The 64,984-nt window shown below is 39.4% G+C and overlaps 4 protein-coding genes and 1 long non-coding RNA gene across 5 annotated transcripts; all 5 read right to left on the reverse strand.

Annotated features, from left to right (window-relative positions):
* Window positions 1-445: 445 nt before the first annotated feature.
* On the reverse strand, window positions 446-8,260 carry LOC149109695 (uncharacterized). Its single transcript, XM_089294660.1, has 7 exons — window positions 7,101-8,260; window positions 6,186-6,280; window positions 4,954-5,113; window positions 2,073-2,136; window positions 1,556-1,812; window positions 994-1,175; window positions 446-497 (listed from the first exon to the last, which is right to left on the reverse strand). The coding sequence occupies exons 1-7, from the start codon at window positions 7,662-7,664 to the stop codon at window positions 446-448; spliced, it is 1,374 nt and encodes a 457-aa protein (XP_089150786.1). The 5' UTR covers window positions 7,665-8,260.
* Window positions 8,261-25,028: 16,768 nt separating this feature from the next.
* Window positions 25,029-26,138, reverse strand: LOC149109696 (uncharacterized protein KIAA1958-like). The gene has a single exon (XM_089294661.1). It carries the CDS (start codon window positions 26,136-26,138, stop codon window positions 25,029-25,031), a length of 1,110 nt encoding a protein of 369 aa, XP_089150787.1.
* Window positions 26,139-26,436: 298 nt separating this feature from the next.
* LOC149109697 (uncharacterized) lies at window positions 26,437-27,094 on the reverse strand. The gene is made up of 2 exons (XR_016208618.1): window positions 26,736-27,094; window positions 26,437-26,636 (listed from the first exon to the last, which is right to left on the reverse strand). It is a non-coding gene; the product is annotated as an uncharacterized LOC149109697 (long non-coding RNA).
* A 75-nt stretch (window positions 27,095-27,169) lies between these two features.
* Window positions 27,170-35,103, reverse strand: LOC110043687 (uncharacterized). The gene is made up of 7 exons (XM_089294988.1): window positions 34,521-35,103; window positions 34,216-34,310; window positions 33,475-33,634; window positions 31,627-31,690; window positions 31,079-31,332; window positions 29,289-29,460; window positions 27,170-28,246 (listed from the first exon to the last, which is right to left on the reverse strand). The coding sequence occupies exons 1-7, from the start codon at window positions 35,094-35,096 to the stop codon at window positions 28,089-28,091; spliced, it is 1,479 nt and encodes a 492-aa protein (XP_089151114.1). The 5' UTR covers window positions 35,097-35,103; the 3' UTR covers window positions 27,170-28,088.
* Window positions 35,104-40,900: 5,797 nt separating this feature from the next.
* LOC110043747 (uncharacterized) lies at window positions 40,901-47,749 on the reverse strand. The gene is made up of 8 exons (XM_020749245.2): window positions 47,658-47,749; window positions 45,691-46,264; window positions 45,142-45,236; window positions 44,426-44,585; window positions 43,604-43,667; window positions 42,635-42,891; window positions 41,852-42,023; window positions 40,901-41,720 (listed from the first exon to the last, which is right to left on the reverse strand). Exons 2-8 carry the CDS (start codon window positions 46,261-46,263, stop codon window positions 41,581-41,583), a joined length of 1,461 nt encoding a protein of 486 aa, XP_020604904.2. The 5' UTR covers window position 46,264; window positions 47,658-47,749; the 3' UTR covers window positions 40,901-41,580.
* Between the last annotated feature and the right edge of the window lie 17,235 nt (window positions 47,750-64,984).

Raw genomic sequence — 64,984 nt, forward strand, 5'->3', positions numbered from 1 at the left:
ACATCCGTTATGGTTGAAATGGTAGAGAACTGTGTGGCCCTTTGTCGTTGGGACAATTATTTGCTTATTCATTTGGTTTTAGCATGCAGCATTGCTGAATGGTACTTCATCGGCTGAAATAGAGGTGGACCAAATCAGTTATTGAACAGAGTTAACAAAAAAAGAAAATAACTAGGTGAACAGACGAAAAGGAAGGCGTCCCTACCAAACAGATCAGATATAGAAACGGCCTCTTAAGATGCAGGGGTGGGAAAAGGGTTTCCTTCTGGGCGACTGAGAATTACACCGGGCGAGTGCATTTTTGAGGGTCATTCGCCTGAACCGCGGGTATTGTCAAAATTTGGTTTCTAGCATTAATTGATGATGTTTTAATCTTGAAACTGTGAATTCCAGTTTGTCAATCAGTTCTTGGGTTTGTCGAAGAACCCGTCTTGTTACTTCGAGATCATTTTGGATTGCGTCTACTGTATACGTAATTCCTCCAATGACTGCAGGTCCTGACAAGACAGATGAAAAGAAAGTTATTTTAAGACTTTCCCCAGCACTCATGTTACCAAGGACTAGAAGTCCCTCAGGGATATTTTCAGCAGCTGATTCTTTTTCGTGAATATTAAAGTAACAGTTACCTAACCAGTGCCTAATTTCTTTGGTTTAATGTATTGGTTGTATTAAATGGATTTTTATTCGTTCTCATGCAGCCTTTCAGCTTTAGTTCATTTTAGTGCTCCAATTATTTTGGGGCAATTTTGCATTAAAGGTATCCGATTTGTGGTCATCAAAAAAAAAAAAAAAGAACAAGGGCGCACGGTCTTAAAGAAAACTTCACGATTCATCAATAAAGAGGCATTAATATTATCCAATGTTTTAACTAGTCTATTTAATCCGTCATGAATAAACGTTTGTGGGGAGTGAAAGCCAGATTGAAAAGGATCCGTAATTAATAGGTAAAGAATTAATGGGGATTGGAATCTCCTTTTTAATGTAAATATAAACTGTTTATCCTCACCTACTACGGTGTTTTCGTTAATCCTTCTCTTTCTAAAAAGGCTGTCCCACAGGGTTCCAATCAGGAGCAATCCAGCCAATACGCCAAGCGATACGTGCATGAAGTGCTTAATGAATTGGGATGACTCGTCAAACAGGTTGACGTTTCTTGGAGGCTTCTGCTCTGTTAGCTTAAGACAAGAAAGAACACCGCCATTTACAACACTTATACATACCACCCTTATTTACGAAGAGCCACTGAATATTGTAGTGAGATTAAGTTTAACATTCTGTTGTATTTAACGAAATTTACGATTTTTGGTCTCGTTCAAAATTTTTTACAGGTTAAATAAAAAAGGCAGGCTGTATTTTGAATAAGTTCTGAAGCCTAGTTGTAACTTGGTTCCCTCAGATCGCAAATCTTCGTGCCGTTCGATTTCCTCTCATTACATGTAAGCCATTCAATGAAAGCCAATGTGCCGGGCAAATCAGTGTAAATTAGGGTAAAGTGACAGACAAGTAAGTGTTCACTTAATATCGCAAACCTTGTTTTAGATCTGAAGAACGTTACCTTATATGTATCGGTAAAAGTTTGAGCAGACCTCAAAATGTCTGACCGATGAAAATTTATTAAGCACTCTGCCAGATACTCTCTATCTTTGGAAATCAGAACTCCAACGTCCCTTTGAAGTTCCAACTTCTTGAGGGTGATAAGTGATTTTAATTTGCCTCTTGACTGATAATAGGAAGCTGTGAAGCGGTCCAGTAACATTCCATCCACTTCCTTTGATTTCACAGCTTGAATGACGTCGTCAATACTGGGATACGCTACGTACAGGAAAAGAAAAGATGAATATTTTCAAAGCTTGTAAAAATAGGAGTAAGAATATCAATCTGAAATTGGAAGAGTTGTGATCTTAATGAGAATTCTTAATTAGCCATCTGGTTGTCTACACAATGTACGCCCACTTTAGTCTACTTTGACATTTTGTTTGTCTTGTTCAAAACCTTGGGTGGCATTGACTATAACGGTACCATTCCCATCTGAACCACATCAGCCTGAAAATTGGACATCAATTTGTACCAACCTGTTGGTTTGGCATCTTCATCAATTGCATGCTGGTATTCTGTGCTATTGGCTAGCACTGCAACCTAACGTGAATTATCAACGTAAATGGGTTATTTCACAGCGAAACGCATAATTAAAAAATTCAATTAACGCATTATTTGAATGCGGAGAAAACGTAGGCTCGATTTATGCCACCCCTTGAGTCCCGTCTCGTTTTTCAATTGCAAGCCGAGGAGGGAGAGAGAAAGGGGTGTCCTTTCCTGAAGAGTGGCTGATAATCGAACCTAAAAAGAGAATACTTGTGGAAAATAGACAACATGCATGAATGAAAAAGAAAGAAAAGCAGCGGTAATAAAATGAACAATGATAAGTATATTCCTCCTAGTCATATAATGTAGTTATCAGGACACAAAAATGTGCAGAGTATTAACAACTACAGTCCTGTTTCACAAGAACAACAGAAAAGTATGTCAAGAATATTGAGAGACTTGACTTCAATGGTTCAAACTGAAACAGACTCTCTTGCCGAAACAACAAAGTCCAATGCCGACAGCAGCAGGGCTATTCAAGGGTGCTGTGTTTTATACGGAGGAAATTTCACCATCAATATCAACTCGTCCTCGTCTTCAACAGAAGCACATAAACGACAAACTTATAAACGAATAAAACGCATATTTGACTCTTCAGACGAAGACCACAGTCCACCTTTGACATAGAAAGAGCCAGCTTCGTTGAAAATCTAAGTACTTATTTTTGTCTACATAATGATATTTCATTTGTTCTAACAATATATAGTAAAAGCGATGGAAAGTTTTATTATATTTTGATAATGGTATATTATGGTTTCCGGCCTCAAGAGTCCTCATGGGTCCGATGAGGATGAGTGAGTGATATTATGGCTTCATGGGATTCAATATGCGGGATGCTTTAATCCGCGACAGGTCATGTAGAACATTAGAAATGGAATGTGGGAGGTACCACACTTTTTAGCAGAACGTCTTGCCTTGACCTGCTAAGTCGTAAATATTTCACTCGAAATTTTCCCAAGGCGTGCAGCAACGTTAACATCAGCTAAATAGCACCTTTCTTGCAAAACAAAGCCTTGCCCAAACTGTATTGAACAACTAAAGAAGCCTCGACTGCGCTCTGCTCTGTTGTAAAGCTTGCAGGAAGCCGCTAGAGCACCAAAGAAGTGTACTAGCAAACACGAGACGTAGTCGAGCATTTCTCCCTACTTCTTGAGGGCGCTCTGCTTCTTCCTAAGTGCTTTACAACAGAACAGAACAAAACACGGCAAGAGACTATGATCTAGATAATCTCTTACCGTGCTTTGTTTTGTTCTGTTGTAAAGCACTTAGGAAGAGGTAGAGAGCACTCAAGAAGTAGGGAGAAATGCTCGACTACGTCTCGTGCTTGGTACTATAGTCTCTTGAGCACACTCAGGGCTTGTTTAGTTACTTTAATCAAAGGGAACAAACAAAGTAACGAACGTGCAAAGAGGCAAAAAGGAGTAAGATCAAATACACTCTCACACATGGCTAGCTCGGTAAGCTTGGCAAGATGGAGCTATCTCGCCTGCTCGGGACTACTCGCTGTGTCCCGCAGGACATATCTCCCCAAAAGCAATACTGATGATAAATCTTTAATTGGTCAAGCTCGTTTCGGTCAAGATGGGTTTTTATGCGTGTTTATGGACTTCGACCTTGCCTCGTTCCATAAACACGCAAAAAAGAACTTGGCCAATATCCAGCCATCTTGAGCTCACGTTTGGTCGATAACCCATATATTGCAGTTTAATTTACGCTATATAATAAACACCATTTTTCTTTTTTTTTAAAAAAAAATAGGAAATAAGAAGATGCAAGCATCCGAGTGATGCGAGACCATTTAATTTTTCTAATGATTTTGCCTGAATGGTAGGCTCGATTTCCGCCGCTTTCTCGAGTCCGGTCTACGTTCCTCCCCGAGAAGAGACGGCTGGACGCGTGAGCGGCAAAGCATGTCTGTGACGTATCTTCATGATGTAATTCTTGCGGCGCTTCCGGTGGCCGGAAATGTCATCTGATGACAATCATAGGCAGGCACACATGACGCCTACGGCTCGTAAAATTTGTGGCGTTATTTCACATTATTGTTGCGGAAGGGCTTTACATGCTGTGTTCTATAGAAGAGTTTTTTTTTTTTTTTTTTTTTTTTTTTTTAAAGTAGAGCAGAGCTGTTTGACTATACTGTAGCAACTGTCATGTCAAAGGTCACACATATGTTGGTGTAAATGGTGTTGACACCATGTTTATGTTTTGCTTGTTCGGTTTGCTTTGGCTCATTTAAAAAATTAATTTTGTCTGGCTTCGCCAGAGACTGGTGTTGCTTCTCTTCAAGAAGACTAAGGTACACATCAATTTGACTGGGTGTTTTGTTTCTTGAAATCGATGTTTGCGTTTATCCCGGATCCTCCCTTTGTTTACTTTGTTCGTTGTCTCATATTCTGGTACCAGATGATTCAAATATAGATTCTAACGTATAAGTCTGTTGACTATTTTTCGTGTTGTATATGCTACTATGGTTTAGATCAGGCAAGATTTCATCAGTTGACGGTATTTGGTTAAATATCCCACTAATGTGATCGCACCTCATATCGAACAACTCCTTTGCTACTGCGAGAAAGCTAATTTATGCAGCCTGCTCGATTCAGGCAGGCAGATTTCTTATTGGTTGAAATTAACACTGCCAAGTCCACGAGTCCAGCCGTGAGTTCGAGAGAGGAGCGCGGGCTCTTTTCCCGAACAGCGGCTGGTAATCGAGCCTACCTGAATGGAAAAGTAGAAAAATATATATTTCTTAGTCCTTCAACATGTTGAAATTAATAAAAGTATATAAGAACAACAGATATTTGGTCAAACCTTCACATCAACAAGGTCAGTTGGTTCCAGTTGCAAAGAAAGAGTTGTGAGTGCAGAGGTGATGTTTGCCATAAAGATCGCCATGAAAACGAGGCCTAACAGGATCCAGATGATTGAGAAAATTCGAGCCATGATCGACTTTGGAGCTTTGTCGCCATACCTCATGTAGAAAGAAACCGCTATTAATTTAAGGTAGTTTTAAATGAATCGGCTAGCGGAAGAAGCATTGTTATAAAACTACCAGCTGAAAGATTTTACAAATTTACAGGAAATGAATAATGAAAGTGCAAATAATAATAATAATAATAATAATAATAAGCCAAGTCTGATGAAGACCAGAAAGGCCTACTTAAAATTGTCAAAGGCTTCAGTGATGATATAAGAATGGAATTTGGGCTTGACAAGAGCTACAGAAGACCGTCCTCCTTGGAACTGCTCACATACTTAGGAGAACTCTATCCATCAAGTAATCCAGAAGACTTATGACTTCCCTAGGCTCACGGATTAAACTCGGCACCATAAGTTAAGAGCGGCAAGAAATTAAGGACTTAATAATAATAATAATAATAATAATAATAATAATAATAATAATAATAATATGGCTTTGATGAACCACACGATGTTTTGGAATTTTACTTAATGTAGAAAATACATGTTTCGGATGAGACATCATCCATCGTGAGTTGTACAGTGAGAAATAAAATGAAAATATGCAACAGATACTGACAAAGTGAGATATAACAAGAATAATTAAGGATTAAGGCGCGAACCAAAAAAAAGAGTAAAGCTTTTTGAGCTAAGAAAGAAGACTAATTAGTCTCCTTTCTTAGCTTAAATAGTTTTACTCTTTGTTTTTTTTGGTTAAGGTAAAGGTTTTACATACTTTTACTTCTTTCATTTATATTTATACTTATGTGAAAATTTTTTATCATCATTTTTAAGCTTGATAATGACCGAAGCTCAGTTGAAACGTCGCCCGCTTTTACTATTAGTTTTTACTTCAAATGATAATAATAATAATAATAATAATAATAATAATAATAATGACACTTTTATAGCGCATATTAATGTGTGGATATGATCACATGCGCGTTGCAAAAGTTTTTATAAAACTATTCAGCAATGAAAAATTAAAATGAGAATCATAATGCTAATTCTAATCTATTGATGTTAATCTAGTCTATAACTAAGTTGTCAATGACGCGTACTGAGATCGGTTAAAACGTTCTTACCCTACTGTAGTCATGGAAATAAAGGACCACCAGAATCCATCCCAAGATCCTTTGATGAATGAACGTGGGAACTCTTCACTGTTCCAGTAGGTGTCCTGTCAGTTCAAGAATATATATATATATGTTATTTGCCGGCTGGGAGGTCCGTATAGTGAACAGCTGTGACCGAGGTCTTGAAACAGAAAAACGGCTTTAGTGCTTTATTGGATGTTTATAAAATGGCCATAAATTGCAAAGTCCTATGTAAACAGTACGCCAGCAATTGAACTCTTCAAACATTTTATGACTTTTTTGATAACTTTAGTGATAGCTCTTACTATCGATGTTAGCATAATGTGTATTTGCTGTTGCTTCTTACATATATTTGCCATCAATTTAAGACTATTCACAACACTACGAAATATGCCGTTTACTCAAGATGGAGCCACAGCAGAGAAATCAAACTGCCTTGTTTAAATGAATATATGTCCTTTGATACTGGTAATTGTAAAACATGATCCCGTGGATTTCATTTTTACCTGGGCTTTCTTGTGTTAGAAATACTAACCCAAAGACAGCTCTCTAAATATGCATAAATAAATCAGTGTCAAATGGCCGTTTTGGTAGGGAGTCACCCTAAGAGAATAAAGTATTTTGACCTACTTGATGGTTTTTTCATCATAATCATTCACTCACTAAACCCAACCTTTGTTCCAAGTTTGAGCGAAATCGGTAATTTGAGCTGTATCATCTCCAGCCTGGTTCCGCCTGGTTTTCTCATGTACGCACTCTTAATAATTTACCCAACATGTAACTTTTAAAAACTCTTTCAAGGGAAGGAAGAAATTTGAAATATCACCTGTAGTGTAGATCTTTAAGCGCGCTTGCATCTATACGATTACCTATACTAACCTAGGTACACAAAGTTAAGCTTACCAGCGCCCACATAATGACTCCAGCAATGGCTGTGAGTATCAGAGTCACCGCAAACAATGACCAAGACTTCAACACTGCGTTCAAGACAAGGCTGAGCTTGTTGGTTTCATCTTCACTAGTGATGAACTCGCTTCCAGGGTAATCAGTGATTTTAAAAAACGAAAATTCGCTGTACCGTCGGTTTGTGGATTCAAATATAGGACCAGCAAGGTGGACTTTGTTTTGCCTCAGAAGCTCAATCATGTGGAATTCACTGTCAGCTCGAAAGGTTTTCACGTCGTAGAAATAATCGCAGTATATTCTTATGTACGGCAAGAGTACGTCTCTGATCATACCATGGACTTCGTTGTCTAGTGATTCATTGGTAGGTGATGTCGTGTATGGAGGCTTTTCAATCCAGGCTATTGTTAGATCTACAGATGCCCAGTAGAATGAGTGTTGCTCGTCCTGCTCGTTTGAGTCATTGCCAGGTGTGGACTCGTTTCCAGTCGCTGAAATAGTTTTCAGCTGAGAAGCACCAAAGCCAATGACAATACCCGGGAGCACTATAATCCAAGTGTTCATTATCGTTCTGTAGATAGAAAAAAAAAGGAGGTTCGTGAATATACATATACGGATATTAAAGGGTGTGGGAGCGAAAACACTTCCCAAACATCTGGCAACTGGAGATATGGCCTACTACTGGGGCTGCCCAGAACAAGACATAACAATTGATATCGAATGCATGCACAGGCGATCACATGATGACACTAAATATACTCTTCCCAGGAAAATGAAAAACAAACAGGTATAAACAGAAAAGATTATTTGAAGTCGGAAAACCCCTCGGTAAAAAAAAGAAAAAAAAAAACCCCGCAGAATTCTGTCCATAAAGAGGAAATTTGTCTGAAATTTGACGATTTCAAATGACATGGAGAGAAAGTTAACATATCACAACACGAAACTACTTTCGAATACGTTTCTTAAGACGAAGATATCATAACCATACATTAAATAGATTTAGCCAAGCCTAAAAGCGGAGTTGCTGTTTAAAATGAATTAACCTGACTTGAGCCTTAAATCCAATAAAAATCTTTAACAAAGAGAAGCCATCTTTTTTATTGTCTGCTGCCTTGCAAGGCATGCGATACAAGCGTATACCGCTGGCCGGTATCGGCCGCGTACATTACATCTCTCTTCTCATATGAAACAAAAGAAACGAAACGAAACCTGGCTAAAGCAAATTCTAAATGTTCTAGAGTCAATAAAATAATGTCTTAGAATCAATAACGCGGAACTAAACAGGTGTCTAATGCCCTCAAGTCGATAATAATAATAATAATAATAATAATAATAATAATAATAATCAAAACTATAACAACATTCTCGAACGTGATTGCCTATCAGCAGCCCGATTTGAGCATTTATTAAATCCATTTTGAAATCACTGGTTATCCTTGCAATCTGATTGGCTCTCAGTGGTGCGATTTATTCACGAATCGCACTATTTTTTGCTCTAAATCGCATCTTTTTCTCAGCCAATGAGAATGGGACAGTAAAACAAAACAACCAATCAGATATCAAGATAAGTTTAAAGTAATCAATAAAATTTCAGGAAAATGAAAGGCAAAAACTCATTGTGTGGAGAATTTTGCAACTACATGTACTATTGCCAAAACTTTGTTGTTATTGTTGTTTTCCAAAAAAAATTGACGAATTTAATTAATTACAGTTTCTGAATGACGATTATGAGCTCCCTCAGGCTGAAGACCTACTTTAATGGAAGTCTCCAGCTTTCAGTGTCCATTTTGACGCATATTTTGGCGATTTTTCTTCAACATCCGCTCAAGATCTGTATGATACCGAGTCCAGTAAAACATAAACAAACGAAAACCACACAACGACAAATTCAGAGCCATCTCAAGTAGGTAGATGTTTCCAGGTGTCCGGTAGTTTCAAACGAAGCAACAAAAGAGCTCAACTCGGTCGCTGTGAATAAACATAGTCAAAATACGCCCCGCTCCACAAAACAGTGAATGAATGAACGTCTTACGAAGCTGGTGCAAGTCCCGCCATCCTGGAAATATCTTGAAACAAATGGCGCCGCAAGAACTTGACAAGGTCCTGAGTATTGAGTCCTTCGCCGAGGTCACAAAAAGAAATGGAGATGATAACGAGCTGCACTCCCTAAAAAACATGCCATTAAACGGTATGAAAGAGAAAAAACGTACCATCCACTGGGCATCGTGCACTCGAGGGAGTTTCACAACTCAAAAGAAATCCATCGCAGAATTACGCAGGATGCACCTTCAAATTCCTTCTCCAAAGACAATGAAAAGTCTCAGCCTCAACCACAGAAGAAAGAAAGGCCTACCATCATTAATGCAGGTGACGAGAATTGAACTTTTATACCTGAAGTAGACTATATTCGTTCAGACTTCAAAACTGCTTGTTTCTTTGTCATGCTCGGATGAGTTTTCGTCACATGACATCGTTTTGCATACTAAATGAGACGTAAAGGCGTTTCCGGTTCCTCTTTTTCTTTTTAACAAACCGGCTACTAGAACAATACACCAAAAAGCTAAAGATTAAGGCGATAAAATTGTGCGATTTCAAAATGGATCCAATAAAGTGGCAATTGAACTGAGTGGAGTGCAATTTTGGTCTGAAATCATACTTGTGATTTCAAATCAAACTCGCGCTACGCGCTCGTTCAATTTTGAAATCACGCGTATGATTTCAGACCAAATTGCACTCCACTCAGTTCAATTACCATTATTAATTGGACGACAGTGCACGCGTCATGCTTGTAATTGGACAGCACGCGTCTTTTTGCGCGCTGTTGCCGTGCACCTTGTTGAGTAAACTGCTGTGTTTTTCAGCATTCATAACGACGTTTAATCGTTCAGCGCTCAATCGATGGTTTGTTTCTCGAATTTTGTCATAGTTTTAATTAATTGATAACAGGACATCGTGTCGTCCAATTCAGTCTGTAATCATACTCGTGATTAACAAATCGGACTCCCGCTTCGCGGTCGTCCGATTTTGTTAATCACTCGTATGATTACGTACAGACCGAATTGGACTCCAATCAGTCCTATTTCCATTATTACTGTTACTACAGTGACTATACCTTACATTAAGGGCACTTCTGAGACCATCTCACGGATCCTACAGCCCTACAACATCCGTATAGCCCACAAACCTACAACTACGTTACGACACTTACTAACTAACGTTAAAGACAGAGACGAACCCAACAACAGACAGGGAGCAGTTGCCAGGCTTCCTACATTGGTGAGACTGGCAGAGACCTTAACACGAGACTGACTGAACACAAACGAGCCACGAGAAATGGTGATGCCAACAATCAACTGACAAACCACAACATTGACTGGGACTCTGCTCAGTGCTTAACCTACAGTACAAATTATTTTCAGCGACTGACTCCGGAAAGCTGGTACACTAAGCAAGAACAAACGCCTCTTAACAGATGTCAACAACTACCGGCGCCTTACAAACGACTTATCCGCGACGGAAACGAAACCGACTTCTAACAGACCGACTTAATTTGACTAACAATAGACGGACCAAAAACCAACCAATTTGACTAACAATAGACCGATCGAAACCGACCAATGACTGATGACAAACTTTACACGAGTCTTTCAGTCAATACCATCATGGCTAAACTGACCAATCACGTTCAACGGACCAAACTCATAACATCATCGACTGAAAAACACTATTCACTTGACTCTGGATAGGTTGCTGTCGTGTTCCAGTAGTTTCGTTAATCTTTCGAGCACACTCTTGTGTTACATCTTTCAGGGTAGTCAGGGAGGGTAATTGTGTTGCAATGGACACCTGTGTCAATTTTGAACTTGATTTAATTGTTTGTTTTCCACTCTGCATCTTATGGCCCACTTATCATCTGGCACAGTATCGGCAGGTTAAGTCATTGGGATCTGTAGGACCTCAGTTTCTGAATCATCGTCTGACTTGGTGTCAACCTGGTTGGGTTCCCAAAGTAAGAGCATGTGGATCCCTTGCAGAGTGGGACATTTTCCTTGATTCCAGCCGCGCTGAGGGTATTTGGCACACCTGGGACAGTACTTCCCTTTCCGTGACTCGGGTTTCTTCGGATTGTCTTTTAGTGTTGTCGGATACAGCGCTACGATTGGAGGCTGCTCATCTCGAGCAATGCCTACTTGCCTCTGGGACATCTCGTATTGTTGCTTTGGCTCTCTTGGAGTTTATTTGCGTGTACTCCATTAATGATCGAATCGATCAAATGTCATCGGGGTCTGTATATTCACAGTCCATTAGAATGAGACGAAGATCGTTCACAAAATTGTCGAAAAATTCGCCCGTGTTTTGTTAAGGTAATTTCAGCAAGACGTTTAAGCTTGCTTAGCGAGTTCCTCGAACTGAAGGAAGAAAAGTTGAAGAAATCAAACCAGATGTGTGAGGATTTATGTTAAACGTCAAACGAACAGATGGCGAGGGTTACGAACCATCAAGCCTTCGAGGGTTTTCTTTAAATGTTAACCATGTTTTGAAAGAAGGCAAATATCCCGTAAGCGTTATTAACGACAAAGAGTTTGACTAAGCAAGGAAATGTCTGGAAGCTCAAGGAAAGCAATTTAGAAAAAAGAAGGCAAAGGAAGTAAAAAACAAAACAAAAGGCGCGCAGCTGAAGCATTGACTGATGAAGAGGTAAACATTCTGTACGAGAAATATTTAGGATTTCAAAGAAGCGCTGCATGGAGGTCATGAAGTGCTTGCACTTAATGAATAAAAACAAAACTTGACTAAGCTTATTGTTCTGCTGAATGATAAAGCAATTTTATGAGAGCGTTCAGGGTAAAAATCTCAGTAAGTTTAAAATAAACAAATTACAGCGTGGAAAGTGCGCGCGTATGGTACGTATTTACGCATTCGTTGTTTTGATATCAGAAAACTCGTGCGCGTGCATTTTCCATGAAGTGATCTATATTTACAGGTTCCTATTAGTATGGTGTTCCGCATAACGGCCATTCGGGCCGCCGGAGCTCCGCTGCTACTGTACCTAAGCCAACATTAAGATCAGACCATTGCATAGCCGGGATCGAGTCTCCAAGAGGTTTTTCAAGCATATTAGCCTTTGTCGTATCAAGTCAATCGGCAAAACTATATGAGGTATAGCTCAGGAGGCTCTTATGACTTGGACTGCTTATTCCTTGCAAATGATGTATTTCCTTAATAATAATCTCTGTTTATTGAGGGTCATATATCTGACAGCATCTTACGAGCTTTTGCTTGTAGTTATGTATACACTCAAGAGTGGAGTGAGACAGGGTTGTTGGACAGTATTTTGAGGGCTAACACGTTCTGAAATACAAAAAGAGACCTCTAAAACTAAGTGCATCTTCCATACAAATTAATCAAAAAAAAGCCGGGTACATGATTGTGTGATAGGTATAAAAAAATTTTTTAACATTAAACGTTATAGGGGGCAAAACGCTTACTTTTCAAAATGTAGAAAATACATGAGACTGAAAAGTTAAAACTTTTCCTTACCCCAACAACCTTTCACAGCCTTTCGTTGTCGAATACAGTTCGAAAGATCGCGTTATCAAATATTCATGTTGTAAATAAATGGTGACACTGAGTCTTGCAATTGTTAATTATTAATGGTTTTTGAAGAAATTATAATCATATTTCAATTACATGTATATATTATATATGTTTCAATTATTTTTCGTGGCTGCACTAAATATGATTTAATCAGAAGGGAACTAAATGACTGATTAAATTTCTACGATTGTCGCATTTACGGGGGTGCTTGCTGACTTGTATATCGGTATCATAGCAACATTACACGCGCTCTACTAATTTGCATGGTGTTATATAATGGTACTAATAAGATTCGGGCAATAGCAAAACTGAATGTGGATTGAAATAAGCTTTAAGTAAGGCATACTTTGAAAATGAAAAAAAAAGGTGACTATTTCATTACCTAAAACTACGTTACGCTCCGAGGGAAACAATAATGATAAGTTAGAGGCAATGTTTGACAAAACAAACACAACGGTTGTTTTAATTAAGAAAGCAACGGGAAAAGTTGCAAATTACCGCGGTACATGTTGAAAAGAGTAAAAAAAAAAAAAGCGGATTTAAATAATAATCAACTATCACCTCATACTGTTTCGAGCTGGATGCTGTAAAGCAAATAAATAATGCCTCAGTAAATCATCTTTTTTACTTTCTTTCGTCCTTAACTTTCATAGCAATGTGAAAAAAAAAAAAAAAAAGGTTTGGAAGATTGTTATAACATCACTAAATTATCGAGATAACATATCCACATAAAATATGATGACATTTATGAGCCAACGGCAAGTGAAAGTGAAACATAAAAGAAGACAACAGCCACCGGCAGCCCAGCAACACTGTAAGGCCACCAGCGATGTATAGAGTCAGAATATAGTAGAGTTCACTGTTCACGTTTGAGGACAATTTAGCGGAATCCGAGGTAACGTCTGCTCCATTCCAACAGTCAGGAAATTGAGAAATAGTTCTAATATGTCGCACGTTTCGTCAACAAGAAACTGATATTAGTGGGGGAAAATGGTTATGAAACCAGGCGAAGTTCTTTGTTGTATGTTTTTGTTGGCTCTTTTGGGAATTGACCCTGCACAAAACCTGTCAAAATACAAAAGGTGGTTATGTCTGCTCACACAACTAACCAATAAAAGCATTGCGATTATGTAATTCATGCATAGTCAATGAGTATAAAACAAAAGATGTGCAGGACCAAGGAACTTCCAACATTAATCTTAGCCTGTTTGTTTGCAACTTTGATTTTTACCGTACCTGTTAACCATTTCCATCTATTAACTTTGAAGAGCCCAAATAGCTGACGCCAGCATATGTGGAACTTAAAAAAAAAAAACTTTTTAGACTTGGCCTTCTCAGTCATGAATAAGTATTATTTTTATTAGATTTTAGCCTTTCAAAAAGTTTTCTCGTTCGGTGAATAGCATTCTCCGTTTTGGAATATATGGGAGGTCGATAAAAATACCAACTAAACTAAAATAATCAAAATAAGGTGACCAGGACCATAAAGTTCTGACACGTATCCCAATACGACTGCATTATCGATAATACCGTTAATCATTTTTCCGAAGGTAGTTACTGCGAAAAAAATTAAGAATTAAGTAGAAGGAATTGCTTAGATAATAGGCCCTTTGCAGCTAAGCTATCACGTGACCTACTTTTCATAAAATTATGGGCTATAACTTAACGAATGCCAGAAATGGAAAAAGCATGTCGAAAATATCAAAATGGCCAAGTTTGAGGCCCCCATCATCAGAGAATGAGATTTTATGATGGTCTGAATTTTTGAAAGAATAAGAAGATTTGTATGGGAAAATGTTGCTGGAGAGCAAGACCTTGCTCTCCAGCAACATTTTCCATACGATTCCTCTAAATTTTTCGAAAATTCAAACTATGGTATAAACTTACTCGTTTTTTCCTGGGGCCTCAAACTTGGCCATTTTGGTACTTTCGATGCGCTCTTTCCATTTCTGGCATTCTTTAAGTTATAGCCCATAATACAAAAATTTTTTAGGAAAAATTTGGTCACGTGACCCCAGCTGCAAAGGGCCTATAGTATGGAAATAATGAATGACCACTAATTTTAAGGTCATTCCCCCGAAAAAGAACTTACAATAGATTTTCATTCAAATTTTGCCCCTTGGCTGTTTATATAAAAAGGGGGATCCCGGTATTCGTTTAGGAACAGGAAGATCTTCAATAAACCGCATAATTCCTTAAATTATCTGCTTTTAGAAACTTTTATATTTGAAACACTCACTTTACGGTTTGTGAGAGCAGAAAAAATAGCGAGAAAGTTTAGCGAGAAATACAACAATGGATGTATTGCATCAATGTTAAGGTGCAATTTGATGTACGTTTCATGATAAAGGCACCCATATTTAGTCTACAGGGATTCAATATGTTCCAAGCACAGTGTCCTTAAGGGCACATATTATCTTTTACAAATGCCAGCTTTGCTCTCATTTTCAATGATAATTTGTTACTCTGCAATAAAATTGGTCTATATTCATTGTATAGAAAGAAGTTGATCGCTGCATTCAAACTAAATAAAAAAAAAATCGTTAGGTCCCGGTACTTGTTTCCGAGAAAAAAACGATGATTTGTCTCTCGCAATTCAAGCCAAGCCGTTTAAAAAAAGCCACGCGTTCGCGCTACTGACGCGAAAATCGCGCGCATTGGGGATGCGCAATTCAATTCTGAGGAATAACCTTAAAATATGGGTTAACCACCCCGTTTAAAATTCGTTCATTCTGTTGTAGTCTCGCATCTGAGGCAGTAATGAGATCACGCTTCATACTGATAACTGCGTCCAAGAGAAACATCCATGCCATCCAGCTTTACCCTCAGGAGCGATGAAATCGGTTCCAGGATAATCACGGATTTTAACGAAGTGAAGCTCGCTGTTTTGTCGATTAGTCTTTGATTGGATGAAGGCTCAAATATGGGAAGATAAACTTGAACTGTGTTATATGCCTCAGAAGCGTTAACCATGACGGGACGCACAGGACTTCTACTGTAAGTACCGCAAAGAAATGGTAGAAAATTTTCCTAGCATTCCTTATATACTCTCACTAGGGTTCTTCGTCTTGCGGCCAGGGAAGGCGTCATAATCTGTTCCAGTGACATGTCGATGATATTAAATAAAAAATAAACCAGAAAGGGCCGATGGAATATGAGACAAGCTTTAAAATGAAGTCACGATATTAATAGTGCTTTAAAAGTAAATAGTGCGTACGAGTCATTCCCGATGCTTTCAAATGATGGCTGACCCCACCGACGCCAATAATCTGGAACAAAACAAGGTCATATATCGAATCACGTCTAAACACACGTGAAGAAAGACTTGGGCAGGAAAAAAACATGAGCGGACAAAACCGAGAAATGACAATAAATCAAGTAATCCCGCAGTGATGAACGAATTACACAACATGAACCTTCCTCTGCTTTTCCCCCTGAACCAAGTTCAGATCTACGAACTGAACTTAAAGATACCAAAGTGCCTACGAATGGATGTTGAGCGCGGCGAGCAGACGTAAATGTCTTGTTTACCCAATGAAAGTCATCACAATAAACTCTGAGCTTGCATCGAGATGCTTGTCCGGGTGTAAAGGAGCGTTTGATTAATCAATCTAACACAGATCTTAAGGAATAAAAACCCAGGTGATCTGGAATACTTGTCTGAGTATGTCGTTGGCAGTGGGAGTCAAGTGCAGTATTATCATGGTCGGCAATTGAAGTTATTGTGTAGAAAATATCGCACAATTACACAGCCGAGGGCAAAAAAAGAAAAAAAAAAAAAAGCGCGAGAAGAAACTTAGTACATGGAGCTAAGATAGATTGTCAGTGCTTTAGTAGACATGTACGGCTACCAATGGCTTGGCCAATGGCTTGGCCAATGGCTCTTACACGCAACGAATAGTAGAAGTGCGTAAGTAACGACCTCCGCAAGAAGTGAGCCCACCCCCGATCCCCTGAAAATAGAGGAACTAAGGTTCAAAAGCATAATTATTCTTCCAATCAATAACCTGAATAACATACGATAAACTGATGACGATTCAACTAGGGAAGGTATAGCTTATTCCCGGAGGCGTCAGGAAGCGCCCTGCCGGGTAAAACAAACCCCGCAAAATTTTCATCAAGTAACAAGAAGGTACTAAGAGGACCTTTTCTTCAAATTGAAATTACTAAAATTGACAACTTTGCATCATTATTAACAAGCCCGCATAAAAAGAACGTTTAATCACATTGAAATTAAAAACTCGACCAGAGCAGTTAAATATTTATAAAGCAGACTAATGTAGCAGTGCATCATAAACAGTAAAAATATTAAGGTATCATAATCGTACATCACGGTCTACATATAAAGTGCCCACCCATGTGCCAGCAACATAAAGTTCAACTAGACTGAAGAATTTCTAAACGATTTATAAGAGCTCAGTGTTTTTACGAATTACACCCACGGCCTTAGAGGAATACAGCCCTGTTCACATAAAATTAAAAAAAAAAAACAAAAACAAAAACAAACAAACAAACAAAAAAAAACACCAGGAAGAGATATCTACAGTAGAAGTCATTTGCGTTCCCTCATGGGGTGAGAGATTCTCGCCCATATCAACTTTCTTTTCACTCGTTAGTTCTCGCGCGTTTAGAGATGCGCCACACTCGCGTTTTAGGTGTGGGGATCCCAACCAATTCTTACCTAACTTTCTAAAGATTCTACTTATAGCAGTCTACCAAATCTACACACGTGTATTTCATTTGTGGAAAACTATTGATTTGTACAGTGTTTGGGTTGAACATTCTTGCCCATATCAACTTTCTTTTCTCTCGTAAGTTCTCGCGCGTTTAGGGATGCGCTACACTGACGTTTTAGGTGCGGAGATCCCAATCAATGGTTACCTAACTTTTAAAGATGCTGCTTTTAGCCCACCCCCAAATCTACACACGTGTATTTTACTTGTGGAAGTCCATCGATTTGGACAGTGCTTGGGTGAGAGATTCTCGCCACTATCAACTTCCTTTTCTCTCGTAAGTTCTCGCGCGTTTAAGGATGCGCCACACTCGCGTTTTAGGTGCGGAGATCCCAATCAATGGTTACCTAACTTTTTATACATTCTACTTTTAGCCCTCCCCCAAAGTTACACACGTGTATTTCACTTGTAAAAGTCTGTCGATTTGGACAGTGCTTGGGTGAGAGATTCTCGCATATATCAACTTTCTTTTCTCTCGTAAGTTCTCGCGCGTTCCGAGATGCGCCACACTCGCGTTTCAAGTGCAGGGAGCCCAACCAATGCTCACCTAACTTTTTAAAGACGCTACTTTTAGCACTGCCCCAAATCTGCACACGTGTATTTCACTTGTGGAAGTCTAGTGATTTGGACAGTGCTTGGGTGGGAGATTCTCACCCATATTAACTTTTTGTTCTCTCGTAGGTCCTCGCGCATTTAGAGATGCGCAACACTCGCGTTTTAGGTGCGGAAATCCCAACCAATGCTTACCTGACTTTTTGAAGAGTTACTTTAAGCCCTCCCCAAAATCTACACACGTGTATTGCACTTGTTAAAGTCTATCGATTTGGACGGTACTTGGGTGGGAGATTCTCGCCCCTATCAACGTTCTTTTCTCTAGTAAGTTCTCGGACGTGTAGAGAAGCGCCACACTCGCAGTTCTGGTGTCGGGATGTCAAACTATGCTTACTGGATGCTAGATTTAGCCGTTTTTCAAATCTACACACGTATATTTTACTTGTGGTAGTCTGTCGCTTTGGACAATGCTTGGGTTGGAGATTCTCGCCCATTTATAACTGTTTTCTCTCGCATGCATGCGTGCGTTTAGAGATGCGCGCCACTCGCGATTTCGGTGTCGGCATCTCAAATTCTGCTATTGAACTTTTTGAAGATGCTTGATTTGGCCCTTTCTCAAATATACACACGTGTATTTCACTTGTGGAAGTCTATTGATTTGGACACTGCTGTGGTTGGAGATTCTCGCCCATATCAATTCTTTTTCTCTCGTGAGTTCTCGCACGTTTAGAGATGCGCCACACTCGCGTTTTAGGTGCGGGGATTCCGACCAATGCTTAGCTAACTTTTTAGGGATGCTACTTTTACCCCTCCCCCAAATCTACACACGTGTATTTCACTTGTGGAAGTCTATCGATTTGGACATGGCCTGGGTGGGAGATTCCTGCCCCTATATTCTTTCTTTTCTCTCGTAAGTTCTCGCGCGTTTGGAGATGCGCCACACTCGCGTTTTAGGTGTGGGGATCCCAACCAATTCTTACCTAACTTTTTAAATATGCTACTTTTAGCCCCCCCCCCCCCCCCTCCCCTCAAATCTACACACGTGTATTTCACTTGTGGAAGTCTATCGATTTGGACAGTGCTTGGGTGAAAGATTCTCGCCCATATCAACTTTCTTTTCTCTAGCAAGTTCTCGCGTGTTTAGAGATGCGTCCCACTCGCGGTTTTGGTGTCGGGATCTTAAACTATGGTTACTGGACTTTTTAAAGATGCTAGATTTGGCCCTTTCTCAAATCTACACCCAGGTATTTCACTTGTGGTAGTCTGTCGCTTTGAACAATGCTTGGGTTGGAGATTCTCGCCCATTTATATTTTTTCTCTCGAGTGTCTTTTTGCGCCTTTAGAGATGCGCCACACTCAGGCATTTAGGTGTCGGCAGCTTAAACTATCCTTACTGGAGTTTTTAAAGATCCTAGATTTGGCCCTTTCTCAAATCTACACACGTGTATTTCACTTGTGGAAGTCTATCGATTTGGACAGTGTTTAGGTTACAGATTCTCGCCCATATCAACTTTTTATTCTCTCGTAAGTTCTCGCGCGTTTAGAGATGCGCCATACTCGCGTTTTAGGTGCGGGGATCCCAGCCAATGCTTACCTAACTTTATAAAGAATCTACTTTTAGCCGTCTCCCAAATCTACACACGTGTGTTTCTGTTGTGGAAGTCTATTGATTCGGAGAGTACTTTGGTAAGAGATTCTCGCTTATATCAACATTCTAGTAAGTTCTCGCGTGTTTAGAGATGCGCCACACTCGCGGTTTCGGTATCGGGATCTTAAACTGTGTTTACTGGACGTTTTAAAGATGCTAGATTTGGCCCTTTCTGAAATCTACACACGTTTATTTTGCTTGTGGAAGAATGTCTTTTTGGACAATGCCTGGGTTAAAGGTTTTCGCCCATTTATATCTTTTTTTCACTCGCGTGTTTCCGCGCGTTTAGGAATGCGGCAAGCTCGCGTTTTTGGTGTGGGGACCCCAAACTATGCTTACGGGGTTCTTTAAAAATGTTAGGTTTGGCCCTCCTTCAAATGTACACAAACTTATTTCATTATTGGTAGTCTATCGTTTTGGACAGTGCTTAGGTTGGAAGTTCTCGCCCAAATCAACTTTCTTTTCTCTCGTAAGTTCTCGCGCGTTTAGAGATGCGCCACACTCGCGTTTTAGGTGCGGGGATCCCAACCAATGCTTGCCTAACTTTTTAAAGATGCTACTTTTACCCCTCCCCCAAATCTACACACGTGTATTTCACTTGTGGAAGTCTATCGATTTGGACAGTGCTTAAAGTCGCCGAGACAGGGCTACGCGCAGCCTTATTTTGACCAACTTTGGGTCGATTTTCAGGAACTTGGGCAATTTTTCCGAGTCCCAGGGACTCTAAACTAATTCGAGAAGACTTTGATTTTTAGTGAAATGGATAAAGGAAAAAGTTTTGAACACTTGGTTATGAGAAGTCTGGCCGAAATATAGCCACTTAGTGACTAGAAAGTCGCCGAGACCGGGCTACGCGAAGTGTGATTTTGACCTAATTTGGGTCGATTTCCAGGAACTTGGGCGATATTTCCGAGTCCTATGGACTATAAGCTAATCCGAAAAGACTTTGGTTTTCAGTAAAAGGGACAAGAAAAATCTTTAAATTAAACGCTTGGTTATGAGCAGTCTGGCCGAAATATATCCGCTCCCTAACTCGCTTAGTGACTAGAAACTCGGTGAGACTGGGCTACACGCAGCGTGATTTTTACCAACTTTAGGCCGATGTCCAGAAACGTGGGCGATATTTCGAGAAGACTTTGGTTTTTAGTGAAATGGACAGAGGAAAATTCAATTTTTGAACGCTTGGTTATGAGCAGTGTGGCCGAAATATAGCTACTTAGTGACTAGAAAGTCGCCGAGACTGGGCTACGCTCAACGTGATTTTGACCAGCTCTAAGTCGATTTCTAGGAAATTGGGCGATATTTCCGAGTCCCAGGGACTCTAAACTAATTTGAGAAGACTTTGATTTTTAGTAGAATTAACAAAGTAAAAAATCTTAACCGCTTGGTTATGAGAAGTCTAGCCGAAATATAGTCACTTAGTGACTAGAAAGTCACGCGAGGCGTGATTTTGACCAACTTTGGGTGGATTTCCGGAAACTTGGGCGATATTTCTCAGTCCCAGGGATTCTGAACTAATTCGAGAAAACACGCGAGTAAAGAAAAGATATAAGTGGGCGAGAATCTTTAACCCAGGCATTGTCCAAAGCGACAGACTTCCAGAAGTAAAATGCACGCGTGTAGATTTGAGAAAGGGCGAAATCTAGCATCTTTAAAAAGCCCAGTTATTATAGTTGAAGATCCCGGCACCAAAACCGCGAGTGTGGCGCATCTCTCAACGCGCGAGAACTTAATAGCGAAAAGAAAGTTGATATAGGCGAGAATCTCTTACCCAAGCACTGTCCAAATCAATCGACTTCCACAAGTGAACTATACGTGTGTAGATTTGGGGGAGGGGTAAAAGTAGCATCTTTAAAACGTTAGGTAAGCATTGGTTAAGATGCCCGCACCTAAAACGCGAGTGTGACGCATCTCTAACCGCGCGAGAACTTACGAGAGAAAAAAAAACTCATATGGGCGAAAATCTCCAACCAAAACACTGTCCAAATCGATAGACTTCCACAAGTGAAATGCACGCGTGTAGATTTCAGAAAAGGGACAAATCAAGCATCTTAAAAAGTTTAGTAAGGATAGTTAAAGATGCCGACAGGAAAACCGCGAAAGTGTTGCGTCTCTAAAGGCGCGAAAACGCGCGAGAAAAAAAAAGCTAAATGAGCAAGAGTCTCCAACCCAAGCATTGTCCAAAGCGACAGACTACCACAAGTAAAATACACGTGTGTAGATTTGAAAAACGGCTAAATCTAGCATCTTTAAAAAGTCCGGTAAGCATAGTTTGAGATCCCGAAAGCAAAACTGCGAGTGGGGCGCATCTCTAAACGCACAAAAACTTACTAGAGAAAAGAAAGGTTATATAGGTGAGAATCTCAAACCCAAGCACTGTCCAAATCGATAGACTTCCACAAGTGAAATACACGTGTGTATTTTGAGGGAGGGCTAAAAGTAGCCTCTCTAAAAAGTTAGGTGAGCATTGGTTGGGATCCCCACACCTAAAACGCGAGACTTCCGGAAGTGAAATACACGTGTGTAGATTTGGGGGAGGGCTAAAAGAAGCATCTTTAAAAAGTTAAATAGACATTGTTAAGATCCCTGCACCTAAAACGCAAGTGCGGCGCATCTTTTAACGCGCGAGAACTTACGAAAGAAAGAAAGTTGATATGGGCGAGAATCTCTCACCCAAGAACTGTTTAAATCCATAGAATTCTACACGTGAAATACACGTGTGTAGATTTAGGGGAGGGCTAAAAGTAGCACCTTTAAAAGATTAGGTAAGCATTGGTTGGGATCCCCGCACCTAAAACGCGAGTGTGGCGCATCTCTGAACGCACGAGAAGTTACGAGAGAAAAGAAATTCAATATGGGCGAGAATATTCAACCTAAGAACTTTCCAAATCGATAGACTTTCACAACTGAAATATACGTGTGTAGATTTGGAAGAGGGATAAAAGTAGCTTCTTTCAAAAAATAGATAAGCATTGGTTGGGATCCAAGAGGGGGAGGGAGGGCTAAAAGTAGCATCTTTAAAAAGTTAGATGAGCATCAGTTGGGATCCCTGCATCTAAAACGCGAGCGTGGCGCATCTCTAAGCGGGCGAGAACTTACGAGAGAAAAGAAAGTTGATATCTCTCACCCAAGCACTCTCCAAATCCATAGACTTCCACAAGTGAAATACGCGTGGGTAGATTTAGGAAAGGGCTAAAAGTAGCATCTTTAAAAAGTTAGGTAAGCATTGGTTGGGATCCCTGCACCTAAAACGCGAGTGTGGCACATCTCTAAACGCGCAAGAAGTTACGAGAGAAAAGAAAGTTAATATGGGCGAGAATATTCAACCTAAGAACTGTCCAAATCGACAGACTGTTACAACTGAAATATACATGTGTAGATTTGGAGGAGGGCTAAAAGTAGCTTCTTTCAAAAGTTATGTAAGCATTGGTTGGGATCCCTGCACCTAAAACGCGAGTGTGGCGCATCTCTAAGCGCGCGAGAACTTACGAGAGAAAAGGAAGCTGATATGGGCGAGAATCTCTCACCCCATGGGGGGACGCAAATGACTCCTACTGTAATTATCTCTTTCTGTTGTTTTTTTTTCTTTGTTTGTTTTAAATTCTGTAAGAACAGGGCTGTAGTCCTCTAAGGCTGTGGGTGTAATTCGCAAAAATACTGAGTGCATATAAATCGTTTAGAAATTCTTCAATCCAGTTCAAATTTATGTTGCTGGCACATGGGTGGGCACTTTATATGTAGACCGTCATGTAAGATACCTTAAAGTATTTTTACTGTGATGCACTGCTACGTTAGTCTGCTTTATAGGTATTTAACTGCTCTGGTCGAGTTTTTAATTTCAATATGATTAAACGTTCTTTTTATGCGTTCCTGTTAAGAATGATGCAAAGTTGTCAATTTTAGTGATTTTAATTTGAAGACAAGGTCCTGTTAGTACCTTCTTGTTACTTGATGAAAACTTTGCGGGGGTTGTTTTACCAGAGCGCTTCATGACGCCTCCTGGAATAAGCTATACATTACCTAGTTGAATCGTCATCAGTTTATCGTATGTTATTCAGGTTAGCGATTGGAAAAATAATTATACTTTTGAACCTTATAGTTCCTCTATTTTCAGGGGATGGGGGGTGGGATCACTTCTTGCGGAGGTCGTTACTTACGGACTTTTACGATTCGTTGCGTGTAGGAGCCATTGGCCAAGCCATTGGCCAAGCCATTGGTAGCCGTGCATGGTCTACTAAAGCACTGACAATCTATCTTAGCTCCATGTACTAAGTTTCTCCTCGCGTTTGGTTTTTTTTTGCCCTCGGCTGTGTAATTGTGCGATATTTTCTACACAATAACTTCAATTGCTGAGCATGATAATACTGCACGTGGCTCCCGCTGCCAACGGCATACTCAGACAAGTATTCCAGATCATCTGGGTTTTTATTCCTTAAGATCTGTGTTAGATTGATTAATCAAACGCTCACGATGCAAGCTCAGAGTTTATTGTGATGGCTTTCATTGGGTAAACAAGACATTTACGTCTGCTCGCCGCGCTCAACATCCATTCGTAGGCACTTTGGTGTCTTTAAGTTTAGTTCGTAGATCTGAACTTGGTTCAGGGGGAGAAGCAGAGGAAGGTTCATGTTGTGTAATTCGTTCATCATTGCGGGATTACTTGATTTATCGGCATTCCCCGGTTTTGTCCGCTCACGTTTTTTTTCCTGCCCAAGTTTTTCTCTACGTGTGTTTAGACGTGATCCGATATATAATGACCTTGCTCTGTTCCAGATTTTTGGCGTCGGTGGAGTCCGCCATCATTTGAAAGCATCGGGAATGACTCGAACGCACTATTAATATCGTGACTAGGCTGCAGAGCAAGCGAGAGTTTTTCGAGCGAGCGCTCACATCGTAAAAAGTTTAGCCGCCATCTTGAATTTTTCATGCAGTGGAAGGCTGGAGAGGGAAAGAAAGTTTTACCAAAGGGGTGAATGATAGGCAAGAGGAAGGATAGGGGAGGGGGATGGCGGTCTAACATGGCGGTCGCAAGGTTGTAACGCTAACTCGCCCCGATAAGACGCCTGCACTGCAGGCTATATCGTGACTTCATTTTAAACCTTGTCTCATATTCCATCGGCTCTTTCTGGTTTATTTTTTATTTAATATCATCGACATGTCACTGAAACAGATTATGACGCCTTCCCTGGCCGCAAGACGAAGAACCCTAGTGAGAGTATGTAAGGAATGCTAGGAAAATTTCCTACCATTTCTCTGCGGTACTGAAAGTAGAAGTTCCCTGCCTCCCGTCATGGCAGCTCTTGAAGTTGAATGAAACCTGGCAGTAGTTGAAAGTGTTCAACAGATTTTGTTCTTGAGCTCTCATCATTGTCGGATTGAGCGATGTGGAACTTTGGTTTAATCCAAACGCTGAAGAATTGGGCATCGAAATCGGTTGCAACGGCATTCGCGCTCTCTGCGTTGAAGAAATTGAGCTGAAGACGCAAGCGGCTCTTGTTGGTCTGTCGGTTGTGGATTGAAGTTATTCCTCCCTGAAATGGCATACGAAAGCTGTCGCTGTTCGTCTTCATTTGCCTCGTCGTAGTCGTTTAATGACTGGATGTTCTTGTGTCCAGTGACCTTTACAATCCCCGACCGCTCGACGTTCGCTTTCTTCAATTTGCTCAGAACCGTTTTGCGTGCACTGTGGTTGGTGAACTTTTTGTCGCTGCTCTCAAGAATAGTATCTGCCACAATGCTCTTCATCATATCATTTATTTTGTTTTCTCCCATTGGTTGTACTTTAAACCACACGTTTTCATCTGGCCTCCTGTTTGTCTTCAGGTTTTGAGGTCGGCGACTCACAAACTGCTTAAAAAGAGCTACTGGGCATCTTTCTCCACCAACGGCAAACATTCGTAGCTGAAAATCGCGGTGCTTTGTGTGCAAGCCTCCTTGTCGGGTTTTGGTCTGCCCTTCAGTGAACTGTACGAACTCCACGCCATTGTCGTTTTTGCAAAGGTGGAAGTCATCCACTTTCATGTCGTGATGTTCTTGCCGGCCGCGGAGGCCAAAATGCTGGGTAAGTAACCACCACATTGTGTTTACTAATGCCTCTGGGGTTGCACTTCCGAACTTGCTCTCCTTCCATAGCACTTCTTCTTCTTTCGTCAAATTTCTTGCTTTGTTGGGGCGCTTACCTCGACCGGCCTGTCGTAGTAATTTCGCTTTTTCCTCCAAGACCTGCTTCGACGAGTGGAATTCCTGGTCTTTTACGATTGACAATGGATACTGTTTATCTTTCAAATGTCTGTCGAGGGCAGCAATCATGACTCTAAGGCTCTTTGGCTCATAATCTTGGCCGTTTTTGTTCTTCACTTCGGCGTAGAATTTCTCCAGTAATATGTTCAGTTCAGCCGGTTCGTGTTTGTCGATTTCCAAAGCTACGCTCTTTCCTTTGCACCACGTCTTCCACACACTTCCACCAAAACGACGTACTTTTGCTGGTTTTGATATTTTTTGCACCATTTCGTAGTTCTTCCATTGTATCGTCAGTGGCCAGAGTAAACCTTTCTTGATTTAATGCTGCCATTTTTTCTCACTCGAGAAAGCTTTTTTCAAAGTTTCCGCAGAAAATTTTCGTCATCATTTTACGTGATATCATTGGCTTAGAAAATTTCCTATTGTCTTTCAGCCAATCATAATCCAGAATATCGATGTGTAATTTGCACTGGGGTTACACTTTTTGCACTGGTGTTGCACCTGAAGTGCACTGCTCTCAGCCAATCAGAATCGAGTAATTTTTTCATGTGTAATGAAACTGCAATAAGCGTAAAAAACTCTCTTGGCCTTTAATAAACAACTCCACAAATCAAAACGGCGTGGTACAAAGAGTGTGCATACGAGCGGCGTAGATGCAAATAGCGTGGATACAAACAGCGTGGATACAAACAGCGTGGTTACAAACAGCGTGGATACAAACAGCGTGGATACAAACAGCGTGGATACAAACAGCGTGGGTTGAAACTAAAACAGTAAAAGAGCAAAAGTTACAAGTTGCGACTAAGCTAAATTCGAATAAAGAAATAACAAAACTGCAGAACGAGGACTGTGAATTACACTTACATTGTTTCGGCCAGAGAAAACTGTTGTGAAACGGACTGCGAATAACGCGAAGAGACTAGCACGAAACCTAAATAGAACTGCGCTAAGCGCGGACCAAAATGAACTGCCCCAAAACTGTACTGCAAAGCTATGATATGGAAAATACGCTAGGACATGCGGAAAATAAAACTATAGAAACTTAGAAAGGCGCTAATGAAGATGAAACAGCAAAGAAACGCTAACGAGGGCGCGAAAACTGACAGAAAGGAATAAACACCTAAATTGACGCAAAAAAAAGACTAAACAAAAGGACGAAAAGAAGTACAAACTAATTTGCGTACGCAAAGGAAAAACAAATTACGCAAGAACGAATAATAGAAAAAATGTTACACTTGGATCATACATATACTATTAGTTGTAGAATAACGTTATTTTTGGAGACACTTTGCGAGAGCTTTTACGTTTTGACAGCGGTTAACTTTTATTAGCGTCAATGTAAAACCACACAAATTTTATACAGCTATCATATCACATGTCAGCTATCTAAGATGAGCATGATTTGTATCAACCATACCTTAGTTTCTCTTAAAGCTTTTGACAACTGTCAAGTTTAGCTTATTATGGATTATGACCCTTCGATTACGCGAGATTTGCGTTCCTGATTAAAAAAAAAAATTGTTCCAGCCATATTCAACTTTCGTTTGAAACGGTTGACCACCTTCAATCCCTGGCCTGGCCTTTTAGGCTCATTTTACAGCGATTTTGGTTGGTAGGTATTGCTGAATTTTTTCACATTCTAAGAGGGAACATTGATTTCTGCTGATTGGCTGAAAAGCTCAAGTTGAATGTAAACTATAGGATGATTAGTATTTTGTGCTGTTTCGGGAAATTTCAACTAAGTTAAGAGCGTCTGTTTGTTAACATTGAGAATACGGCGACAGGATCAAAAATTTGAGTTTTCTGTTTAATATTTCGTCAAAAACCCCTTTTAGTGGACTATTTTCAAGAATATGTGCGACATCTTAGAAAGTTACACAGTTTGTAATTTATGCCTTAACACGTTCTGTCTACGTTATAACCTATCGCAATTTAATTTATGTACGGATTTGATAGACCATGACTCAAACCCAAAAAATTAATCTTTTAGACCAAAAAGGAAAGAAAATTCGAATTTTCGTTACTGTCGCCAGATTCTACATATTCACATGCAGATGCTTGTATAAAAGTGAAAATCTTGAGTCCTACCCGACGCACGCTTTCGACACTGAGCTACAGATAAACCCATGCAAGCTAGCTTGATCAAAAGTCAATTTTCCAAGTAAGTCTTCTGACATTCTAAAACTTTGATCAACGAAAGCAACAGAACTCAAAAATCTAATTAACGAATCTACCAGTCTGAAAATGATGTTTTGATTTTAATATTTTGAATTCCAGTTTGTCAAACTGTTCTTGCGTTTGTCGAAGAAGCCGTCTTGCAACGTCGAGGTCGTTCCGGATTGTGTCTGGTGTCATTCCCTCGTCAAAGGCTGCTCCTGACAATATACAAGATAAAAGGAAAGTTTTTTTAAAACCTCACCCAACACTTTATCCATGGAGGTAAACAGTGAAATGTGGTGGTGGTGGTGGTGGTGGTGGTGGTGGGGGGGGGGGGGGGGGGTTAGAAGGGGGGTGGGCCTTGGCGTTGGGGGTTGTGGTGGGGTGGCACCTCCATTGATTTCGTTTTCACATTTTTTACATGCAAGTGGGTTAGAACCCCAGGGGTGCTTACAGCAGCTTGTTCGTGAATATGTTGAAGTAACCGTGCTTTGATGTGAAGTTTATATGAAATAATTCATATATGAACTGCGGTTGTAGATGAAAGTTGAGAATGATCATCGCAGTAAATTTTCCAATTTAAGCAATTGGAAAGGAGAAGCCTGAAAAAATCAGGGCTTCAACGGGATTCGAACCCGTGACCTCTGCGATACCGGTACCTCGCTCCCAATGTGTGGCTTCGTAGCTCAGTTGGTAGAGCATCGCACCGGTATCGCGGGGGTCACGGGTTCGAATCCCGTTGAAGCCTTGATTTTTTCAGGCTTCTTCTTTCCAATTGCTTAAATTGGAAAATTTACTGCGATGATCACTCTTCACTTTTAACCGTGCTTTATCTACAGCGCAACCATGTTTCACATCATTTTTTGCTTAATTGTTTACTGTATTGATTATTTCCTTTCCGTTCTCAAGCAGCCTACAGCTCTAGTTCATTTTACTGTTCTACAATTATTTTGAGCAATTTTGGACTAAGTAAAATTAACTAATTGGTCATCAAAAAACGGCGGACGGTGTAAGAGAAAGCTTCACGATTTATCAGGAAAAGAGGCGTCGAAATACATTGTCTGGGTCGAATGAACTTTGTTAGCTAACCCCAGAAATGACAAATAGCCAGATTGTAAAGGCTGCTTAATTAAGTCTGTCTGAGGGATGTTAACAAAAATAAGATATACTAGCGAAACATTTGAATATAGCTAAACTCGAAAGCTCATTAACAGGATGTGAGTCTTCTTTTTAATGTAACATTAAAAGGTTTATCCTTACCTGATACGATATTCTGTTTAATCCTTCCCTTCTTTCTAATAAGGATGTCCCAAAGGGTTCCAATCAGGAACAATCCAGCTAAGATGCCAAATGATACGTACATGAATTCCTTAATGAAGGGGGATGACTCGTCAAACAGGTTGACGTTTCTTGGAGGCTTCTGCTCTGTTAGCTTAAGGCAAAAAAGAACACCGCCATTTACATCACCTACATATATCACCCTGATTTAATATTGTCTGTTCATGGAGGGTTATTACGTCCCTCTTTGAACTGTCACTGAATATTGCAGTGACGTAAAGTTCAACATTCTATTGTATGTAATAAAATTTATTATTTTTGAAGGTTTCTTTCACAATTGTTTTAAAGTTAAGTTATACAATACAACATGAATTTTGATTAAACTTTGAGGTATCATGCCTTTATCACTGTTCGATGGAACTTAAGGTTTTGTGCCGAAACGTAAGATGACTTTGTAAAAAATAACAGTAAGACCCAAAAACTCGAGTACGCATCGTCAACCTGGGACCTACATGTAAGTTGTAAACGGTACAAAGAGCTTCCGTACGTGTCTGTACAAGCCTTTGACGCCAAACGCCTAGTATAAGGAATAGTGGAATTCCGAAAAATAACTACTCTCCGAAAGTAACGTTAATTTTTTTACCTTCCTATTGAACCCTGAAAGTAACGGTCCCCCCCGAGAGTAACGGCCTTTTGACGAAGTCACCAAAAGAGAAAGTCTGATCTCAAGCACAATGCGGATGGAGCAGCCTGATTGCATAATCGAACAACTTGAAGAGTTATTCGTTATTTTATTCCGAACTTAACTGAATTTTTCTTGAAACTATGATTTATGAGCTGCATTTCTCTTGCAGCAGAGTCAAATGATATACTGTAGTATAATCAGTTGCATCGCGATATAATGCGATGTAATAGTTTCGCCCTACAGTACCAACATTGGAGCCTTTTTTGTTTATACAGTCTGCTTTGTTTATGCGGGTAGTTAGCAACACACATAAATGGAACTTTTATTTCATGTTACTCGCCCGCTTCGTCTGAAACGACTGTTACCGTACAAACGTTTTTTTACCGTCCGAAAGTGACGGCTACCCATAAGTAACGGCTAAGCGAAAATAGCGGCCCCTTTTACCTGCTAAATCCGAAAGTAACGGGGTCCGTTACTTTCGGAATTCTACGGTATGTTAGATAGTCTTGGACTAGAAATTTTGAAAAAACGAGAAGGTAGTTAAGCGGACTAGTGATGACTGTATAAAATTATCCACGGACTTGTCAATATGAGTGTGCTTAATTATTTGCAATGATCCAAGAAAACCGTGCTATCATTTGACAATGAGGTTTTTTAATTCCAGACGCCGTTTAGCCATAACGTTGTTAAATATTTCCTTTACTCAAGATCTTTGAGGGACTGGAACTGTCTCCTAGCTAATGTAAGTACATCCGGCCATCGCTGGCGATGTTCCGAAAGAAAGTGACTGCTTTTAGGAATTAATTTCATGCTTCGCTTTTCCTGTACTATGTTCCAGCAATTTTTTCCTCTCCCTGTTTGTTATTTAACTATTTTAACTGTATATAGTTAGTGTGGTGCCTCGCCAGCTTTACTAACTCAATAACGGTAAAGGTAAAGATCTTAAGTCTTCGCCTCGTTAGATTTTATATCGCTTTAGGGATCAGTCTACTGTTCCGTCATTTAGAATTCGAATTGTGCCATTTAAGCCAGGGGAGAAGGACAGACAAGTGCTCATATTCAAACGTTTTATAGTAATGAAAAATACCTTATATGTAGCGGTAAAAGTTTGAACTGACTTCAAAATGTTTGAACGGTGAAAATTTAAGCACTCTGCCAGTTCCTCTGCATCTTGGGAAAATAGAACTCCAGTGTCCCTTTGAAGTTCTAGCTTCTTAACGGTGATAAGTGATTTTAATTTGCCTCTTGACTGATAATAGGAAGCTGTGAAGCAGTCCAGTAACATTCCATCTACTTCCTTTGATTTCACAGCTTGAATGACGTCGTCAATTCTGGAATACTCTAAACATTGGAAGAAAAAAGTTGACGTTAGCTTTAAACCCAGCTATTGAGAATAGGACCGAGAGCGTCAATCTGAAATTTGTGATCGTAATGAGAATTCTTAATTAAACGGGCATCTGATGTGTAATGGACGCCTAGTTTATTGTAATGTTACATTTAATTTTTCATGTACAAAACCTTTGCCTTCTGGTAAAAAAACCTGAATCAGATAATACGCGATGACTGTAACTGTACCATTCCCCTCTGAACCACACCAGATTCAAATATTTGCCCTTTGCATCAGTTTTTACCAACCTGTTGGTTTAGCATCTTCCTCAATTGCATGCTGGTATTCTGTACTATTGGCCAGCACTGCAACCTAACGTGAATTATGAAAACATATCGGTTATTTGATGCATATAAATGCAAATTTTCAATGCTCTTTCAACGAGCGGTTCCGAATGGAGAGTGCGAAGTCAGCAAGCTTCACTTAATTGTAAACAGGTGAACGACATAAAGATCGACGTGTTCATGAAAAATAGTGACTCGGATATAAGCGTTCTATAATAGTATATTTGCGCTATCCCTCTGTTGAGAACGCAAATATCAAAAATCAGCTGTTTGTATAAATAACACCAAAACAATTCTCCAGAAGGGAATGCTAATTTAATACGCACATTTGTCTGAACTAGCGATGTCTCGATACCCTAGACGAGAAAGTCCATTTTTAATTTGCCTACTGTGTTCCGTAGCGCGGTTTTGGTTTACATGTATTCAGGAAGACCTTTGATTCAGACCTTCATGCAACTCAAAGGCCGATCGATATTATTGCTTCTAAGTCATTATCGCCCTCTTCACCATCGAATGGGTCTTCTTGATGTTCATTCCTTAGCATTTCGAAATCTTTAAAGGTTTTTTTTTGGCTCTAAGCACAGACCTTTACCATCTAGAAGAAAATCACGACACACGACGCCATTTTTGTCTACGGTCAAAAAACAAAACTTTCTCCTACCCCCTAGAATATGAAAAGGACGAAAACACAATAGGTACAAAAAAACTCTCTGGTGATTGGGAAAGAGGTAATTTCTTATTATTTCCAAAGGACCACTTGCATCACCTACCCTGTAAAGGAATTCATATGCGCCCTCAGCTACCCCTACTCGAAGTTAACGGAGTTAACAATGAAAAGTTAAACAGATTTCTTTCACGGTCTTTTAGTATGTCGTGATATTGTGTCTAGCTGACGAAATACTGACATCAGAAGGCCACGTTTTCGATCAGGAACTAGCATTTCGCTCACTTGAAGTTCCTTTCCGAATAATCAAACCCTATAGTTTTGTTTTGGATGTCGAAAAGAACATTTCGATTTCTTCAACCTTTCGGGTCCGGATTCCCAAACAGTGGCCGATGATGGAACCTGAAAGGACCATATTGGAAAGTGGAAAACATACATGAATGAAAAGGAAGAAGCAACAGCAGCAGTAGTAGCAGCAGCAGGTTTTGCAGCAATCTGCAAAACAGTCGATATCTCGACCAATATTTCTCCAATACCGTACCATAACCATACGCTAGTTCAATAACACGTGTCATATATATCTTGCACACCTCTTGAACAATAGGAAATTAGGAAGTCCAAGTGATCCAAGTGATACGAGACCATTTCTAAGCGCTTTTGCCTACGCAGAAGACTAGAAAACTGAAATCGATATATACATCATTCTTTGTTCTTCAGCACGCTTGAATTGGATAACAGGGAACTTAATCAACGACAACGGCGACGGCGAGGACGACGCCTAGTAAAAATGAATTTATTTTTTACCAGCGAAGCTCGCAACTATCTGGGTATGTTTAGTACGCCAATGGCCCTAAAATCATGCCCAGGTTGAATCTGCAATGACAGAGTTTATTCCAAATGAATACAAAAACTTAGCCGCCGTCGTTCGTGTTCCTCAGTTTGCGCAGAATTTGGTTATTTTACGTTTTGATTTGCTGAGAACGGCAAAGAAATGTTCAAAGATTTATAACGCACGTGCACACCTATTGTTCTGCTCATTAAACCTCTTGTCTGGTGGCGTTCTTGTTGCCGTCGTCATCGTGGTTTGCTTAAGCTCCCTAAATTAGGATATCACAGCAACAACAGCAACAAGAGATATTTGGACAAACCTTGACACCGACAAGGTCAGTTGGTTCCAGTTGCAAGGAAGCAGCTGTAAGTGCAGAGGTGATGTTCGCCATGAAGATCGCCATGATAATGAGGCCCAACAGGATCCAGATGATTGAGAAAATTCGAGCCACGACCGACTTTGGAGCTTTGTCACCATACCTCATGTAGAAAGAAATTGCTATTAACTTATGATAGTTTTATACGAATTGGCTAGTGTAATAAGCACTGCCAGTAAAAGTGTCAGTTATAGGATTTTAAAAGTACAGGCAAGAAAAGTATAATGGACATATCGTCACCGAATGAATAATAATAATAATAATAATAATAATAATAATAATAATCTTTATACAGGAGGCTCCACTCACTAATGTGGTTTTCAGGGAGGTCCTGAGATAAAAATGATGGCAATCAAAAAATTAAATTAAACCAAAATTATTACAGCGTTGATTAAAAACCTCTAAAAGCTAAAAAATGTATAACTAAAGATATATAAAGTTGAAACATTGAAACTCGTAGTAAAATATAAAAATAATAATGAATAATAAAAGTCGAAAGCAAATAATCTTAATTTACTTTTTTACACGTCATTTATCCGAGAGTTGCCGCGAGAATTTGCACTAGTGAGTTCAACGTTGTTAATTAAGTTTTCAAGTGCCCCGAATTACTGTCGTCAACCTGAGGTTAATCTATAACATAGTTGCTAATGACGGACGCTTTGTTATCGGTCAATATGTTCTTACCCCACTGTGGTCATGGAAATAAAGGACCACCAGAATCCATCCCAAGATCCTTTGATGAATGAACGTGGGAACTCTTCACTGTTCCAGTAGGTGTCCTGTCAGTTCGTAAGAAAAACAAAAACAAAAACGATCGAGTGGCAAGGCGATTTGCTAGGATTACGTTTGATTTTATACTAGTTATACTCGAGTAAGAGTTCGTGTAATTTGGAGAGACTTTTCAAATATCACTTCCAGAGTAAATCTTTAGATGAGCTTGCATTCTTACAATTACCTATATTAATCTAGTTACACAAAGTTAAGCATACCAGCGCCCACATAATGATTCCAGCAATGGCCGTGAGTATCAGAGTCACCGCAAACAATGACCAAGACTTCAACACAGCGTCCAAGACAAGGCTGAGCTTGTTGGCTTCATCTTCACTAGTGATGAACCCGCTCCCAGGATAATCAGTGATTTTGAAAAAGGAAAAGTCGTTGTACCGTCGGTTTCTGGACTCGAATATAGGAGCAGCGACGTGGATTTTGTTTTGCCTCAGAAGCTCAATCATGTGAAATTCACTATCAGCTCGAAATGTTTTTATATGGTATTTTGTTGGTTCGGCTGCATGTTCATCGCATTCCACTGTTATGTACCGCAAGAGTACGTCTCTGAGCATACCATGGACTTCGTCGTCTATCGATTCATTGGTGGGTGATATTGTGTATGGAGGCTTCTCAATCCAGCCTATTATCAGATCTTTCCCTGGCATGCGTAGCTTGTCCTCGTCGACTCCGTCTTCATTGCCAGGGGTGGACTCGTTTCCAATCGCTGAAGTAGCTCGCAGGTGAATAACACAAAGACAAATGACAATCACTGAAAGAATATTTATCCAAGAGCTCATTGTCGCCCTATATATGGAAGAAGAAAAGGGAAAAAGATATCAACTGATGACATCTCACGGCTGGAGATTTGACATACTACCATGGCTGTCCATACATGTAGTAAGAGACATGAAATGCACGAAGACATGTAGGATGTCTTAAGTATCAACTTCTCAAGAAAATGCAAAACTAACAGGTGTATAATTTCTATTTACAAGGCTAACAAAGTTAAAAGTGAATAACACACCGACCATTTTCGACACCTGAGGTCATCTTCAGGGTAAGTGAGGACTTACCCTGAGACTTACCCCTACGTACCCTGAAGATGACCTACTGTCGAAAACGTTCGGTGTGTTTTTTACTTTTAACTTTTTTAGCCTCAGTTGTAAATAGACAATATTTTAAAATCAAAGCGAATATTATGGACATAACAGCTATATGCTGTTATCAAAATTCTGAAACAGTACCTCTCGATGGTAGCGTCCACGTCATCCCTCTCATGGCCCCTTGTCCGTCCAAGGGGTTATGATAAATAAAGAACCATATTATTTATTACTGACTAGATCTCAGCATCAATCTTCATAAATGGCAGACCACTTTACTTTTCTTAACAGAAAATGCTGATTGGACAACATAGCAGTTTAGCTTTAATAAACAACATATCCACGTATGGAACAGCTTTATTAATATATACATATATGTTATTTGCTGGTTGGGAGGTCCGTATGGTGAAAAACTGTGACCGAGATCTTGAAAATGCTGCCCGTAGGCCGAAGGCAGCATTTTCAAGCCCGAGGTCACAGTTTTTCACTATACGGACCGACCCTAGGCCGGCAAATAACATGTTTATATTTTCCCTGCAGTAAATTGGTTTTCCCGATTACAAATGGGTTTGTTTACGCGGCTCTTGTCATTGAATCGGCTTGCGCACCGTCTACGATTTGTACAAAATCTAGTCAACGAGCGAGTAACTCAGATAGTAGACAAAGATGTATTAAAGAACAGATTTTTTTCGAACTACTTTATGTTAGTTACATTTATTTCAACAGTTATGTTCTTCAAAATTGATTTTGCGGTTTGAAATTTCGTCGGAAGTTTGAAGTTTTACCACAAAAACAATTCCTGTCAGTCGTTGCTTTTAAAATCACTTGAAATCAGACTACCGTAAATTGAATAATAGAAAGCGAGGAAATTTGTTAAGTGTATTCCACAGAAATTCTTCTGAATACGGCAACGATCAGAGAGGTAAACTAGACTGAAATTGACTCAAATTTTACGGCGAGAGAAACACAGGATTACGCGCCATTACAGCGCCAAGCTACAAGCAACCAAGCAAACTCTCACAACTTCAAAACACTCAATTGAATTTATTTACAGTGACTTTCCTTGCCATTTTAAAGTGAACAGAGATAAACTTGCGTTGACTAATCGTCGATGGATGTGTAAAAAAGGCAAAAGATTGACGATTACCGCTAACTTTTAGGAGCGAAATTTAGGTAGCGGGAAAAAAATCCGGCTCGTGGGCCGTATCGTAAAAAGCTGGACCGGTCACATGGTTATTATTAGCCAGTCAAATTCAAGGATTTAGGATTCCGGCCCGCTCAGATGCTTGAGAAAAAAATAAAATGCATTGTTTACTCCATACTGTTTACAAAATTCCCACCTTTTTCTTTTCCATCTTAAGACGACAGTATGACGTGGACTTTGACCACTTTCAAAATATCTCGGATGACCGTCAGCGCGTTTTGAGTTTTTTCGTACTAAGCTCGAGATTAAATTATCTAATTGTTTTAGCTGAATTCTGACCAAATTTCCTTTAAATAACGATTTCCAATCATTTCTCAACACGGTATTAAATTTCATGCTTTAGCAGAATAAAGCGGATTGAACTGTTATTTGAAACTGGCAAATGTGCATCCTTCCTCATTGTTCTTTGAAAATTTTGGGGTTGTAAAGTCGCTTAACGACCAGTTTCCTTTCTTTAGGGTTCTTGAGAATTAAGTTATCTAGTATTATTTCTTCATCATTTAATTTCCAAGGGGCCACTATCAGACCGATAGTTCCGAGACCTAAATACTTTATTGTCTTTCTTGTTCACCACTATATTTTCTCCCGCGTGCCAGTGCAAAAATCATAGTGAATTTTTATTCATTATTTTTTTCAATATAAGGCTAGGCGTGAAAGCCTAACGTAAAATTTGAAAACGAAGACAGACGAAAACAAGTTCGCATTACCTCGCGGAAAAATCATAGAGAAATTATGATAAATTTTGAAACTCGACTTTGCTGTTCGTAGACAGTGCAAAATTCAATTTTTAAGAAAATTATGTAGTTTACAGCAGATTAAGCGACAAACACGGCAATTTCTGATCATGTTGCATGCCCATGGGTCGATACAGAAATTCTAATGAGTTAACAAAGCAAACCTTATTTTGTTAACCTATTACTCTGATTATTGAGGATATTTAAACCCAAAAGTACTGAATGAGTAAAAATGCCTCCTTCTGTTAAAAAATGGTCGAAACAAATTAGTCTTTTGAGGAAACTTATTACCATATTAATTGCTTGAGGTTATTTACATTTTGTTAAGTAACATTCACATCACACATGACTAACTAGTTGTTTAAAGATGCACATAAGCATTATAAAGTGGAGAGGCGGCTTTGTCAGATGTCTATTTTAATCGTAGCAAAATTCGTTAATCTAGCAGCCATGCAAAGTATCCATACAGCTCTCGTTCATGTTCGTTTTGACAGCTACTTCAATTTTGCGCCTTGAATTAGTTGTGTAAAGGCCGAATGCGGTGAGATAGAGATAACACAAAAGCTGACTAAACACCTGCCAAATACACTGGTGAAAGTCTTAGCTCCTTATATTGACATGAATAATATTATCAATTTAAAACGAGTGTTACCAGGTTTGACCTTTTTTTTTTTTTTTTTCTTTTTTCACTTCCTAACTACTCTAAAAGGGAATAATAAGTGAGTCTTTGATAGGGATGCATATTCATCCGGAGGATTTGTGATACTTCACAAATCATTATTGCTGTTTATAAAACAGGTCACAAATAAATAAAACATAAAACACTTTCCTTCCAAAGAAAAGCTGCTGTATAATACGCGAGACTTAATTAATTTTACGTACCAGACCTTATGCCGACTCCGAATATAACTCTGTAAATTTTTCAAATGAATGACAGGAAATGGAGTATTTGTTTTCCCACTTACCGAACACAAGTTAAGCGACGCTCGGTCACTCATAAAATGTGCTAGCCTGGTCACAATACGCGTGCATCTTGGCTGGCATTGAGTTAGATTCCTAAGTTGAATTGTGGACACTTGTAAAGCTTAAATGACTTTCTTTTGGAACTTACTTCAAACGTTTCGTGCCCTCTGGGTCGGTATGAGAATCAACACGTAGAACGGAAATGGAAATTCTTCTGTTTTCGAATGACCCCCGATCATTCATTCACCTTAAGTGCGCATCGGTGTAACGCGATTATCGGTGTGAAAGTCACAAAATCAAGTTTTGTTTATCACAAGAAGCCACCTGCAAGCTAAACTAGCTCCTATTGGAACACCATTTAATGCAATAAATTAATATTTTACAAGAGAGCTCCATAATATTTTCTTTCTTTTGTGGATTTCGGATCTTACATAGGAGTCTGGGATTTTCTTTTTTTACCGAGAAAATTGAGTCCGTTGGAGTGGGAATCACAAACAAATGTTGGACAAAACATAGGCCAGGAAACAGGGTTGTGAAAAATTTGGGCTGAATCCTCTCAAAGAACAGATTTGTATGCCTAATCTAAATTCCTTTGGCTATCACATTACAGGTAGTGGGGAATGATGTCCTTCAGAAACCACTCCAGATGCTATTTAGTAAAAAGAAAAAAAGTCCTGACCTTTATGTTTCCTCCGTTCTTGAACGTCGTTACTGGGTAGCAAACACTGCATTTTATTACACCGTAGGCAGCACAAAAAGATTTTATCAAGAGAAAATTCATTTTCTCTTGATTTTATGAAATGTTCTAGCTTGATGTCGATCCCAGGCTGACCCTTTTGCAAGACGGGCATTGACGCTAAGTCGAAAGTAGGGATGCTACCCAGACTGCACAATAGTACAAAGGCCACATTTTTGTCGTTCTAGCTCTGTTACTAGGAACCTAAAGCAGTGACGATGGCGACGCCGCTAAGGATGACGCATAGTAAAACAGGGATTTACAATCTACCTTTGAATTTCGCAATTATCTAGATATCAGTGTTCAGTCCGCCTATCGTCTCAGAACTTGCTCAAGCTTGATATATAATGCCAGCGTTGAATTTCAAATAAAATACGAAAAACTAGCCTCCGTCGTTCACCTTCTCAAAAATAGGCAGAAATTTGTCATTTCACGTTGTTGTTTTGAAGGGGACGCCTGAAATGTACAAAGGTTTATAACGCACGTGCACCGCCTTTGTTTTGCTCATTAAATCTCTTGTTTGGTGACGTTCTCGTTGCCGTTGCCGTCGTGGTTTGCTTAAGGTACTTAATATAAGGGATCTTACGCAAAACACGACGGCAACGGCAACGAGAACGTCACCAAACAAAAGATTTAATGAGCAGAACAATATCTGTGAACGTGCGTTATAATTCTTGGCACATTTCTTTGCCGTCCTCTGCCAAACAACAACGTGAAATGACCAAATTCTGCGTTGTCTGGAGAACGTGGACCACAACGGCTAATTTTTCGTATATCTATTTGGAACTGAACGCATTCGTGGCATATTCAACAAGGGCAAGTTTTAATACCGTCAGACACACTGGATAGTTCCAAATAAATACGAAATTCCAAAGTAAAATAGAAACACATTTTTTTTTACTAGGCGTCGCCCTTGCCGTCGCCGTCGTATATGCGTAAGGTACGGTGGCTTAGAAGGGTCATCGAAAGTATCTCTTTTTTTTTTTTGTTTCGACACTTAATAACTGTCGATCGACACTTATAACTGTTGAAAAGGATAACTGTCGATCGACACTTATAACTGTCGATCGACACTTATAACTGTCCATCGACACATGTAACTGTCATCGCCACCTATAACTGTCCATCGACACTTATAACTAGCGATCGACAGTAATATCCTTTTCGACAGTTATATTTACCGACAGTTATAACTATATGATAGACAGTTATAATTGTCGATAGACTCTTATAACTGTCAAATAGCAAAAAAGAATAGGTAATTTCGATGGCCCTTCAAAGCCACCGTAGTAAGGTCCCTATAACCTGCCTGCAGACGACTACTATTTCCTTGAAAACAAAGTTGATGAACAAAAAAAATATAAATAAATAAATAAAAATAAATAAATAAATAAATAAATAAATAAACAAACTAACATATTCCCGGTCTCACTGTCATAAACAAAAGAGTAAACGTCTGTACGCAAGCATGGGCTTTGATGAGGTTCGAACTTTTAGTTTGAGATGCAGTCGTTCCATTTTACTACGTCAAGTCATGTCTCGATTGAGCAAATCTGATAACAGATGATGTAGCAAGAAAGACAAAACTTACAATTATGAATATAAACATCTTTCGGTTATCATATTGGGTAGCAAATTTCAGCATATGTGGTCTGAGTCAGGGCTGCGCCAGTGCTTAGAAACTAAGCTAGCTCGTCGACAGCATGCTCTGGTTACATATACTGAAAGAAATTATTTTTTTATACAGCGGAGGCGAGTTGTGAAAGAAGCAGTCATCGACCGGATTTGCGACTATTAACATCCTCCAAATCTTTGGAAAGTAAAATATGTCGCAACAAATTTTGAAAGAATTTGAAAGGCAACCTTCAAAAGCAGCTTTTTTTATTTTGATTATTTTCTTTTTAAACTGTAGTCCAGACATACACTGATTGTTTAAATACTTACTAGCGAGTTTAAACATTCTGTTTCTGAGAAATGCTGTGCACCAGTAATTCTAGCAACTTGCGACAATACTTTACGGTAAAACCCTGTTCTTACAACGACATGAAGCACAGAAAACGTTCTGCTAAGTCTCAGAACTTACTGAAAAGATCTTAAATGAAAACGAAGCTCTGCAGGAACGGGGTTATTATTACAAAAAGTTAAGCCTTTGCTTGTAGCTAAATCTAAACAGCCTTTTGTAACAAATACACCTTATTCCAAAATGGCCGCCATTTTAGAATTCTTTTGTTTACTTGCAAATTAGCCCTTGTTACCTCGTTGTTAAACTCGAAATTCAAAAGAATATTTTCCCTTAAATGAGGCAACAAGGGCTAATTTGCAAGTAAACAAAAGAATACTAAAATTGCGGCCATTTTGGAATAAGGTGTATACTAAGAAACCGTTTGCTGTTGAAAACGGTTAGTTCCGAAAGATCACACATTTACAATCCATTAAACAGTAAAGTGGTAACATTTGGAAGACGACAAACAATTGAAGCATCGAAATGATAAAATGAAACTTTCAAGTCACCAAGTTTGAATTCTTACATCTCACTACCATAAATTATTGATGGTATTTTAATCTTGAAACTTGGAGTTCCAGTTTGTCGAACTGTTCTTGGGTTTGTCGAAGGAGCTGTCTTGCCACTTTAATGTCGTCATTGATTGTATCTGATGTCATTCCTTCATTAACTGCCGCAACTCCTAACGAGAAAGATTGAAAAAAGTTGTTTTTTATTAGACTGGACTCTCAGTCGCACATGTGAGTAGGGAGAGAACGGAAGTCATTTTCCCTTGATTTGAGCTGCACACCACATTATAATTATGATGCTCACCTAATACTTTCGTTCGTTGGGCCCTTCTCTTCTGTCTAAATAGGATGTTCGATAATGTTCCAATCAGCAGCAATCCAGCCAATACCCCAAGCGAAATGTACAAGAACATTTTTATAAAGGGAGAGGACTCGTCAAACAGGTTGACGTTTTTGGAAGGCTTCAGCTTAGTAAGCTAAAGGAGAAAAGGAAAACAAGAAAACCACCGCATAAATAACAGAGCCGCCTAGAGATAAATATCGCTTTGAAAGGAGATTTAGGAAAGTCATCAATACTTAGTACTTATTAACTGAGTCAGGTCTTAACGAACGAACGCTCAAGGTTAAAATAAGTTGTTTATTATATGGCTATTTGCTTTGTTTTTGCAGGTCGGTAATTGGCCCGGGGGCATTACGGAAGAGTAATGCCCTAGAATTGGTCAATCAGAGAGCGCGTTATATCGGCTACAAACACAAGCCATACAATAATTTTGCTTACTGACTCGCTATCAATTACTGCAAAGGGCACTCAAATTTTATAAGCAATACTTCGCATAGGACTATAAAATTCCGCAACTCTTCTGTTTGCACCATTGTGGTTATTCACTATCCAGTAAACACATGTCCTCTTAGAGAGCTGTTGGTTTTTTCCAGTTCTAGTAAAGATCGATATATGGTTCGTTGCAGTGCAGGTTAACTGCACTGTGCGATTGCGTTGTGTAAATCAGGGGAAATCTGAGAAGGAGAACCATATTATAGGTCACCTAAGACCTTAATTAATGTTCAATTTTATAACTTGAAACGTTACCTTATACGTAGCAGTTATGGTTTGAACCGAACTCCAAATACTTGCACGGTGATAATTCAATAAACACTCTGCAAGATCCTCTCTATTTCTGTTAAAGAGAATTCCAACGTCTCTTTGAAGCTCTAACTTTTTGACTGTGTGAAGCGATTGCAGTTGGTTTCTTGACTGGTAATAGGAAGCTGCATAATGATCCAATAACATCCCATCGACCTGTTTTGATTTGACAGCCTGAATCATGTCGTCGATTCTGTGGTACACTAAATAAAGAGGAAGATATATGGACAGTGTTTAAAACACCGAGCTGAAATGTGTCTGAAATCCAAAAAAAGAGAAATATGTTGGCTCCTTCGACTGACATTTACAAAACAAGCACCGGGGTGCTACATATACTCTTTTTAAAATAAGGAGATTGTTTTTCCGGTCCAGGCCGAATATTCTTATTTTCTGACGATTTGAGGCTGAAGATATTCTTGAGCATATTCTTAGATTATAGCGTATGATATTTCCGGTCCGTTTTATTGACTTTGGCGTAATTTTGGAGCCAGACTGCAAGCAATAAAGCCTTATCGATGACACACATATCTTCTTGGAGAATATTTATATTAGAGTCGAACTTACGGCTAGTGCTGTTTTTTGTTTTATTTTGGGTAGTTTTGCTGTTAGGGAAAAAAATATTTTTTACGGCATAGTTAAAAACATATAACCGTATAGTATTGCATTTGTAAATTTTCAACACCATGTTCATGGGTTCCTATCAACACACAAAGTTTTTTTTTTTTTCTTTTCAAAATTTCAGCCTCAGGTTTTTTCTTAAAATAATTATTCTAAAAATTTTGCAAATCTGAGCCTTGACATTCTATAAAATATATTCCTATAGAAAAACAATAACAAAAAAGAGTGTATAAGAACTTCTATTTTTGATCCTATTTTTTTTATCTTCTTTTGCAAGTCCTTGTACTCATACTTAACCTGTGGGACTAGCATCTTCTTCAAGTGCATGTTGGTACTCTGTTCCATTGCCTAACACTGCAACCTAATGGGAATTCCCACAGGAATATTTCTATGAGAATAAATACTAAAAAATGCAATAAGTTTAATGCAGACATATATAGGATACTTACAACATTGTCATTTTAAACGATTAAAATTGTTAATAGATTACATAAATCGCCTACAAAAAGCAGAACAAGAAGACACACACAAACGTTCGCCCTCTAGCATCCTGGTCAAAGTTATTCCATTCACACATAAAACCAACATTTTGTGAGCGATATTTAACGTTGTTAAAGTACAATTTATTTTTCTCTACCTTGATGATCAGAACTCGCTATTCCTTGTGAACACAATTCCATTCTTGAATGGCCCGTTTTCACACTAGAGACGGATAATCCGTCTACGACGGGTTATCCGTTCATTACAGATAATTCGTCTTAGTGTGAAAACGGAACGGTGCTCATTTTAGACGGATAATCCGTTTATTTTTATCCGTCCGATTATCCGTCTATGTAGATCGGGATAATCGAAAGGATATAAATAGACGGATAATCCGTCCAGACGGATTATCCGTCTCTAGTGTGAAAACGGCCAATGTACCGGGTCATAATTGAAAGCATTCATGAGGTACAAACGTCCAAGGCCAACATTTCCTTAATTTAAACAATAGAGATCTGAGATGTTCGAAATCTGGCCGATAGTTCGTGCACAATTGGCTCTCGAGCTACATTTCTGTACACACAGAAAAAGGACAAAACTGAAATCAAATTGCAAGTTGGCACAATTGGATAGACCCACCTTTAAACCAACGAGGCTACTTGGTTCCAGTTGTAAAGAGAGAGCGGTCAGAGCGGAGGTAATGTTCGCTGTAAAAATCGCCATGATAATGAGGCCTAACAGGATCCAGATGATGGAAAAAACTCGAGCTACGACAGACTTTGGAGATTTGTCGCCATACCTGATGCATCAGTAAGCAATCAGTGAATAATTTATACAGTACAAGTTAGCGAAACCATGACGAAAGCACAAATAGTATTTTAAAATTACTTGTACAAGTGCAGACATTTATTTTGTTAGTAATAGTTAATGATCTAGGTCTATTTTCCCTATACTTAGCGGGGAATAAAATAAAGCAGAGAGCTTTTGTCGAAATGAACGCTGTGTAAACTGAGCTATAAGCAGTGAATAGGTCGCTGGATGTCCAGCCACTCGGCTTGATTGATTCAATGATGATATGTTGCACAGCGCTCGAAGTGGCAGGATTTGAACGAATACAGGACCGACCAAAGAACTCAAGCAACCAAATTCTGTGTCAATCAAAAGATTAAAAGTACTGTTGTTCATAGTTTGTAATGGTCCATCTTTTTAAGTGGCGGATCCCAAGCCTTTAAGTTTAACCATCTCAATGATGTTAAGAAACCACCCCTCAATGAGCTGATCTATGACGTACAGTTACTAAGATAATGCTGACTTCATTAAAAGATAGCAATACGGTGAGCAAAAGGTTTTCCTACCCTACTGTGGTCATAGAAATGAAGGACCACCAGAATCCATCCCAAGAGCCTCTGATAAATGAACGAGGAAACTCTTCACTATTCCAATACGTGTCCTGTTTGTGTCAATTAAAGCAATTTACTGTCATGTGTTCTTGCACAGATGAAGTTTTAATACTGACCACTGATAAAGGGTGGTAACACAGGTGGAAGCGTGGTGGATTGGTTAAAGACCGGACACACGGTGTAACATTGCGCGCAATATTACCCGTGATGGCTAAACTGCACTGTGTATACCCCCCCCCCCGACAAAAATAATACTAATAAAAAAAGGGTCGCATACAATGTTGCAGGCGTAAAATCTTGTTCTTTTTTCCCAACTAGAATAACAGTCCTCCTGGACAGCACAGACTTTCCACACAGACGTTTAGTCATGTTTTACATGCAATGAAATAGAGTCTGACGGCTACTTTGGAAGGGAACGTGCAATCCTACCTAAGCACCACTTGCAAATATCAAAACATATAATGCATCTTCTTGGCGCAATGAAGTATTTCAAACAAACCTTACCAGCGCCCACATAATGACTCCAGCAATCGCGGTGAGGATCAGAGTAACTGCGAGCAGTGGCCAAGATTTCAGAACGGCGTTCAAAACAATGTTGAGCCCTTTCGTCTCGTCCTCTGTTGTGATAAAATCAGTCCCAGGGTAATCAACGAGTTTTAGAAAGGGGAATTCAATGTACCGTCGGTTTATCGGCTCGAATACAGGAATAGCAAGATGGACTTTGTTTTGCCTCAGCATCTCGATCATGCCAAATTCGCTGTCAGCACGATTTGTTTTTGGGATGTATATTTTATGGATAGCACTGCCGCAGTCATAAGATATGTACCGAAAGAGTGCCTCTCGAATCATTCCATGGACACTGTTGTCTAATGATCCATTGGGAGGTAATGTTGCGTATGGAGGTCTCTCGAGCCAGGCAGTAAACAAATTTAAATAGCGGTACTTTTTTTCCTCCTCGCCTTCTTCTCCATCGCCAGATGTGGATGAGTCATCATTCGCCAAAATAACTTGGGACTGAACAGCAGCAAGTGTAATGAGAACAACCGACGACACTGTAAACCATTTACCCATCATCATTCTAAAGGACAAAACATGTTTAAGGTTTTAATTAACAGCGAATATTTAGTTCGTTTCAGGAAGAGTCGAAATAAAAACTATAATGTTAGGGTACGTATTTTTATGTGCAGCTGTCCTGCCTCGGACCAGAAATCGTTGAGATATACCTACCTAATGTTAAAGAATATTGTAGCATCCTAATTGGTGGAATTAACGTTGCGAAAAGAATCATTCAGCAACAAAAATAGTATCTTAGTTATGTTACCTTGGTAACCATACACCTGTCGTTGATATTCATTGTGATAATTGCTTGAATTATGCTCTTTCAAATAAAGGTGTAAAGGATAAAACAAAAACGGGATTTTCAAAGAATGACGAAAATTCATACTCGTTTAATCGCTGATACATGTTCAATTTCATTGACGTTTCTGCTCTCATGGAGTTCCAACCTATCAAATTTTTAATGTGAATCGACGGGAGATTTTCACATTGAGATAGATCTATTGACGACTCTGATGACTTTGTTTTATTTCAGCTCTGTGGTCCAGCGATGGACCAAACATTCAGGTCTAAATAATGACAAGAATGACACTTAATGTGCTAATGACATAGCGGAAAGTGGGAACCCGCATCAATTGCAGAAACTTAATACAAATGGAAAATATCCGAGTAACACCTGTTTACAGCGCCAGATGACTGGCTATAGTTCTATTAACTATGTTTTCACGCTATGATACGTCAAACAAAAGCTAGATAGAAATAGCTTGTTCGTTACGGCACAGTCCGTTCATGAAATGCCGCAATTGCAAAAAAAGAATGTTAAACCGGTATGAAATTCCCCATAAGCGCTATCAAATTACATCTTCTTCGTAAGAAATTGATAGGCCGATCACCATGGGATTTTCAAACAAACAGATATTACAGGCTCTGATGTCAGGCGAATAAAGTAACAACAAAAATCATTGGAAGAAAGAGTACCAGCTTTACTCAGCCCCTCTGTAGCTAATCATTTTCTCAGCATGGCTTACGATTTAATGTTTCCGTTTTCCAAAACTGTTTTATTTTTTTTTTCTAGGGACAAAATGGCTAAACTCACCAGATATACCTAGATTAAGGTGGCTATTATTAGAAGATAATAATGCAAAACTCTTTCAACTCCATTAAAAGTATATTTTTTCGCAAGTTAATACTCATAGTCGTTAAATCGTCGCATGCTAATAAGAAGTAACTTAAGTTTTATGCAGTCAAATTTGATCTACTGATAACTTGGAGCTGACGAAACCGAGGTACCTAAATTGTCTATCTCACAGAGAACTTGACTATGGTACTCTCTTGTTTCAAACGAATTAAAATATGAAATACGTTATAGAATGAGTCGAATAAGAATTAAAATTGTGAACTTAAAATATCCATACCTTAATTGTTGGAGCTGACAGCAGTCACTGGTTCGTACTTGTGTTTTATGAACACCTAAAATTAAAATGTGAGTATGAGGTGTGGTAAAACCAATTTGGCAGCGTCATAACAACTCTTGAAAGATGCATTAACATATTATACTTCTGCATTTTAATCAGTAATCATTATCGGCAAAAGAAACCTATTTATTTCCGATGAATAGCGGCTGATATATAAATGAAATGATCTAAGACATCAGGCTTGCAGGCTTGTTGTTGTGCTTAATGTTGTATTAAAAAGTTTCATTGCCTTGCTTTCTGTCCTTCTGATCTTCTTTACCGCTTTTGTATATTCCTGATCACTAACTAAGCTTTTATCGATTGCAGTCATTTCGGATGCCAGTCGATGAATGTTGCTAATTATCAGCACGAGTGAGTTAATATATTGCTTTTTCGGCAGAGTTAGTATTAACGATTCTTTATGCATTACGTCCATTAAGGTGGCTCACTAGAGTATTTATGAACACACTCTCTATAGAGCGCGAGTTAGAAAAGGAAACTTCAAGTCAAAGTCAAGGTTGTTCAGACGGTTTTGCCAATATTCTGTAATTTGTCATTCTTCTAAATATATTAGATTAGCTCTGACAGATTTTAACAAAAATATGGCATTTTATAGGAATTGTATCTGGTTACAACTGAGCCAGATTTTACTGAAAAAATTCACCGAAGGAAACGCGAGAAAATTCACTGTCAGTTTTGCTTTTTGTGCTCATGTTGACGTCATAAAAATCGAAATATACTGAAGTTTTCCTTGAGCGCGCGCAGATTACTTGAACTTTCGTCCTGTGCGCGCGGGCAATCGTAAAACTATAGGGAGCCATCTTAAGTATCAAATACTCGTATTCTATGATTACGAGACGAAAACAAAACATAGTGACGCTGATAACAAAGAGAATTTCCTTTCTAAGAGGGAAAACGTATTAGGTACATCTTGTTTTTCTGTCTTTCTCTTATTTTGTCTTTGCTTGTACTTTTTTTTTACTTTGCATTTTGTGAAACACAAAGAAAAACATCTAAAATGTAAGCGAATTTGCAAGCTTTTGAGTTGTTATTATTTTCCGCGTTCAGGCTGACGTAAGTAACCTTAAGGTGGCTGAACACAGTTTTTGATACCTGTGTTTCATTCACCTTTTTCTCTAAAACCCTTAATCCCTCGGTCGTCAAAAACGGCAGCAAGCAAGTTAACAACACAAATTTTGTTTTTTTGATGATTATGCTGACATATGTGCCATTGCCATGGCAACATGAATAAATATAAACAGACCTTTGAAATCGGTTTTGTTTATTTGCAGAAAATCTAGTAATTAGATTTTCTTTATAATTTGTATGCAACAAACTTGTAACGATTCTCACAAGTTAACACCATTTTGCTAATAATTTAACAGAGAGATCTTTAATTATCCCTTGTTGAAGGTTCACTGGAATATCTAGAATTTCCTTTGTTAAAGTTCAATTATTTTCAATACTCCAGTTACTTATTTCCTAAAGTGTTTTCGTGCCAAATTTCGTGAAATTCTAATGAGTGGTTCTCGAGAAATAGGCGTATTTCCGAGAGTGCAATTTTTCATTCAATCGCAATTTTTTGACTTACTACGCATGCGCTGCATTTAACTGGGTTCTTTCGGTAAGAAAGAAAAAGCTGATAATTGCTGCGTTCTTTGCATCGTTACTTTTTCTAACATATCTTTGTAATAGAAGAATAAAGCCATCAATACACTGCGTTCAATTATAGAGAAAAATAGCACAGATACTGCGGGTGTTGAGTAAATAAAATGATCTCTCTATTGACGGCATGTTTGCTTTTTTTGCAATTCTTGAGCGCGCGCTGAATTGCATCAGCAAAAGCGCGCGCGAAAACTGTGTTCAGCCACCTTAAGTGAAATTTCACCTCCTTAGCAACGCGCGCGAGCACGCGCATGAATCGGTTAATGGGTCCTTAAATCGGTTGATTCGAATGATGTCCTACTATATTTTCAGCGGATAACGTTCAAAGTCGTTGTGTTTAAATGAGAGGACTCTTCATTAATTTGCTGTAGGAATAAAAATACTCCAAAAAGCATTTCTTTACAGAATAGAAATTGTATTTGATGTCATCTCCGGCAAGAATGGTGTATATTTCAAATGTGCGGATGTTAAACTTTTGTGCAAGTTTCTTTGACGTTAATGAAAAAGGTCCACAAGATCCTGCAAAAATGAAAGCGTAACTCTGGAAGGCTGTGTTCGAAGTCTCCTTTTTTTTCAAATTCTCAAGAGACTTGAGACACTATCGGTTGTTTTGGTCCTTTTGGCCACATGCTTTGAATTTTCTTCGATTTTTACCCACATTCACTCTTAACGGGTGTCGAGGCTATAATAAACATCTGCCAACTTTATGTTTGTCTCACTACTGCGGCTGCCCATAACATGACATAATAATTGGCATGAAAATGCATGTGTAGATCTGTGTAGGCGATGGCACTTTAAAGAACCAGCTTCGACCAGTGTTCAATGTGACCAGGTTCTTCTCTGGTCGTCGTGCAGTGATATTGTTGAGATCAGCTGCCAGTTATTTCGCTGGTCTATTACTTCAGCTGCCATTACCACAGCTAAATCAAATGTCTAGCTCTACTGACGTCGAGCGCGGAACGAAGTCGAACATCGTAGCAAGTTAATCTTTCCTTGGCAGACAACCTCCGCTTGAACGTATCATTTCGCATTCAACGTAGCAATCGCAACTAAATAACCATGTAGATCAAACACGTAAATACCCGCCGCCTTCGCCAATTTACAAGAAAACTCCATGCAAAGGCTAAATGGGTTTGGCCTTGAGATCGCAAAGATAGAATTAAATTACACTCGGGAGATCCTTAATTTTTGTATTACAGAAAATGCTTCGGATGCATTGCTTTCCCGCAATGGCTCAAGATTGATTGTAGCACTTTAAGATGTGTTAAGCATCACCCTCCCAGGAAGATGCAAAACAAACAGGTATAAACGAAAAAAAAAAAAAAAAAACTAATAAAGTCCGAAAAACCCTCTGCATTTTAAGTTTGGAAAAAGGTACTCATTCTGCAATGTCGCTCAACAAAGCTCGAAAAGCACATAATTCTCTCTATAAGGAAGAATTTGACTTGAGATGAGTGTCAAAAAGCATAAAGTTTTGTGTCTCCAAACTTTTAATTTGGGCTCTTCGATAACTATCGCCAAGTTCATGATATATTTTGTGTCATTTTCAACAAAATGTGTTTTTCCTCATTTAATTAAACCCAGAATTTTCGAGTTAACCGGACGAAGAGGCCAAAGCAGGTTTAGTATTGTGTTTACTTTTTGTTAGCTGCGAAGAAAAAGACGATTGTCGTGTTGTTTCGGGAGGCCGGACAGCGCGATTTTGGCTGTCGTTCGCACTGCGGGCGTAAGCCACCGTATGTTAGGAAGTGCTACTTCTCACGAAAATCTTTTGCATAGCGTATGAGTTTCCTAACTAATTTTTTCCAAGCTTGCTGGCCGCTGTTGCGCGTGGTCAATCAGGACAATCATGATTGTATGAGATATAACTCAGAAGGCTCTTAGGTCCCTCGTTTTTTGAAAATGATCCATGCTCTCTCAACGATATACTTGCGAGTCCATTTATGGACCCGCAGGTATAGAGTTTTCGCTTGTAGCTATATACACGCTCCGATGCGGAGTGAGAAAGGCTTGTTTGCAAAGTGTTCTGCGGGCTACAACGTTCGACCACCTAATCTCAAACTCGTTCTAAGATATGGCTTTTACAGCTAAGAGCATCGTCCACTGACAATTAAAACAAAAGCAGCTGGGTTTGATAAGCATGAAGCATATTTCAATATTTAAAGCTATAGGGGGCAAAAGCGCATAATTTTCATTCTGGAGAGGATACGTTAGACTGATAAGTTTATAATTTTCCTTACCGTGAAAAACGTCCTGTTACTGACTTCGTTGTCGAATACAGTCCATAAAACTGTTTTATCAAATACACTCATTAACAGCGCTACTGAGGTTGTTAACTACTGATGAATTTTGACAGAAGTTATACGATTATATTTCGGTTATATTTATATTTCAATATTCCAGTTGCTGAATATGGTTCAATTAGAAGGGAACTGAATGACTGATAGCAATTAAGACGACATTGTTTAACAATTTCTTGAATTTACGCAAGGACTTTTGATGATTTTAGTAAATGTTGATAACAGCAGACATATATAATCAAAGTGTTATCGGGACAACATAGCGTGCGGTTCATTAATTTTTCATCTAAAATTCGCAAAAATAATGAAACTGAAAGTGCATTAAACTAAACTGTAGGCAAGGCATACTCTGCGAATAAAGAAGACTGGCGATTTCATTACCTGAAATTACTTTCGTCCATTAGGGCAACAAAAACGAAAAGACAGAGGCAATATCTCAGAAAAACGAAAAACGCTTGTTTTAAGTAAAACAATGCAAGAGGAATAGTTTCAAATGACTAAAAGTTATGTTGATAGAATTAAATAAAACAAACTAAAACAAAATGCGGGTTTGAATAATAATCAAGTTATAAACAAAGGAATAATGCTTCAGTAAATGTTTGTTTTTCTTTTTTGTATTTTCGTCCCTTTTATTCATAGAAATGCACCGAAAAATTAGACCTGAGATGGAAGAATAGTCAGAGAATGATATAACATTGCCAAATTATAGATAACATATTCACGTAAAATGTGATGACGTTTACTTAGCACAGCAAGCCAGTGAAAATGAAACATAAAAGGACACCTCAGCTACAGAAAACTCTGTCAAACGTAGTGAAAATAGTCTTATTTTGCAGCTCTTCTGTCGTCCCTTTCGGTTCGAAACTGACGTTTGGTCAGCAGTTATAATTTTAGAAATGGTCCCTATGTTCTACACCTCCATTTGTCTCCTGAATCCTAAGCCCGACTTTTAACGCTAATCACAACGATATTTCCCAGTAAAAGGGACGCTCGAAATTACCCTGTCCAAATGTCTGCAATTGCGTACTGGCCATGGATATCCGCCATTGGCATGGCCCATAAAAAGGGAATCAGAACTGTCAATAAAAAGTTCAGTCATCCTTTTTAATTTCCGTTGGGTAGTTCTATATGGGGATTTTTTATGGAACCATCAAAATCATTCATTTTACAACAGGATAACAATTATAATTAGCAGGGCAATACTTAAGATTAATTATAACATAACTAAAGCAAAACGCGCGCTCTGATTGGTTAATTTAGCGTCTACTATTTGCCCATGGGTGTACGCTGCTGACGTGTGTGCTAATGTTTACAAAGCAAATCTTTTGACAGACATTGTTTCCAAAGTAATGGCCGACGTTCTTCTGCCAGAAATGCGAAACTGTCTTCACAGTTGTCTGAAGATGAAACTTTATCGAGTTACTGGTGTGCAGTCGGTTGTCATGAATGAATTTTCGCGCGCTTGTTTTTTCTTGTCATGTAAGACTACACGAACATTTTTTTGTGATGTAGCTCAATAAAAGGACTTCTCTTGTTCCAATGTCTCAATGTTATGTTATAAAACAAATGGTAAACGCCATAGCGTGTACTATTGAGTTATGGATGCCTTGGGAGGTTTGCTAAACACTCAAGAAGCTAGAGTCGCACTCGGCTATCGCCTCGTGCGACTCTTACGCTTCTTTCGTGCTTAGCGACCTCCCGCGTGCATCCATAACTCAATAGTACACGCTCAAGACACTCAAGACAGTGTTTGACTACATTTCCAAACACCGAGAAGAGAGTTGAAAATGCTACGGGTAGTGGAGTATTTTTTACGAAATTCGAGGTGTTTGGAAATGTGGTCAAACACTGACGTGAGTGTTCGATCTATCTTCTCTATCGAAACTAAAACTAAGGAGAAAACGGAGAATTAAAATCGTAAAAATCTATGCTAATTAAGATCAGATATAATTTTTTCACATATTTATTAATATTGCTTTTGCACACACACAAAAAAACTTTACAAACATAGCTTTCATTAAAACTGTCTTACTAACATAAGCGTGAGTAATTACAGCGAATGCTAATACTTTACATGCAAGTAACCTATATTAATACAAAGATACCAACGATTAAAAGTAGTTACTGTTATACAATAACACTAGCACTTGTTACATTTTTTTTTTTGACAAATCTAAACATATATTCTAATTGTTTTAATTTACAGCATTTCCTTATTGCTATTTACAATCTACATAGAGGAAGAGAAATAAGGAGAAGATGAGGAACTTTGCGTTGTAAAACATTAATCAATCTTTTCGATTTTATACTTGTATTTTATTTTGTTGATAAAGTCAATGATCTGTAGTGGTGGCGAGCTATTTTGGAGCTTACATTTATAAATATGATAGCGCAAGAAGAAAAGAGTATAATTCAATTTCTTTGTTAGTGTGTTTGATACAGAGAAAAAGCCAAAGAGAACATCTTCAGCATTTAGAATGAAATTAGAACTATTATTTACATGAAGCCATTGTAATACTTCTTGTGTAAAGGATTTTGTTAATTGGCACTCAGGTGTGATCTATGGCGGAGTCTGAGTTTGGTTTGATGTTCAATCAGAGCAGTTCCTTTGTGACAGCTCTGTGAATGAATTTGAAGTGGAATTCTCTTAACTTGTTTTCCTTGCATACTTTTCTGCATGCTGATCATTGTATTTCCGATGAATAATTAGCCAACAGAAGTCTTTTGTCTTTGCCTTGAGCAAATTTATATTTACATCAGATATCCAAACACCGTCACGGTCATGATTTCCTTTGTTTGAACCTGATGAATTATCGATGAGTTTGAGAAAACTGTTTTAGCATTTCTCAGTGGCACATTTATTTATTTCGCCATTTATGTTTTACCCTGCAATGTGTTTGAACGGTACTTCATCGTACTCCACATGGTACTCCATAAAATCAACTGTTAAATAGAGTTAAAAAAGATAATAAATAGACGAAAAGAAGAAAATGAAAAAGCACCAACCAAACAGGTGAAGGTATTAAAATGGGGCATTTACAAGTAAATCGGCCAATAACGAGGTATAGCATGAAGGGAAAAAAAAACGCCCTAATTAGTGTAGGTAATCATACGGTTTCGAGTTCAATTTGGAATTAATTTCCACGAGTGAGTTTTTCAAAAAGCTGAAATTGCACGAAATTTCTTTTCATTCGTAAGTTCTCGTGCATTTAGAAATGCGCCACACTCGCGTTTTAGGTGCGGGGATCCCAACCAATTCTTACCTAACTATTTAAAGATTCTACTTTTAGCCCTCCCCCAAATCTACACACGTGTATTTCACTTGTGGAAAACTATCGATTTGCACAGTGTTTGGGTTGAAAATTCTTGCCCATATCAACTTTCTTTTCTCTCGTAAGTTCTCGCGCGCTTAGAGATGCACCACACTCGCGTTTTAGGTGCGGGGATCCCAACCAATGCTTACCTAACATTTTAAAGATGCTTCTTTTAGCCCTCCCCAAAATCTAGACATGTGTATTTCACTTGTGGAAAACTATCGATTTGCACAGTGTTTGGGTTGGACATTCTTGCCCATATCAACTTTTCTATTTCTCGTACGTTCTCGCGCGTTTAGAGATGCGCCACACTCGCGTTTTAGGTGCGGGGATCTCAACCAATGCTTATCAAACTTTTTAAAGATGCTACTTTTAGCCCTCCCCCAAATCTACACACGTGTATTTCACTTGTTAAAGTATATCGATTTGGACAGTGTTTGGGTTGGAAATTCCCACTCATATCAACTTTCTTTTCTCTTGTAAGTTCTCGCGCGTTTAGAGATGCGCCACACTCGCGTTTTAGGTGCGGGAATCCCAACCAATGCGTACCTGAATTTTTGAAGAGTTACTTTAAGCCCTCCCCCAAATCTACAGACGTGTATTGCACTTGTTAAAGTCTATCGATTTGGACAGTGCTTGGGTGGGAGATTCTCGCCCCTATTAGTTTTTCTTTGCTCTAGTAAGTTCTCGCACGGTTAGAGAAGCACCACACTCCCAGTTTTGGTGTCGGGATCTCAAAGTATGCTTACTGGAATTTTTAAAGATGCTATATTTAACCGTTTTTTAAATCTACACACACGTATTTCACTTGTGGTAGTCTGTCGCTTTGGACAATGCTTGGGTTGGAGATTGTCACCCATTTATATATATATTTTTGGCATGTATTCGTGCGTTTAGAGATGCGCCACACTCACGCATTTAGGTGTCGGCAACTTAAACTATCCTTATTTGAATTTTTAAAGATGCTAGATTTGGCCCTTTCTCAAATCTAGACACGTGTATTTCACTTGTGGAAGTCTATCAATTTGGACACTGTTGTGGCTGGAGATTCTCGCCCATACCAATTTTTTTCTATTCTAAGTTCTCGCGCGTTTAGAGATGCGCCACACTCGCGTTTTAGGTGCGGGGATCCCAATCAATTCTTACGAAACTTTTTAAAGATGCTACTTTTAGCCCTGCCCCAAATCTACACACGTGTATTTCACTTGTGGAAGTCTATCGATTTGGACAGTGCTTGGGTGAGAGATTCTCGCCCATATCAACTTTCTTTTTTCTAGTAAGTTCTCGCGTGTTTCGAGATGCGCCCCACTTGCGCTTTTGGTGTTGGGATCTTAAACTATGCTGAGGGTCTGGCGGGATGCGGGATTTGGCTTTTTGTCGCCGCGATATTTGGGATTTGAGCTGAAAACGGGGGCGGGAAGCGGGAATTGCAATTACGAGCGGGAGCGGAATTTCGTGTTTTTATGGGGTAAGAAAGCGGGATTTGCAAGCGGAACAACGCGGGATACGGGATTTCAATTCTTACGTGATCTCATAAATTGTTATTGATCAGCGCCCCCGATCCTTTCTAGTTTTTCTGGTCTTTCGACGTTTTCCAGAGTGCTTGAATTGTTTTGGCCAAGATGGCCACACCGAATGGCGGCGATAGTGATTTACTGAACGTTACGAATTGCGTAACCATATATTATGAAAAGGAATGCCTTCATTCGGAAAAAAAAGTTCTGAGGCCGGATTTCAAGGAAAGTGAAGACGCTGAAAGCTTTGAAAGAGATTGCTCAGTTTATTTACGGGCCCGGCAAGCTCTTGAATATGAGAGTGAACAATCTTTTTCTTTCACTGCTACGTCAACAAAAGAAAACAAAACAGTAAACGGTTTACATTATAATCATTTGTGCTTACTTATCTATTAGCCATTGAATTCTTTTGTGACCGTTTAGGCGATGTGTATTTTTAAAAAGTTTCTGTGTTAATAATCAAATTAATTATTGAAGTAACAAATTAATAGTTTACACAGAAACGTCTTTGAAATGTGGCGGGATCGGGATTTCTAGGCAAAAAAGGGCGGGATGGCGGGATTAACAGGAAAAAATGGACGGGAAAGCGGAATCTGACAACCCTATTGTGGACCCTCTATGCTTAATGCACTTTTTAAAGATGCCAGATTTGGCCCGTTCTCAAATCTACACTCGTGTATTTCACGTGTGGTAGTCTGTCGCTTGGGACAATGCTTGGGTTGGAGATTCTAGCCCATTCATATTTTTTCTCTCGCGTGTTTTCGCACGTTTAGAGATGCGCCACACTCACGCATTTAGGTTTCGGCAACTTAAACTATCCTTACTGGAATTTTTAAAGATGCTAGATTTGGCCCTTTCTCAAATCTACACACGTGTATTTCACTTGTGGAAGTCTATCGATTTGGACAGTGTTTAGGTTACAGATTCTCGCCCATATCAACTTTTTATTCTGTCGTAAGTTCTCGCGCGTTTAGAGATGCGCCACACTCGCGTTTTAGGTGCGGGGATCCCAGCCAATGCTTACCTAACTTTTTAAAGAATCTACTTTTAGCCGTCTCCCAAATCTACACATGTGTGTTTCTGTTGTGGAAGTCTATTGATTCGGAGAGTACTTTGGTAAGAGATTCTCGCTTATATCAACATTCTAGTAAGTTCTCGCGCGTTTAGAGATGCACCGCACTCGCGGTTTCGGTATCGGGATCTTAAACTGTGTTTACTGGACGTTTTAAAGATGCTAGATTCGGCCCTTTCTGAAATCTACACACGTTTATTTTGCTTGTGGAAGAATGTCTTTTTGGACAATGCCTGGGTTAAAGGTTTTCGCCCATTTATATCTTTTTTTCACTTGCGTGTTTCCGCGCGTTTACGAATGCGGCAAGCTCGCGTTTTTGGTGTGGGGACCCCAAACTATGCTTACGGGGTTCTTTAAAAATGTTAGGTTTGGCCCTCCTTCAAATGTATACAAACTTATTTCATTATTGGTAGTCTATCGTTTTGGACAGTGCTTAGGTTGGAAATTCTCGCCCAAATCAACTTTCTTTTCTCTCGTAAGTTCTCGCGCGTTTAGAGATGCGCCACACTCGCGTTTTAGGTGCGGGGATCCCAACCAATGCTTGCCTAACTTTTTAAAGATGCTACTTTTACCCCTCCCCCAAATCTACACACGTGTATTTCACTTGTGGAAGTCTATCGATTTGGACAGTGCTTAAAGTTGCCGAGACAGGGCTACGCGCAGCCTGATTTTGACCAACTTTGGGTCGATGTCCAGAAACGTGGACGATATTTCCGAGTCCCAGGGACTCCAAACTAATTCGAGAAGACTTTGGTTTTTAGTGAAATGGATAAAGGAAAAAGTTTTGAACGCTTGGTTATGAGAAGTTTGGCCGAAATATAGCCACTTAGTGACTAGAATGTCGCCGAGACCGGGCTACGCGAAGCGTGATTTTAACCTAATTTGGGTCGATTTCCAGGAACTTGGGCGATATTTCCGAGTCCTAGGGACTATAAACTAATTCGAAAAGACTTTGGTTTTCAGTAAAAGGAAGAGAAGAAAAATCTTTAAATTAAACGCTTGGTTATGAGCAGTCTGGCCGAAATATATCCGCTCCTTAAATCACTTAGTGACTAGAAACTCAGTGAGACTGGGCTATGCGCAGCGTGATTTTTACCAACTTTAGGGCGATGTCCAGAAACGTGGGCGATATTTCCGAGTCCCAGGGACTCCAAACTAATTCGAGAAGACTTTGGTTTTAGTGAAATGGACAGAGGAATATTAAATTTTTGAACGTTTGGTTATGAGCAGTGTGGCCGAAATATAGCTACTTGGTGACTAGAAAGTCGCCGAGACTGGGCTACGCTCAACGTGATTTTGACCAGCTCTAAGTCGATTTCTAGGAACTTGGGCGATATTTCCGAGTCCCAGGGACTCTAAACTAATTTGAGAAGACTTTGATTTTTAGTAAAATTAACAAAGTAAAAAATTTTAACCGCTTGGTTATGAGAAGTCTAGCCGAAATATAGTCACTTAGTGACTAGAAAGTCGCCGAGACCAGGCTACGCGAGGCGTGATTTTGACCAACTTTGGTTGGATTTCCAGAAACTTGGACGATATTTCTGAGTCCCAGGGACTCTAAACTAATTCGAGAAAACACGCGAGTAAAGAAAAGATATAAGTGGGCGAGAATCTTTAACCCAGGCATTGTCCAAAGCGACAGACTGCCAGAAGTAAAATGCACGTGTGTAGATTTGAGAAAGGGCGAAATCTATTATCTTTAAAAAGTCCAGTAATTATAGTTAAAGATCCCGACACCAAAACCGCGAGTGTGGCGCATCTCTCAACGCGCGAGAACTTAATAGCGAAAAGAAAGTTGATATAGGCGAGAATCTCTTACCCAAGCACTGTCCAAATCAATAGACTTTCACAAGTGAACTACACGTGTGTAGATTTGGGGGAGGCGTAAAAGTAGGATCTTTAAAGCATTGGTTGGGATTTCCACACCTAAAACGCGAGTGTGGCGCATCTCTAACCGCGCGAGAACTTACGAGAGAAAAAAAAACTCATATGGGCGAAAATCTCCAACCAAAACACTGTCCAAATCCATAGACTTCCACAAGTGAAATGCACGCGTGTAGATTTCAGAAAGGGACAAATCAAGCACCTTAAAAAGTTTAGTAAGGATAGTTAAAGATGCCGACAGGAAAACCGCGAAAGTGTTGCGTCTCTAAAGGCGCGAAAACGCGCGAGAAAAAAAAATAAATGAGCAAGAGTCTCCAACCCAAGCATTGTCCAAAGCGACAGACTACCACAAGTAAAATACACGTGTGTAGATTTGAAAAACGGCTAAATCTAGCATCTTTAAAAAGTCCAGTAAGCATAGTTTGAGATTCCGAAAGCAAAACTGCGAGTGGGGCGCATCTCTAAACGCACAAAAACTTACTAGAGAAAAGAAAGTTTATATGGGTGAGAATCTCAAACCCAAGCACTGTCCAAATCGATAGACTTCCACAAGTGAAATACACGTGTGTATTTTGAGGGAGGGCTAAAAGTAGCATCTCTAAAAAGTTAGGTGAGCATTGGTTGGGATCCCCACACCTAAAACGGGAGACTTCCGGAAGTGAAATACACGTGTGTAGATTTGGGGGAGGGCTGAAAGTAGCATCTTTAAAAAGTTAAATAGACATTGTTAAGATCCCTGCACCTAAAACGCAAGTGTGGCGCATCTTTTAACGCGCGAGAACTTACGAAGGAAAGAAAGTTGATATGGGCGAGAATCTCTCACCCAAGAACTGTTTAAATCCATAGAATTCTACACGTGAAATACACGTGTGTAGATGTAGGGGAGGGCTAAAAGTAGCATCTTTAAAAGATTAGGTAAGCATTGGTTGGGATCCCCGCACCTAAAACGCGAGTGTGGCGCATCTCTGAACGCGCGAGAAGTTACGAGAGAAAAGAAATTCAATATGGGCGAGAATATTCAACCTAAGAACTTTCCAAATCGATAGACTTTCACAACTGAAATATACGTGCGTAGATTTGGAAGAGGGATAAAAGTAGCTTCTTTCAAAAGATAGGTAAGCATTGGTTGGGATCCAAGAGGGGGAGGGAGGGCTAAACGTAGCATCTTTAAAAAGTTAGATGAGCATCAGTTGGGATCCCTGCATCTAAAACGTGAGTGTGGCGCATCTGTAAACGCGCGAGAACTTACGAGAGAAAAGAAAGTTGATATGGGCGAGAATCTCCGACTCAAACACTGTGCAAATCGATAGTTTTCCACAAGCAAAATACACGTGTGTAGATTTGATGGAGGGCTAAAAGTAGCATCTTTAAAAAGTTAGGTCAGCTTGCCTAAAATCCCTGCACCTAAAGCGCAAGTGTGGCGCATCTCTAAACGCGCGAGAGAACACGCGAGAGAAAAGAAAATTGACAAGGGAAGGAATATCTTACCCAAGCACTGTCCAAATCGATAGATTTCCACAAGTGAGATACAATTGTGTAGATTTGGAGGAGGGGCAAAACTAGCTTTTTTAAAGAGCCCCGTAAGCATAGTTTGCAATTCCCACACAAAAAACACGAGTGTGCCGCATCGCTAAACGCGCGAAAAAACGCGAGTGAAAAAAAGATATAAATGGGGGAGAATCTTTAACCCAAGCATTGTCCAAAGCGACAGCCTTCAACAAGTAAAATACACGTGTGTAGGTTTGGGGAAGGGCTAAAAGAAGCATCTCTAAAAAGTTAGATAAGCTTGGGCGGAATCCCTGCACCTGAAATGCGACTGTGGCGCATCTCTAAACGCGCGAGAACACGCCGGAGAAAAAAAAATTGACATAGGAAGGAATATTTAACCCAAGCACTGTCCAAATCGATAGATTTCCACAAGTGAAATACACTTGTGTAGATTTGAGGGAAGGCGAAAACCAGCATTTTTAACGAGCCATGTAAGTATAGTTTGGTATCCCTACACAAAAAAACGCGAGTGTGCCGCATCGCTAAACGCTCGAAAACACGCGAGTGAAAAAAAGATATAAATGGGCGAGAATCTTTACCCCAAGTATTGTCCAAAGCGACAGACTTCCACAAGTAAAATACACGTGTGTAGATTTGGGGGAGGGCTAAAAGTAGCATCATCAAAAACTAAGATGAGCATTAGTTGGGATCCCTGCACCTAAAACGCGAGTGTGGCGCATCTCTAAGCGGGCGAGAACTTACGAGAGAAAAGAAAGTTGATATGGCCGAGAATCTCTCATTCAAGCACTGTCCAAATTTATAGACTTGCACAAGTGAAATAGGTATGGGTAGATTTGGGGAGGGCTAAAAGTAGCACCTTTAAAAAGTTAGGTATGCATTGGTTGGGATCTCCGCGCCTAACACGCGAGTGTGGCGCATCTCTAAACGCGCGAGAGCACGCGGGAGAAAAAAAAATTGCCATGGGAAGGAATATCTTACCAAAGCATTGTTTAAATCGATAGATTTCCACAAGTAAAATACATTTGTGTAGATTTGGGGGAGGGCCAAAACTAGGATTTTTAAAGAGCCCCGTAAGCATAGTTTGCAATCCCCACACAAAAAACGCGCGTGTGCCGCATCGCTAAACGCGCGAAAACACGCGAGTAATAAACAGATATAAATAGGCGAGAATTTTTAACCCAAGCATTGTCCAAAGCGACAGCCTTCAACAAGTAAAATACACGTGTGTAGATTTGGGGGAGGGCTAAAAGTAGCATCTTTAAAAAGTTAAGAAAGCATTGGTTAAGATCCCCACACCTAAAACGCGAGTGTGGCGCATCTCTAAAGGCGCGGAAACTCACCAGAGAAACGAAAGTTGATATAGCCGAGAATCTCTCAACGAAGCCTTGTCCGAATCCATAGACGTCTGCAAGTACAAAACAAGTGGGTAGATTTGGGGAAGGGCCAAAAGTAGCATCTTTAAAAAGTTAGGTAAGCATTGGTTGGGATCCCTGCACCTAAAACGCGACTGTAGCGCATCTCTAAACGAGCGAGAAGTTAGAAGAGAAAAGAAAGTTAATATGGGCGAGAATATTCAACCTAAGAACTGTCCAAATCGATAGACTTTTACATCTGAAATATACGTGTGTAGATTTGGAAGAGAGCTAAAAGTAGCTTCTTTCAAAAGTTATTTAAGCATTGGTTGGGATCCTCGCACCTAAAACGCGCGTGTGGTGCATCTGTATACGCGCGAGAACTTACGAGAGGAAAGAAGGGTGATATGGGCGAGAATATCCAACCCAAACACTGTGCAAATCGATAGTTTTCCAGAAGTAAAATACACGTGTGTAGATTTGGGGGAGGGCGAAAAGTAGCATCTTTAAAAAGTTATATAAGTTTGGTTGGAATACCTGCACCTGAAAAGCGACTGTTGTGCATCTCTAAACGTGCGAGAACACGCGGGAGAAAAAAAAAGTGACTTGGGAAGAAATATCTAACCCAAGCACTGTCCAAATCGATAGATTTCCACAAGTGAAATACACTTGTGTAGATTTTGGGGAAGGTGAAATCTAGCATTTTTAAAGAGCCATGTAAGCATAGTTTGGTATCCATACACAAAAAACGCGAGTGTGCCGCATCGCTAAACGCTCGAAAACGCGCGAGAGGATAAAAGATATAAATGGGCGAGAATCTTTAACCCAACCATTGTTCAAAGCGAGAGACTTCCACAAGTAAAATACACGTGTGTAGATTTGAGGGAGGGCTAAAAGTAGCATCTTTAAAAAGTTAGATGAGCATTAGGGATCCCTGCACCTAAAACGCGAGTGTGGCGCATCTCTAAGCGGGCGAGAACTTACGAGAGAAAAGAAAGTTAATATCTCTCACCCAAGCACTCTGCAAATCCATAGACTTCCACAAGTGAAATACGCGTGGGTAGATTTGGGAAAGAGCTAAAAGTAGCATCTTTAAAAAGTTAGGTAAGCATTGGTTGGGATCCCTGTACCTAAAACGCGAGTGTGGGGCATCTCTAAACGCGCAAAAAGTTACGAGAGAAAAGAAAGTTAACATGGGCGAGAATATTCAACCTAAGAACTGTCCAAATAGACGGACTGTTACAACTGAAATATACATGTGTAGATTTGGAGGAAGGCTAAAGTAGCTTCTTTCAAAAGTTATGTAAGCATTGGTTGGGATCCCTGCACCTAAAACGCGAGTGTGAAGCATCTCTATGCGCGCGAGAACTTACGAGAGAAAAGCAAGTTGATATGGGCGAGAATCTCTCACCCCATGGGGGCACGCAAATGACTTCTACTGTAATTATCTCTTTCTGGTGTTTTTTTTCTTTGTTTGTTTTAAATTCTATAAGAACAGGGCTGTATTCCTCTAAGGCTGTGGGTGTAATTCGCAAAAATACTGAGTGCATATAAATCGTTTAGAAATTCTTCAATCCAGTTCAAATTTATGTTGCTGGCACATGGGTGGGCACTTTATATGTAGACCGTCATGTAAGATACCTTAAAGTATTTTTACTGTGATGCACTGCTACGTTAGTCTGCTTTATAAATATTTAACTGCTCTGGTCGAGTTTTTAATTTCAATATGATTAAACGTTCTTTTTATGCGTTCCTGTTAAGAATGATGCAAAGTTGTCAATTTTAGTGATTTTAATTTGAAGACAAGGTCCTGTTAGTACCTTCTTGTTACTTGATGAAAACTTTGCGGGGGTTGTTTTACCAGAGCGCTTCATGACGCCTCCTGGAATAAGCTATACATTACCTAGTTGAATCGTCATCAGTTTATCGTACGTTATTCAGGTTAGTGATTGGAAAAATAATTATACTTTTGAACCTTAGTTCCTCTATTTTCAGGGGATGAGGGGTGGGCTCACTTTTTTCGGAGGTCGTTACTTACGAACTTTTACGATTCGTTGCGTGTAGGAGCCATTGGCCAAGCCATTGGCTAAGCCATTGGTAGCCGTGCATGGTCTACTAAAGAACTGACCATCTATCTTAGCTCCATGTACTAAGTTTCTCCTCGCGTTTGTTTTTTTTTTTTTTGCCCTCGGCTGTGTAATTGTGCGATATTTTCTACACAATAACTTCAATTGCTGAGCATGATAATACTGCACGTGGCTCCCGCTGCCAACGACATACTCAGACAAGTATTCCAGATCATCTGGGTTTTTATTCCTTAAGATCTGTGTTATATTGATTAATCAAACGCTCACGATGCAAGCTCAGAGTTTATTGTGATGGCTTTCATTGGGTAAACAAGACATTTACGTCTGCTCGCCGCGCTCAACATCCATTCGTAGGCAGTTTGGTGTCTTTAAGTTTAGTTCGTAGATCTGAACTTGGTTCAGGGGGGGGAAGCAGAGGAAGGTTCATGTTGTGTAATTCGTTCATCATTGCGGGATTACTTGATTTATCGGCATCCCCCGGTTTCGTCCGCTCACGTTTTTTTTCCTGCCCAAGTTTTTCTTTACGTGTGTTTAGACGTGATCCGATATATAATGACCTTGCTTTGTTCCAGATTTTTGGCGTCGGTGGAG

Source organism: Orbicella faveolata, unplaced genomic scaffold (assembly GCF_042242905.1).
Source record: "Orbicella faveolata isolate gen_17 unplaced genomic scaffold, um_ofav_v1 contig_25, whole genome shotgun sequence".
In the NCBI taxonomy this organism is placed as follows: domain Eukaryota; kingdom Metazoa; phylum Cnidaria; class Anthozoa; order Scleractinia; family Merulinidae; genus Orbicella; species Orbicella faveolata.

Bases quoted from the DNA above. Each gene is read 5' to 3' on its own strand.
- LOC149109695 (XM_089294660.1), bottom strand. From the start codon at position 7,664: ATGAACACTTGGATTATAGTGCTCCCGGGTATTGTCATTGGCTTTGGT. The intron at 6,281-7,100 runs GTAAGCTTAACT...TTGAACTGACAG, and splicing joins GAGTCATTATGTGGGCGCTG to GACACCTACTGGAACAGTGA. The intron at 2,137-4,953 runs GTTTGACCAAAT...AATTCACGTTAG, and splicing joins CTGACCTTGTTGATGTGAAG to GTTGCAGTGCTAGCCAATAG.
- LOC149109696 (XM_089294661.1), bottom strand. From the start codon at position 26,138: ATGGTGCAAAAAATATCAAAACCAGCAAAAGTACGTCGTTTTGGTGGA.
- LOC110043687 (XM_089294988.1), bottom strand. From the start codon at position 35,096: ATGAGCTCTTGGATAAATATTCTTTCAGTGATTGTCATTTGTCTTTGT. The intron at 34,311-34,520 runs GTATGCTTAACT...ACGAACTGACAG, and splicing joins GAATCATTATGTGGGCGCTG to GACACCTACTGGAACAGTGA. The intron at 31,333-31,626 runs GTTGGTAAAAAC...TCCAATGTTTAG, and splicing joins GGAAGATGCTAAACCAACAG to AGTATTCCAGAATTGACGAC.
- LOC110043747 (XM_020749245.2), bottom strand. From the start codon at position 46,263: ATGATGATGGGTAAATGGTTTACAGTGTCGTCGGTTGTTCTCATTACA. The intron at 45,237-45,690 runs GTAAGGTTTGTT...TGACACAAACAG, and splicing joins GAGTCATTATGTGGGCGCTG to GACACGTATTGGAATAGTGA. The intron at 43,668-44,425 runs GTGGGTCTATCC...AATTCCCATTAG, and splicing joins GTAGCCTCGTTGGTTTAAAG to GTTGCAGTGTTAGGCAATGG.